This window comes from Eucalyptus grandis, chromosome 3 (assembly GCF_016545825.1).
Source record: "Eucalyptus grandis isolate ANBG69807.140 chromosome 3, ASM1654582v1, whole genome shotgun sequence".
NCBI lineage: Eukaryota > Viridiplantae > Streptophyta > Magnoliopsida > Myrtales > Myrtaceae > Eucalyptus > Eucalyptus grandis.
This window is the reverse complement of record NC_052614.1, coordinates 215686-281529: the sequence shown is the minus strand read 5'-3', so window position 1 is coordinate 281529 and position 65844 is coordinate 215686. Positions and strand designations below refer to the sequence as shown.

General features: G+C 38.0%; 1 protein-coding gene and 2 pseudogenes across 1 annotated transcript; 1 reads left to right on the top strand and 2 right to left on the bottom strand.

Moving 5' to 3' along the window:
• Positions 1-6937: 6937 nt before the first annotated feature.
• LOC120291290 (glycosyltransferase BC10-like) lies at positions 6938-9032 on the bottom strand. Its single transcript, XM_039308462.1, has 7 exons — positions 9028-9032; positions 8926-8982; positions 8751-8841; positions 8559-8639; positions 8140-8229; positions 7666-7704; positions 6938-7072 (listed from the first exon to the last, which is right to left on the bottom strand). Exons 1-7 carry the CDS (start codon positions 9030-9032, stop codon positions 6938-6940), a joined length of 498 nt encoding a protein of 165 aa, XP_039164396.1.
• A 625-nt stretch (positions 9033-9657) lies between these two features.
• Positions 9658-26321, top strand: LOC120291558 (annotated as a pseudogene).
• Positions 26322-26657: 336 nt separating this feature from the next.
• LOC120286438 lies at positions 26658-29719 on the bottom strand (annotated as a pseudogene).
• Positions 29720-65844: the final 36125 nt, after the last annotated feature.

Genomic DNA, 65844 nt, shown 5'->3' with positions numbered 1-65844 from the left:
TAAACATATATATATATATATATATGTGTGTGTGTGTGTGTGTGTGTGTGTGTGTGTGTATTTGAAGGGCTTGGTCTCTTTTTTTATTAAAAACTATATATATGTATTTGATTTTTTAGCATTATTTTCAAATTTATATTTATAATGTTGAATACATTATATTTTCAATTTTAAAAAAATTAAAAATTTCAACGAAGGATTTGGCCTTTTTTAAAAAAATAAATTATATATGTATTTGATTTTTTAGCATTATTGTCAACATTTATATTTAAAAAGTTGCATACATCATTTTTTCCAATTTTAAGCAAATAAAAATTAAAAAATTCCGATGAAGGGTTTGGTCTTTTTGAAAAAAAAAATTATATATGTTTTTGATTTTTTTAGTATTATTGTCAAAATTTATATTTAAAAAGTTGCATACATTATTTTTTCAATTTTAAACAAATAAAATTAAAAAAAAAACTAATATTAATCACCAAAAATGCTTTTCAAATGTATTTTCTATCAAACGGCATTTCTCTCAAAATTACTTCTCAAAGCATAGTTTACCAAATGAACTTTGCATTTGCCTAAAGTTCTTTAAGCTAATTTACTTTGCATTTTTCCAATGAGTTTTCAAAATATTGAATCAAACATATGACAATCAAGAACCAATGAAAATAAGATATATCTCAGGAAACACTTAAATCCTTAATCCAGTCCAACAATCAAAAGGAAAGTCAAAGTGAGATATCAAAAGTCAGGAAACTGAAGAACTTTAATTGGGCTGGTCATGAGAACCATCGTCGCGAAAATACAGACTGCCAGCCTCGGCAAAAGATGCGATCGAGCTGGGCGGAGTCAAGGCATCTTCGACGGGCAGCTCCGGATCGAACTCGTCCACTAGCCACTGAGGCTAGAGAAATGGGGAGATGAGTCAAGACTCGGCGGAGAGGGAGAGGCGTAGAAGTGGGGTGATGATGGAGTCGAGCGTTGCGAGAAGATCGATGATGGGTGCGGGGAGAGAAGAGGGGTTTGATCGCAAGCATCGTCGTCGCCATCGACATGGTTTTTGGTTGCTTCCGGTGCCGGTGCGGTTGCCCGATATTCGGACTCCGTTGACTCCCCCTTCTAACGCTTTTGAGCAATCTCTGCAAGGCACACTAACTGGCACTATGAAAAGTCCATTACCCTTTCTTCTATTAAAAAGAAAAAAAGAAAAAAAAGGAATTTTTATCATTATCTTTTAGGCCTATTAGTTTAATGACGCTATTCAAAGATGCATATACGCGGAATCGATTAAATGTAGGAAATAAGTTTATAGAAATACATTATCTATGTTCTTCGAATTTGTTTAAAAGTACAAAAAAAGAAATTTTCATTTTTATAGAAAGAAAGGAACTTTAAAAGGCTTATTTTATATGTTACGAATCTTAACTTGACCTTAGCAAATTAGTAGATTAGACGGAACGCATAAATAGACTCCACGTTTACATCTCCATTTTCAATTCCCCTAATTACAGTAAAGTTCCCAACAAGTTAAATAATGATTATTCTGAAGAAAAATAAATAATTAGATGTATTCTATTTGATGTTTATATTTAAGATTTATTTATTTTTTATTTTTTTTACAATGAAGGATAAAGTTAAGTGAAGGATAAACAGAAAGAAAGATGCAGATGAGTGAGCTTGACAAGTTCAACAAGATTAAAAAAAAAAAAAATGTTAAATGGTAACACGTGGCCCCTAAGTCACCAACTCCAAAATCAACAATAAGAAAGAGAAACATTCGATGGCCAATTACTTTAACATATATAAATTCTGGCAAGGCTACTCGTTGAGGGATGACCATCTTAGATAGCTCCTCCAGCCCAGCTTAGTCTGCAAATGATTCTTTTGCTGTAGATTGTCAAATGAACGTGATTCTCCGATGAATTATAGTCTTCAGGATGCTATGGTCCAAAAGAAATTGGGACTACAGGGATAGCGGCATAATGCAAAGAGAACACTAAGCTGATGATCACGGATGTTGAAGGCTAAGCAGCTTTCAGATGGAACCAGTTCAAAGGGCATCTACGGCTACACCCGCAAATTCACACCTGTGGCTTACATATAGATAGTAACACCTATTTGAGATGGAAAACCTTAAAAAAAACACTAAACATATTGGCATTCAGAGAAGGGCAGGAGAAGAGAGAGAAGGTGATTTGACTAACTGCTAAATATTGATTTCCTAGGAACTAAACAAAAACACAGAAAATGGAAGACGAGGGAGTCTCAAGCCTTCAACTTCCCTCTGCTTTGAAGAATGTCTTGATGTGTGTTCTAATGTAGTCTTTCGATACCATGCAAGCCACCTTAACTACTGCAAGCTTTCCAAAGGATGCCATAGACGGCTGATTACTTGCCACTCTGACGACACCATTGAGTCTACTTGCAAACTCCTCAGCATCATAGATCTCTGTGAAATTCCTTTCACAAGGTCATTAGTATATCAGCGGGTATTCCATTCTCAGGGGCAGGGCAATTTTAAGACTGTTGGTGGTGTAAAATTGACAGATGCAAGCAGTTCAACTTATTCATATCACAGCAGAGCATAACTTTTGTCACTTACAGTACTTGAAATGTGATACCCAAAATAATAGTATTAGAGTCCAAAGTTTCCGGGCAAACTAGGTTTTGCCTGCTCAGAATGTCGTGTAATTGAAGAAGAGAAGCAACAGATTGTCCAAAGTTTCCAGGTGGAACTTCCTTGCAAACAAGTAACATGGCCTCTTCACTCCATTCCACAAACAAGGCGTTGTCTGCTCTTCATGCTGAAGACATCCAAGCAACAAAAATTTAATTCAGGCCGTTTATGTATATTTCGAGATCATTAATCAAGAGGATATAAACATTGCATACTGTTAAAATATGATCAATTTTGTGAAAATCTAGAACTCCCTAGACTACTCTACGTATGAAGGAAGAAAGCCAGCTGGAAATTGGTTGAAAAGTCAACAAAAGTGGCTGGGAGTTGCAAAGACTAGAATAATACAGAAAAATGGAGAAGCACCTAGAAGTCCTCAATGTCGGTGGAGTATGGCGGTGACATGCCTATAAATAGGGGTTGTGTGTGTGTGTTTTAAGTTGTAGTAAAAACCATAACCACTCCTTCCTTTGTAATACTTACTTTCATAATAAAAATTCTGCTTTTTTAACCCATACACCCTTGCCTTTGTAGCCCATATTTCACAGATACACACTTGCACACACACACGCTTCCGCAAAACACCAACAGTGGTATCAGAGTCACGTCTTTGGTTAGTGTCGGGCGTTTGTCCTACCTACCCATTCCTAAAACTACCCTTTCCAAATACCCACTAACTAAACCATGGCCAACCCAACCTCATCCTCATTTCCCATTCCCATTTTTGATGGGAACAACTATGATTTTTGGAGCATAAAAATGACTACATTTTTTATGGCCCAAGACTTATGGGACATCGTGGAGAAAGGTTACGAGGCTCCGCCAGAAGGTGCAAGTGTTTCGAAAGACCAACTACAAAAGGATGCAAGGGCGCTGTATTTTATCCAGCAAGCGCTCTCGGAAACCATATTTCCAAGAATTATTGGAGCGAGGACTGCAAAAGAGGCTTGGGATATACTACGAGAAGAATTTCAAGGATCGGAAAAGGTACGCACTATTCGCCTTCAAACACTAAGAAGAGATTTTGAGAATTCTAAAATGAAAAATTATGAGACCGTACAAGAATATTGTGGAAAATTAAAGGAACTCGTTAATCAAATGAGAGCCTATGGAGATGGGATAACTGATCAAAGGGTTGTTGAGAAAATATTGGTGTCACTTACCAAAAAATACAACTCCATAGTTACAACTATAGAAGGAACTAAAACTTGACGACCCTATCAATAAGTGAATTAATTGGCTCTCTAGAAGCATATGAGAAAAGACTAATGGCACAAGATGAAGATTCGGTTGAAAGTGCCTTTCAGTCTAAAGTAAATATACGGTCTGAGCTCATGGAAAAACAAAAGAGGAGGAGAAATTATAAAAAAAGAAAATTATCCACCTTGTGGCATTTGCAAGAAAACAAATCATTTGGAGAAGGATTGTTGGTTTAAAAATAAAAAACAATGCCGCTTTTGTAAAAGATATGGCCACGTAGAAAAAGACTGTCGCTCGAAAATAAATAATCGAGCAAACTATGTAGAAAAAAAAAGAAGAAAGTGAAGAGAATACATTCTATGCAGGCCAAGCGGCAAATGACAATAAAAATGAAACATGGTACATTGATAGTGGGTGTAGCAATCACATGACAGGGGACGAAACTATATTCACTCATATTGATAAGTCGGTGAAATCTCAAGTAAAGTTGGGCAATGGTGCATTAGTAGATGTCAAAGGAAAAGGCACCATCGCCGTGGAAACGATTAAAGGCCCAAAATATATACGTAATGTATATCTAGTCCCTCGTCTTGCACAAAATCTCTTAAGTGTGGGCCAAATAATACAAAGTGGGTATTCTCTATATTTTAATAGAGATACCTGCATTATCTATGATAAATATAAAAATATCATTGCCTCTGTTAAGATGAAAAATAACAATTTTCCTATTCAATGGAAATTGGTCAAAGATATAGCCATGAAAGCTCAACTTGATGATTCATGGCTATGGCATCGAAGATTTGGCCACTTCAATTTTGCTGGATTAAAAATTCTCCATCAGAAAAATATGATGAGAGATTTTCCAGCCATCACAGAAATTTCAGATGTTTGTGAAGGCTGTCTTCTTGGAAAACAACAGAGACAATCCTTCCCATCTGGAGTTTCATGGAAAGCTAAGAAGCCTTTGGAACTTGTCCACACGGATGTGTGCGGTCCGATGAGGACACCTACACCCAGTCAAAATAAATATTTTATCTTATTTATTGACGATTATACAAGAATGACGTGGGTATACTTTCTTCGAGAAAGATCTGAGGTTTTCTCTATCTTTAAAAATTCAAGAACCACGTAGAGAATCAAAGTGGCCAAAGAATCAAAGTCCTAAGGAGTGACAGAGGCACAGAATACAATTCAAAGGAGTTTAATAAATTTTGTGAAGATGAAGGAGTCCATCATCAACTAACTGTTGGCTACGCCCCAGAACAAAATGGAGTAGCTGAAAGAAAAAATAGAACCGTCATGGAGATGGCAAGGTCTATGTTAAAAGAGAAAGGCCTTCCCAACACTTTCTGGGCAGAAGCAGTTTATACTGCTGTATACCTATTAAATAGGTGTCCAACTAAAGCAGTTCAAAATAAAACTCCAGTTGAAGCATGGAGTGGACGGAAGCCTTCAGTAAAGCATCTCAAAGTGTTTGGATGCATTTGCTACGTCCACATCCCTGCTCAAAAAAGGAGTAAGCTAGATGAAAAGACAGAAAATGAATATTCCTTGGCTACAAAGTGACCAATCAAAAGGCTATCGGATTTACAACCTAAGAACTAAAAAACTTGTGATTAGTCGAGACGTTGAGTTTGACGAAAATGCTGCCTGGAATTGGGAAGACGAAAAGATCGAGAAGAAGTACATCACCTTGCCAGACACACCACCTGCTCAAGATGAGTTAACGTCACAAGAAGAAGGAGAAGTATCGGATTCCACCACTCACGACGTAACTCCACCAAGCTCTCCAAGGGTAACGCAAGAAGAATCTACTCCAGAGTCTCCAGTACTAAGGGTAAAAGCCCTTAGAAGAATTTATGACACATGCAACTTTGCTATTTTGGAACCATAAAACTATGAACAAGCATCCAAAGATGAAGTTTGGATAAAAGCCATGGAAGAAGAAATCAAGACGATCCAGAAAAATGAAACCTGGGAGCTTGTTGATCGACCAGAAGACAGAGAGATTATTGGCGTCAAGTGGGTCTACAAGACAAAGCTCAATGCGGATGGATCAATCCAGAAGCATAAAGCAAGGCTTGTGGCAAAAGGATACCTGCAACAACCAGGTATTGACTATACTGAAACTTTCGCTCCTGTTGCTCGCCTTGATACTATTCGAGCACTTATAGCCTTAGCGGCACAAAAAAAATGGAAGATTTATCAACTAGATGTAAAATCAGCATTTCTAAATGGATATCTTCAAGAAGAAATTTATGTAGCTCAACCAGAAGGCTTTATTGTTAAAGGCAATGAAGAAAAAGTCTTAAAGCTTAAGAAGGCCTTATACGGGTTAAAACAAGCACCACGTGCGTGGTATAGTAGAATTGATGAGCACTTCATCAAGCAAGGATTCAGGAGGAGTATGATTGGGCCGACACTCTACATCAAGACCCAAGGTAAGTCCAACACTCTCATTGTCTCTCTATATATAGATGATCTTATATATACAGGAAACAATGAGATAATGATCCGAGAATTTAAAGAAGAAATGATGAAGACATTTGAAATGACGGACTTGGGCTTGATGAACTATTTCCTCGGTATTGAAGTCAATCAAGATGAAGGAATTTTCATCTCACAAAAGAAATATACCGAAAATCTCCTAAAGAAATTCAAGATGAACTATTGCAAAGTAGTTTCAACCCCGCTCATGACAAATGAAAAACTATTGAAGGAAGATGGAGTAGAAAAAGCCGATGCCTCCCTCTATAGAAGTTTAATTGGGAGTACTATATCTCACTGCTACACGACCAGATATTATGTACGCGACAAGTTTACTATCACGGTTTATGCAGAACCCAAGTCAAATTCATTTTGGAGCAGCCAAGAGAATTCTTAGATATTTACGAGGAACTATAGATTACGGCATTTGGTATCAGCCAAGTACAAATGCCAAGCTCATTGGCTACACTGATAGCGACTGGGCTGGTTCAGCTGATAGGAAAAGTACAACTGGCTATGCATTCACACTGGGTTCTGGAATATTCTCATGGGCATCCAAAAAACAAGACTCGGTGGCACAATCTACTGCAGAAGCTGAATATATCGTAGCTGCAATGACCGCCAGTCAAGCAATATGGCTACGAAGAATTCTAGAAGACATTGGAGAAGCACAAATGGAAGCAACTCCGATACTTTGCGACAATAAGTCCGCAATCGCTATATCAAAAAATCCAGTATTCCATGAAAGAACCAAACATATAGACATTAAATATCACTTCATACGAGAGGCACAAAATAAAGGAGAAATCGAGCTGAAGTATTGCAAGACTGAAAACCAAATTGCGGACATATTCACTAAAGCACTACCAACAGCAAAATTCGAGACATTCAGAAGCATGCTTGGAGTATCACAAAAATGGATCAAGGAGGAGTGTTAAAATATGATCCATTTTGTGAAAAATCTAGAACTCCCTAGACTACTCTACGTATGAAGGAAGAAAGCCAGCTGGAAATTGGTTGAAAAGTCAACAAAAGTGGCTGGGAGTTGCAAAGACTAGAATAATACAGAAAAATGGAGAAGCACCTAGAAGTCCTCAATGTCGGTGGAGTATGGCGGTGACATGCCTATAAATAGGGGTTGTGTGTGTGTGTTTTAAGTTGTAGTAAAAACCATAGCCACTCCTTCCTTTGTAATACTTACTTTCATAATAAAAATTCTGCTTTTTAACCCATACACCCTTGCCTTTGTAGCCCATATTTCACAGATACACACTTGCACACACACGCTTCCGCAAAACACCAACACATACCTTATTGTCACTCGTTTCATGTATGCTCACATCAATTGACTGCACAAATGACAAAATAAGCACAGTCAAACTCACAACAGAAATATGGGAACAGTAACCTACATAGATTATCACTATGTTCCATACAAAACAAGTAAAGTTACAAATTTGCAGTTTCCTACTTCAAAGAGTGATAGTTTTTTTTTTTCTTTAATCTTTCTGGAGTCGGATGATAGTAAAACTGAGTAAGGAACCCCACATCCCATCTTGTCTCTGTAAAAAGTACAGACAATGGCGAACTGTCATGCATACCGTAATATTTTTCAGAAAATCATACGTGACGTCTTGAGCCCTGTAGGATTTGGGGTGCGCTCTTCTCTCAGACCAATCAACATGTGTCACCGACCATGTTGAGATTCCACCAGATCCACCATCTAAGAACACATGTAGGAAGAAACTTGTCGAGTTAGAGATTAGTCAGATGACATCACAAACTGAAGTTGTAACACAGATGAGGATGCTGACATTGAGAAAGGTTGGAATGTAGTGTTCATCAGCAATGCAGCCTTTACCATCCAAACCTGGCTGTAGGTGTAAAGAATATCTTTAACATCTTGCCATATCACAAAATGCCCAAGAATCATGGCTCCAACAATAGATATCATAAAAGTGACTGGAAAAAAACAAAAATGATGCGATGAACTGACAAATCAACTGTCCAGAGAATTTTGGTCAGCAAATGTCCAGAATGAAAAAATGATGAATGAACAAATCCGAAACAACATTATTTGAAAGCAAAATATCGTAATGGGATACATGCAGGCGATGTTTGCAATAGGGGCATAAACTATGATCCACAAACCCTATAATAACAAGATGATACGCAATAGGATACAAAGCAACTTTGCATTCACCTGAGAATGGTCCCTGAATTTCGAGTAATATAGACTGTCCGCCACAAGAATTAAAGCATGCTGCCGCTTCATTGTGAACCACTGCAGAGAACTCAGCAATTAATTGGAAATACGCGTCAGAAAAACTCTTGAATTCAGAAGCCAACATGCAAAATTTAAAGTATCCAAATTTAAACTTTTTGCAAGATATACCTGGGCACCTTTCCGGAAATTTATCTTCTTGACTTCAGGTAACATCTGTTTTGAGTATCTGCCATTCCCATATCGACCTGGATCCAAGAAGCTACATTGGAAATAGAAAACAGTTTGAATAAGTAAGAAAATAAGTAAGAAGAGTAATACAATACAAAAAACAATATGTGCTTACCAATCAACGTAGCTGATATTTGTGTGCATGAGATAAAAAGTATGCAAAGGCACACAGCTGCAACACCACAAGATTAGAAATCAGAACTTAGAAGCAAACTACCTCATTTTTTTTCATTATAACTTGAACCTGACTGCACTATTTTTCCATTTTAGAGGTTTGCACTTTGCAGTAAACCAGTAAAATATGTCTATTCATCTTCATACTCTATCTCTGCTTATGGCTGAAGCATAATATTCTGTTGATGCAGAAACTTGTTTCGATATGTGCAACTTATTTTTGTGGAGTTCAAGTTTTTTTCATGAAAGCCAAAATCTGCTAAGTTCTATGCAAAAGACAGATAATTGGGGAAGAATTTGGTGGCTGTGTGACTAGTTCATTTTGGAGTTAATGCTCTTAAAACACACAAAATGCGAGTACCATTGCCAGCACAATCTTATGAATCGATGCTTTGTCTTTTAACTGAGTTCTTTTCTATATGGATTTGGACCCCCTTGTCGCCATGTGGTTGTTTACTTTTATCTATAAAAAGAATTTTATGAAATTTATGTTATATTTACCTGTGCAGGTGGTGTGGGGTAAAATTTCCATGGTTGATGCTGAGAGACGGTTATTGGCAAACGCTCTTGAAGATCCTGATAACCAACATTTTGTGTTACTCTCTGATAGGTAATAGGCAAAAAAATTAAAATTTTCCCATCTGTTATAAATTGAGACCCCATCGCTTGGCGACACTGGTAATGTTCTCGAACAAGCGCTTCTACATCACGGTTCGAGTGGTGAGAGCCTTCACTGAGGTTGAGGTTTGGTGACCGAGAGCGACGAACTACCTAATCGAACAACCATTGCCGCCCCCCTCGCTCAAGCTAACTCCTCACTTGCGGCTTTAATTCTCCCGTCAGTGTGTGTGGTGAGACTGAAGAATGGTGTTTTTTCGGTTGGCGATTTGCAGATAAGCGAGTCCAGCGGGTGACCGTCGGTGTCGTCCCTCCTGCGACGGTTCAGAATGGACGAGCTGGAGATGCCGCCCAGAGGTTCTTCGCCTTACAGGCGCCGGAATGATTTGGAGGCCGGAGGCAGGCGCTCCAAGGCGCACGAGCCCTCCGATGATCCTTTCGACATCACCAGCACTAAGCACGTCCCCTTGGATCGTCTCAGGCGTTGGAGGGTAATCTATTCTGTTCTATTCTCATTCCCGTTCTATTCCGCTTTCTCCTTCTCTCTCTCTCTCTCTCTCTCTCTCTTTTCGTCTTCGTATTTTATTTGGATGGGCCCTAATTAATCCTCTTTGCGATTTCTTCTATCCAGTTTAAATCAAACGCATTTCGCTTCATTGTCCATATCTGTCCGTCTCCCTTTCGAAGTAGTACCTGCGCCGCATCATTGATTTATATATGTATAGATGTTTGACTTCTTGTTCTCGCTGGATTCGCGCGCACCCAAAAGCGAAGAGAATGATCTGTGATCTTTCTGGTCTGCGGTGTGGACGGTGAGTAGATGAAAAAAGGCGATTAACATTTAAAATTGTCTTAAAACTTCTCAGTTGCTCAAGGCCGAGATTGGACTAGGCATTTAATGTGATTATATATGTAGACTATATTGCGTCAGTGGAATTCGAGGTTCTATTTATTCCATCAAATATTATCGTCTTAGATAACGCCAATTAATATCAACCCAAAAATGGGAAACCTACTTATCAAACCCAATTTTTTGGTTTTGGTAAAGTTGGTTTGAGGTGGACCATCCATGCTTGGGTTAAGCTATTGCTGTGGAGCCAAAACCATGCCCTATTCTGTGAACTTTTCACGCTTTCCCAAGTCGGAAAAATGATTCTTGCTTTTGTACGTTAGTGGGAGATCGATGAGAAGGATCCTAGGTGCGTCTGTTCTTTCTCTTCCTTATGAAACCAATGAGGAGTTGAACCTATCTTGGAAGGATGGGTGGATTTTCAGTGCACCCGTAAACAAAAGTTGGTGAGGTCATAGACGGCAGTCGACTAACACAATCACTCTTCCTCTCCTTATCAATGCAAAGATGTAGAGGTAGAGGTGTTACGAAGTAACGAGAAAGATATGCCTGAGTATAGATGACTTGGACTGTGTGATGTGTTTGGAGGTGAGCGGAGTCTCAAGACGCTCGACTATTCAAGCTAGACAAAGAGCTTGACTGGTGCGTACTTCTGATATATTAAATAAAGTCATGTGGCAGATCAATGTTCAATGAAGATGTGACGCAGGAGGCAAAGAATGAACCAATGAATGTGTCTAGGAATATGAATGCAATTTTAAGGAGAATGTTTGTGTGCTATTGGACAAGTTGAAGGAACGGATTGGAAACATCTATGGGAGAGTTTCCTCAAAGAAAGGAAATATTGTTGAGGAACGACATTGATTGTTGTATTACTCCATTTTTGTTGAAGTTCCACATAATTTGTCATGATGAGGATGAACTGGGTGAATTTAATTGTTTAAAGGTTGACAATTCAAGGTCTAATTTCCTCCATTTGGAGAAGAGTAAGCTAACCATCGGATCATACAAGGCATGAGTCTCAAGATATTGACATGATTGCAAAATTTTGTTGAAAATATTTTGTCAGTGGTCTATGACACAATCAAGGCCCTGTTGGACATTGCAAGATCATAGCTACCCCATGATATATCCCCAAGTTGGATTATGATATTGTTATGAGTATCGGTGGTCTATTGCAATACAGCCTGTTTGACTTCCTTTTTCGTAAACCTGGAGCATGATTCTAGATTAAGGTTAGAAACGTCTATGGAAAATGATTAGTGTTCTATAGGGACTTGAAGATGGTAATTATTTAGGATATTTTCGCCAAGTTTGATTAATCTAATCAGCACTAGAGTCCATTGGGATCTACTTTGTTTGAATTTCTTAAAATTATACTTGGAGCAAGCTTTCATTGTTAGATTCTTGACTAGAAGAGTGTTAAATATATGTTTGGATTTTCCTTATTAAGATGCTTATGAAAGTGACTTCGCTTCTAGGGATTGTGTGCATGTGAGTTGTGATATGTAGAGCCTGTCTGCTTGCGCTTATCAACAACTTCTGACGTCTACCTATGAATTTTCTTCCAGTTATGGAATATCATGTGATATTACGGATTAAATAAAAGGCAAATGTGAATTGTGTAGATTTACAAATGTAAAAGGTAGTCTAGACACCTCAAAACTTAGAAACTCTTTATGTTACAAGGTATCTCTTCTTCATGGCTTGCTGTTTATTACCACTTTTTTTTTTGGGTGTTTCTCTTTTTGGTTTTTAAATAATATTATCCAAATTGATTTTCCAATTCATATATGGATGCTTTTCCACATCATATACTTGAAAAGAGGGTATCATTATATGTGATGGCTCATATTTAACTGATCTCCGTTAAACTTCTATTGCCACAATACCGTTCTGATTTACAAGCTTTTTATACTTTATTTCCTTTCCCAGGGACATCTTTCTATATTATTTTGGACTAAATCGTGAAATAGAAGTCGGATGACGTTGGATTGCTTCTGTAGTTGATAAATTATTTGGATTGTTGTGAATTTTTTAATCCTTATTTGCCTAATTATGTATGCTTGTAGCAAGCTGCACTTGTGTTGAACGCCTCTCGTCGATTTAGATACACCCTTGACTTGAAGAAGGAAGAACAAGTGAAGAAAACACTGCAGAAAATTAGAGCTCATGCCCAGGCCATGCGCGTAAGTAGACTATATCAAGTTTCAATCTTTTAGGGGGACTTCTTATATATACCTTTGACATCTAACTGAACTTTTTCATTGCATCAGGCTGCACAGCTTTTCAAAGCACAAGGCCAACAAGCTAATGGTAGTTATTTCTCCTTCTCGTGCTTAATTGGCACTAGGCGCAAGCTTTGATACTTCCTGGGTGTATTTCTCTTTGCTGACATAAATATGCTATTGAACCGGCACCATGCTCATGCTATGCATGTCAAAATGGGGAGTTAAATAATCCATATTTACTAATGTGCGGGAGTAGTTTTATATTGCAGATCTCCTACAATTTAGCCATAAATGGGACATTGAAATTTCCGTTCCTTGCAGTGGTTTCCAGCTCCTCCTTCACTGTTTCTTTTCAGTATTGCTGGTGTGCTAGTTTGTTGACGTTTCTTTTTGTTTTATAAATTTCTCATCTTCTATTGATGCCTTATGTCTTAATGAGTTGTACTATGTCTTTGTGCGAAATAAATTTTGACGTGAAAATGTTTGTGTACGTGTAGTTTGCTTGTTTGGCATGATCACACAATGCAGCTGGAAAATCTTAAATAAGCTCTTCTTTTCCTTCCTTTTTTTTTCCCAGGAATCTCAAAAATGCCCGTCCCAAGTGGTGATTTTGGGATTGGTCAAGAGCAACTTTCTGTGATGACCAGAGACCGTGACGTTTCTACTCTGGGGGAGTATGGAGGGGTAATTATACCAAGAGAGAATACTTATTGCTTTATGTTGCGAAAAAAGTGGCGGCTTGCCTTGGAATTTTAAGTTATATGTGTTGCATCCCGACAACTGCTATCTGTTCGTTCTATCCCTTTCTATTGAGAAAAATGTGCTTTTCCCAGAACTAATGTATTTTGCAGTACTGCAGCCAAGGGCGGTCCTAGAAAAACAGCAAATAACTTAGTCTCCTTTTTTCTAGTGAGGATAGTTAAAATTGTTTGAACATCTAAAAAATGGAGAAAAAGGAAGTGATTTGGGAGTTCTTTTTCTTTTCTGTGATTTAATCTGGCAATTGAATGATTAGGTTAAAGGACTAGCAGACTTGTTGAAGACAAATTTGGAGAAGGGTATTCATGGAGATGATGCTGATTCTTTGGCTCGAAAGAACACATATGGATCAAATACATATCCTCGGAAAAAAGGAAAGACTTTTTGGGTAATCTCTTTGGCATTACCCTCATGCATTTTGTATTCTCTTTTCTTTTTTCAGTTTGGACACGTAGGTTTTGTTTGTTGATTAAGAGTTTAGACTAGCTACTTTTTTCATCTATTTATTAGTATTCTCATCAGTACTTCATCTTTTGTCTTTTGTATCATGCAGATGTTCCTTTGGGAGACCTGTCAAGATCTTACTTTGATCATACTGATTATAGCTGCAGTGGCTTCTTTGGTGCTTGGAATAAAGTCGGAGGTGGGACTGGCCTGCTCACATATGAGTGACAGTGATGCGATTATGATTTGCCTTAGTTTCTTTCTAGTTGCTTTATCTTGATTGGTATTTTTATATGTTCTCATTCCTTGCCCAAGCTGACATAACTAACATAAAAAAGAAAAAAGAAAAAGAGAGAAACATTGCTTGGTGCATATAATGGTCTTTACCCGGATTACTTTCCTGTGCATGCCACCATAAGATGCATTGGCATAAGGACAAAATAAGTTCCTATCTAGCTTATCGCTTTTAAGATTAATCATTTAATTATTTTTTATCAATACAAGTGAACGCATGTATCTCCTATCTAACAAGCGGTGCGTATGTCTCATCTGTCATGTGAATTCCTTTTTTTAAGCATATATATATTTTTTTTTGGTTGCATGATATCATGAGTCTTTTGATCACTTCTTATTTAAAGATTGATCATGCATTCTATTTGGGTGTGCTTCTTTTAGGGCATTAAGGAAGGATGGTATGATGGTGGGAGCATTGCCTTTTGCTGTTTTTTTTTTTTTTTCGTCATTGTTGTCACAGGTAGGATTCAGTTTGATTACAAGACCCATTTGCATTGGAATTTTGTTGACGCATGCTTTAAGATTTTAAATATTTTATTCCGGTGCATATTCAATTTGATAATCTTAGCTACTCCGTCATGGTGACCGGGAAATGTTTTTGCTGATTGGTCAGATGATAACTTACATACTCAGGAGCATGTTAACATGCTGAATATTTCCTTCTGATTGATCAGATCATGATTTTTGTGCCCAGGAGACATGTTGTATTGCTGCATGTCTTAGTTTCTTCTGATAAGGTTGCAGAATAATTCAATAAGGGAAAGCAATTGGTGTGTTGATTTGCAGTAAATAATAGTTTTTCCACTTTGGATGCTGTTGACTGCCGTGAGATGCATTAGTCTCCTAATTGGGGTTGGATTCTCGTCTGCAGCAATAAGTGATTACAGACAGTCTCTGCAGTTTCAAAACTTAAATGAGGAGAAAAGAAATATACACGTGGAGGTGGGTAATTTTTATGAGATGTATGTCTTACACTTCTCTTTCCTGTATGCATATGGATGAAGTTGTTGCATGTTTGTAGGTTGTCAGAGGTGGCAGAAGAGTGGAAGTTTCAATATATGATCTCGTAGTTGGTGATGTTGTCCCCGTTAACATTGGTGATCAGGCAAGTAACTTAAACCAGTTCTGGATTTGGTACGCTGCCCTTGTGTTCACTGGATATGTTCTTATACGTGATGTTTACTTTTCTCTCCAGGTTCCTGCGGATGGAGTCCTGATTTCTGGTCACTCCCTGGCAATTGACGAATCTAGCATGACTGGAGAGAGCAAAATTATAATGTGTCGTGGAGATTATTCTCTCACTGTGCAATGAATCTCTTCACAAGCTGGTCTTTCTTATTTCATTTTAATGTTTTGATCAGGTTCACAAGGATGCAAAGGATCCCTTTCTAATGTCTGGCTGCAAAGTTGCAGATGGCCACGGCACTATGCTTGTAAGATTTTTCCCATTCTTCTATTTTACTTTCCTCAGCATACTTCTCAATGCTCTTATTTCGCATCACAGAAAAGATCCATTCTTCATGAGATGGCTAATTTTCTTGCAACATATTGCTACTCTACCTCATTCTTTGCTAGACGTGGGTTGTAAAATTGATAGTCATGAGTTCTTGAGTTAATTTGGTAAAGGAGCATGACTCTTTTAGGGTGCATTTGGTAATATTTCTGTACTCGGGAATAATCTTTGTTTAGAAATAGTTTTTCTATTTCTATTACCTAGATGAGTTCTTAGTAGTAGAACACATTTGATAACTGCACAAAATTGCTATTCTTGGAATAGAAAAAGAACAATTCTATTCCCAATTTTTTATTTAATTATAAAGAGATTTAACTTTTCATGTTTGGATAAAATTGGACTTTTGTAATGATTTAATTGATCAAAGATATTCTAAAATGACATAAAAAATCCAATATAATAGTTAGTCAAAGATGGATGGTTGGAAATGGCATGAGTCACAATATGAAGAGGTTGATAGTAAATCTTTGGGCATTACAATAAATAGGTGTATAGATTTTTTGAGAAGGGGCAAATGTTGCTTGGAGTCACCAGGCTTTCGTGACCTAGCATTGTCTCTAATAGAAAATGGCATTCAAAAATCTGTGTAATAAAGTCCTAAAAGATTATAATCTTGAATCCAATTTTCATCAAAATATTCACATTTTTTTGTGCTAAACTAATTCTAAACTATAATTAACATTAAAATCTGGTAAAACTACTCAAAATATCATTTCTAATTTTTTCCTAAATTTTTGAATTTTTATTAATTTTATTTATTTATTCCAAAAAATGGGGATTCGGATGGGGTCAAGAGATCGAACCTTGTGTCAATTGGGAACAAAAAAGTAACTTTTTTTTACTTTTTATTTTTGTTCAAAATCTATTCCTTAACTACTAAGGGGAATGATAGCCATTTTGTTGCGAAATCAATTGCTGGCTAGAAATTAATTTTTCTATTTTTATTTCTCGAACAAGTTTTTAAACAAAAATTATGCGTTTGATAACCTTACAAAATATTCTTGAAATAAAAATTCATTTGAACAACACAAAATTTCTCTCTCGAGTGGTGGTGGAAGGCGTCCGATGGTTGACGGCCAATTGTTAATGGGCGGGCTAGCATCCGATGTCTGGCAATTGGTGATCAGCTGTGGGAGGCGAACGGGTGGTGTCTCGCGACCGGCTGGGAGTGGGGGCTGGTGACCAGTGATTGGCGGTAGGAGGCGAGCGAGTGGGTAGTGGCCGGTGGCAAGCGGCGGGTGTCCGGCAGTCGGCGTTTCACGAGTGGGCAAGTGGACGGCGAGCAATGACGAGAGTGAACGATGAAGAGAATCTTCATTTTGCACTTTTGTTCCAGAAATAGAAAAGCTGAAAGTTTTAATTTATGATTTTTGGTTGAAATCTATTCTTGAAGTAGAAATTTGTTTTAGAAATAGAAAATGAAATTGTATTACCAAATGGATTTTTATTCCAAATTTGTTTTGGAGAACAGAATAATAGAAAAATAAATAAATAGAATGATTATCATTCAAACCCTAACTTATCTGGAGAATATAAAAATTAGCTGACGTTATCAAACGGTCTTCTATTATTTCTCTGTTCCGGGCAACAAAAGAATGGAAAAATAAAGGAGCATTACCAAACAAGGCCTTAATTTCAACTCTTTGTTTTGAAATAGAGGGTGGACCATTAAAATGGAGTCACTTGTTCTTTGATAAGCAAATTTCTGTCTGTTTGTAATCTTTTTGTTACTTGAAGGAAAAGAGAGGTGAAAATTTTGATGTGGAAAATAGGCTCAATTTACTGATGAAAGAGAAGATTTAAAGAAAGTACTGAAATATTTAGAAAGACATGGTTTGTTCTCTTCTGGAAGCTGCATTAGGAGAAGGTGGGTCAAATTTGAATTGAATGAACGGCTTCATCCCTTGGAAAATGCATTTATACCCTTCTCTCTGCCAGTCATGACCATCTGCATGTCTCTCAATGGATTTCAAGCTGCAGGGTTCTGTATATGCTTTTGTCTGTGATATCGGCATGTTGGTTTGTCAATATTGCTGCTTCCTGAGATGGGGGTTACTCTGTTTCAAGTCCGTCTTTATCACAAATCAAGGTTTGATTCCAGCTGTCTTCTTCCTCACATTTCTGATTTTTGCCTCTTAGGTGACGAGTGTGGGGATTAATACTGAGTGGGGTTTGCTCATGGCTAGTATATCAGAAGATACTGGGGAAGAGACACCCCTGCAGGTTAGTTTCTTTAAACTTGTTTTTATCATTTCCATATTATTTTTTTGATAGATATGGATTTTGCTAGTCATACTGATTTCTTCGCTCTTATATTAGGTTCGCTTGAATGGGGTTGCTACTTTCATTGGTATTGTTGGACTGTCTGTAGCTGTTGCTGTTTTGGTTGTTCTTTTGGCAAGGTAATTGCTGTTGTAAAAAAAATAAAATAAAAACGCAACTGCAGTTGATTATTCCTGCAGTTGCATTAATTCCTTAAATTGAAATTGTAATAGATCTTACAAACTCAAGCTTTATGCAGATTTTTTATTGGCCATGTGAAAAATCCAGATGGCACCGTTCAGTTTAAGGCTGGGAAAACTAGTGTTTGTGATGCTGTCGATGGAGCGATCAAAATAATCACTGCAGCATTAAGTGCATCAGATGAAGTGATCAAAATAATAACTGTAGCAGTAAGTGCATTTCTGATGGAATAGTTTTTGCAAATTAATATCAGTTAGATCTTCAATAACTTTCAAACCTTCCAGGTTACCATTGTGGTAGTTGCAGTACCTGAAGGGCTTCCTTTAGCTGTTACATTGACGTAAGTTTGTCCCCTATAATGAACAGACTTCTCAATACAACATTGACATTGTTGCTGTCCTTTCCATCTTACTGTTGCCTTTCATCACATTGAATTTTGTAGAACTTGATTTAGCTGGATGGTAAATCATTTCCATAATCATCTGTGTGGTCTTTGAATGGATTTATGTGAAAATTACAATCTTCGTTTGTCTCTCATTTTTACCTTTGATGCAATTTACAGACTTGCTTACTCAATGAGAAAAATGATGGCGGACAAAGCTTTGGTATGGACATAGTTTTCTCCTCCTTATGGGACTTTCATTTGAATGTTTTATGGCAAAAAAAGGAAATTCCTAATCACCAATCTGAAAAAATTTCAGGTGCGAAGGCTTTCTGCATGTGACTATGGGCTCTGCCACAACTATCTGTAGTGATAAAACTGGAACCTTCACTTTAAATCAGGTATGTGCTGTTACGGGCTGCTTTTGCTGATCTAAGCATGGTGTCGAGGTCTCCTAAATTGCTGTTTATCTGAGTGCAAGTAGATTTGAATCATTTAAGAGCCACATGGCTGTTGTAGCAGTGAAACAAGATTGCGTGCAGACATTATATGATGGTGTTATAGATACCATTATTTTTAGGTCAATAGTTTGTTTATGAATGACCCCAAAGGAGTTATGGTTTTGGAAAGAAACTTTGAGACCCTTAATAACGTTAAGAAAATGTCCATATTGTGACAGATGACTGTGGTTGAGGCTTATGCTTGTGGAAGAAAAGTTGATCCTCCAGACAGCAACTCGCAGTTATCGACTTCTCTGATTTCTCTATTGATTGAAGGCATTGCTCAGAATTCAAATGGCAGCGTTTATGTGCCTGAGGTGAGGTTGCAGCATCAGTAATGGGTGTTTGATACCAGTGACCAATAATAACTTCCTGCGTTTGAACTTCTTTAGACTGGGGGAGATGTAGAGGTATCCGGTTCACCAACTGAAAAGGCCATCTTACAGTGGGGGATCAAGGTTCATGCTTAAGATTTCTATCGCTTTCCTATCTTTAGTTCATCTATTTGATTCAGGTGCAATATTATGTTAAACTAATCATGATGCCTCATTTGCAGCTGGGGATGGATTTTGAAGCTGTTAGGTCAAAATCCTCTATAATTCATGTTTTCCCTTTCAATTCTGAGAAAAACGAGGTGGAGTTGCTGTAAAGCTGGTATACTTCTCAGTCTTTGGTTTCAGTGATCATGAATGTGCTACCGGAGAGGATGTTTGCTTCAATATACATAAATACGTACATGCACACACTGGCTTATTGTTATCATATTGTTTTGTGAATTTTGTCATGCAGATTGGCCAGAATAAAAAGATCTAGTCATGCAGATAGTCTACATAATAATAACTCATAGACAGTGAAGAGACTGTCATGTATGCCCTTGAACAGCTTTATTTAGTTTTAAGGCAGTATCAGTGCGGTGCTTTTCTTTGTGCTTACTATTTGAAATGGGTTTCAAGGACAATGAAGTTCAGACTTATGAGGCATAATAAAACTTCGAATAACAGTTTCACTTAGGGATGGCCCAGTTCAGGGTGTCTGAAGGACTATATTGTAGTTGAATCTGAATTAGTAAGTTCTGGAAACGTTTAAAGTACTTATAATTTTAAAGTAAATAATTATAGGTTTCCTGAGCTTAAATTTTTAAAGATTATATCTTAAGCCTATATTTATAGCTATACTAGACTAAATAGAACAAATTTAAATGATATTGAGTTGACAAGATTGGATACTACGATCATCTGATTTTATCAAGTAGGATGCAAATCCCCCTAATATGCCAACATGATACGATCTGGATATTGGTCCTTAAGTTTTAGATCGAGCAGTAGATGGATCTCAGAATCAGATCTGAGATTTTACTAGCCATTACTATGGGGCAAAGCCATGCATCATTTCTATATGATAGTGGTGTAAAGGCCGTTAACTGTTGGGTTCATGAACCATTTATTTGTTTTTCTTTAACTAAATCTTTGGTGGTCTGGAGAACAGAAGTATTTGCTGTTTTAAGGGAAGTAACTTTTGTTCTTGGCTAGTACTTGGTTATGATGCACATCAAAATGCACACAGTTACTGTGTTGAGTTGTGACAGTGTTAAATGTTCTGCAGATTTATGCTACGATTGTATAGTGATGCAATGTAAACCATAATTAGTGATTGTTTTTTATCTTCCATGTACAGCCAGACTCAGAAGCTCACATACACTGGAAAGGAGCTGCTGAAATAGTTTTAGCTTCTTGTACAAAGTACATGGATGCCAATGATCAAGTTGTATCAATGGATGAAGATAAGGTTTGGGAAATAATTGACTATTGTTATCTATAGCAATTCAATAACTGCTATGGTTTTTCTTGCTGGCATCTTTCACAGTACTATTGTAGTTTGCAATACTTTTTTACGAAATTTCATTTCATTGCTGCAATGTTCATGGCATAGCACACTCTCTGGTATTGCACTCTTGCTGCAATAATTGACTATTGTTATCTACAACAATTCAATAGCTGCTATGGTTTTTCTTGCCGGCATCTTTCACAGTACTGCTGTAGGTTGCAATACTAATAGACGAAATTTCATTTTATTGTTGTAATGTTCTTTATGTGATGGCATAGCACACACTCTGGTATTGCACTTACGTTCTTTGTGATATTGCCTTGACATATTCTCGCTCTTTTTTTGACCATCTAGTTTTGGAAATTTTATGCATTACTCATTACATTTCATGGAGGCAGATCTTGAGTCCTCCAGACTACTCTTTCCAACACAACCATTCTTGAATACCTTGGTTTGCATGTACATTTCATGTTGGTACTTTTATATACATGTTATGCTTTTATTTATTGTTGAAGTTCTTAAATCTACTGAGAAAGAGAATGGGCTTTCTCATAGTCTAAGATGTATGGTGGTAAATTGTTTTATTCATGTTTACTTGCTTGTCACTAGTCATTGACAGTATTGATGGACGATCTTTAAATGAGTTTTTCCTGTTTTGCAGGAGATGTACTTTAGAAAGGCTATTGAAGATATGGCTGCTGGTAGTCTACGCTGCATTGCCATTGCATATAGACCCTATGACATAAAAGACATTACTCTAGATGAACAACGGTTAGCCAAATGGGCATTACCTGAGGATGAGCTCATTTTACTGGCTATTGTAGGCATAAAGGTATGATTCTTGTCAAGCAGTGCACATAATTTTAACTGAAAAGGACATTGATTTTTATTTGTTCCTATCTCTGTATTAACTTTAGGAATGTTTTAAATTGTTTGGGCACTCCAGTGCTTTTCCATGACTTCGAAGAGTCTTATCGTGTGGACCTAAGGAGAAGTTTAATGTTTGTGTCATTTTATCGACACTGGGTTGTTGATCCAAATAGTAATCTTCCGGAATCCCATAGAACTCTGTCTTGGTAAAAGTGGCTGGCAAGTGACGACTGAAAATATTTTCTTAAATTTCCCCAGATGCGTTGTCAATCATTTGCTATACTCACTTTCAATACCTATGACAAACTCTCTTACACTTTCATAATGTGCAGGATCCTTGTCGTCCTGGAGTGAAAGATGCAGTGAAACTATGCCAAAATGCTGGAGTCAAGGTAAGTTTGTTTTTTTGAATATATATATATTTATTTATTTATTTATTTATTTATTTTTGGTAAGGGTTTTTTTGAATATTTTTTGGATTGGTAATTTGGGGAAATGATCCTTCCTCTGTTCTGCTTCCTTCTTCTTTTTTTCTCCCTCTTATTATTATTTCTGCAACTCAAAATTCGAATTTCTCGTCATTTGCATCCCTTTAGGTGGTCGTATTGGATGTTTATGTTGTTTTGATGCTTTTCATTGGAAAATGGTCGAGCATAATTTAACCTTGTATAATGAGGTTATTCTGAAGGCTAAGACATTGAGATTCTGTTTATCAAAGTACATTGTCATTTATTCATTTCACTGTAGGGTGCTTCAAACATTTCTTTCTTAGGATGGTAATCATTGATGCTGGATTTCAAATAGTAATTTTCTGCAGCACGACAGATTGAGGATAGGTACTTATCTAGATGTGACCTCAGTGTGTAATGCATCTTATTGGGTGATAGGTACGAATGGTTACTGGTGACAATCTCCAAACTGCCAAAGCAATTGCTTTGGAATGTGGGATACTAGATCCAGAAGCAGATGCTACTCCGCCAAACCTTATTGAAGGAAAAGCTTTTCGTTCCTTAACTGACGTGGAAAGAGAAGAAGCTGCCGAGAAGATATCAGTATGACGTTGCTTCTTTTTTGTGTAATCAATCATGTCTTCTATTTGAATGTATGCTAATATTTTTTTCTGTTTTTGCAACAGGTTATGGGAAGATTTTCTCCTAATGACAAACTTCTGCTTGTTCAAGCGTTGAGAAGGCGAGGACACGTTGTTGCTGTAACTGGGGATGGCACTAATGATGCTCCTGCTCTACACGAGGTTGACACACCATTTTTCTCGGGATTCCTTTGATGTCCCACTGATGTCATTGCCTTTTTCATTGATTCATGACATTTGTCATTCTAGCATCTCAAAGATTCAGCAGATACACCAGACCAAGATGCATTGAAATCTTTTTACATAACTGGTTTATAGTCTTCAAGTCCCTAGATGTCTCATAGTATCTTGCTGTGCAGTCTGTTGGTAAATTTGGTTGTGGTCTTGAACTCACTCCGAGTCTGGAAGTTTGCTTGTTCTTGCATCTATTATGAGGTGGTAAGATTGCAAGTTATTAAAAAATGCTGGATCTTAGCTTGCAATACTTTTAGAAAATTTTTGTAGTCATGAATGGCTCTTGAGCACTTATTTCTTTGGTCTGCATAGACCAATGCACTTATGTTGTGCATTGACTTTGAACTCTTTTCATCCAATAATTTTGTTGCTTGGATGTCTATTTGATCTTGGAGTTAAGGCAGATATTGGCCTAGCAATGGGTATTCAAGGGACAGAAGTTGCGAAAGAGAGTTCGGACATCATAATTTTGGATGATAATTTCGCTTCTGTTGTTAAGGTTAGTAAATCGATGCTGGTCTTTCATGGTATTCTGCCCGATTCTAATTAAACGAGGAATTCAGCATGTTCATGACAGAGTTGATTGTTTTATTGAACTTTTCTGAAGAGAAGTCTAACTGATGGCAGTCAAGTTGTAGGGTAGCTGAGTACATTAGTTACCTGGAGAGTTTTCTCTCTGTAAATATATGTACTTATTTGACTGGATTTAGATTTTTATTGTGCAACTTTACTTGACTTGGTACCTGTTGTACATTCCTCAAACAAGTCAATACTTGAATTTCGCCTGCACATTTGGAAATCTTTCTGATATGTAAATCTTTCTGATAGGTCGTCAGGTGGGGAAGATCTGTGTACGCAAATATTCAAAAATTTATCCAGTTTCAGCTTACAGTTAACGTTGCAGCTCTTATCATAAACGTTGTTGCTGCTGTTTCCTCAGGTGACATTCCACTGAATGCAGTGCAGGTACTCTCTCTCCCTCTCCCTCCCTCCCTCCCTCCCTCCCTCCCTCCCTGCGGTGCAGACCTCCACATGATATTTCCTTTTTCTAGTTCTGAGTTTTTCTCTTTGCTTGCAGCTTCTCTGGGTTAATCTTATCATTGACACCCTTGGGGCATTAGCACTGGCCACTGAGCCTCCAACTGACCACCTTATGCATAGGCATCCCGTCGGTAGGAGGTAAGAGGAAGTGGTTGTTATTGGGTGCAATATAGTTGAAGAATTTCGGTCCCAAGCTTGGAGATCGTATTTTTTTTTCTTTTAATCTCTGTTTCTTTAAATCTGTGTTGCAATTTCTTCACTTGTTGGAACCTGCTGTTTATCCTTACTCTTTGACTGTGCACTGAGTGGGCGATTTCTCAATTGCAGAGAACCTCTTATTACAAATATCATGTGGAGGAATTTATTGATACAGGTATGGCCACTAACGCATTTATTTCAAAAGAGTTTCTGCTGGCTTTTTGCTCCTGACAATGTAGAGTTTGGATCTTTAGGCTGCCTATCAAGTGAGTGTCGTGCTTTTCCTCAATTTCCGAGGTAGAAGCTTACTGAATTTAGGGCATGATACCAGGGATCATGCTATCAAAGTGAAGAATACACTGATCTTCAACGCTTTCGTCTTTTGCCAAGTAAGTTTGGTGCCTTACAGTCATAGAAGACAGAACGATTGATGGTTCTGGGCTGCTAGAGTTACTTATGCGTTTTCTTCTATTGGAATTGAATGGGTTGGATCTCTAGTTAGGACATTTGGCAATGGAATTATTTCATCAGCTGAGAAGATCAAATGATCTGCGAACTGTACTTCAACATTGAATCTATTTTATTGGGCAAGGAAAGAAATTGATTTATAATTGCTTGCAAGTGGGTTTCTTTATGGCATTCTTATAGTTTGAGGAAAACTACTACTTAGTGTGTGTGTGAGAGAGAGAGAGAGAGAGATCCCTGCAGTGTGCCAACTAGCACATTTTCTGCCTATATATGGAAGCCAACCACTCCAGAGCTACAAATTCTGGAGGGAGAGCACTTGGAAAGCCTGTTTATCACATGGAACCTGAATTCGCTTGTTTATTGTTTCGTTGGCTATTTAATGGTGGATACCATAACTGGTTAATGCAAAATGCTGCGCTGATTCTGATTCATGTCGTCTGGGCATCAGCTTGAGGGGCCCATTGACAATGGATTTTCATTTCTATCTAGGCTTGCCTGTATTCATGATGCTATTACCAAGAAGATTCAGAATTCTCTCATTTTCTTCTTTCATCCCATAATTTTGACAAGCATGTGAATGTTGGATCTTCAGATATTCAATGAATTTAATGCCCGGAAACCAGATGAGTTTAATGTGTTCAAGGGAATCACGAAGAATCGTCTCTTCATGGGGATAGTAGGTCTGACTCTTGTACTTCAGGTGAGAACCTTCCAGCATTTTTCTTGATTGAGTCAAGATATCATTTAAAAATTTGTAATGATCCTTTATCTTGCCTTCTCTTCAGGTCATTATCGTAGAGTTTCTCGGGAAGTTCACTTCAACAGTGAGACTTAATTGGAAGCATTGGATCATATCCATTATCATTGCTTTTATCAGGTCCGTAACTTGTTACCTCTCGTGATATCGATGGTGACTGGAGAGTTTCTTATAACATTCTAATTCTTATGACCGTTTATTTTATTTGAAATTTTGTTGGTGCATTGTGTAATAAAACATTATGAAAAGAGCAGTAACACCAGTCACCACTTGCTTTTTATCGAATTCGTCAACTCTTTGTTAATGGTCTTTCCTTTATGGTTCTCTCGTCTTTGAAAACAGTTGGCCTCTGGCTGTTGTTGGAAAGTTACTACCCGTCCCCAGAACTCCGATTCAGGTGTATCTTGCAAGAATATTCTGTCATTGATGACGAAATCATGGAGGTAAGAGTTCTTTGCTGCTTTCTGTGCACACTAAGTACCCAGAATTTCTGTTGCCCTGCAGCTAATTTTCCTTTTCCTCCAGCAGGTCAACTGGGTGAATCTTGAATGAGCTGGGACGGGGTGTGTCTAGTTCACAGGACGACACGATAGGTTGATAGTACACTTCTAGATGGTAGTTCTGGCAAACCATGGATCACTACCCATTTTCAGATTTTTCGGATGTATTTGGGTAGTTTTCACTGAATCAATGCTTTGTGCAGATTGTACATGAGTTTGGGTGTACTTTTTTTTTCATACAGAATTCGTTTCCTGTTTGTTTCGCTGGTATCACTCTATGTGAATGCAAGAATTGGATTAAAAGTTCAACTGAAATGAAGGTTGCTAATGTGTTTGCAGTTTGACAAAGGCCTGTCGACTAAGAAGCTCAAGTTGTCATGCTTTTCATAGGGGAGGACGGGTTGTTCAGAAAGCGTTTCACTTTTCTCTCTAAAGGCCCCCACCTATGGGTTTCTTCCATTTAGGGACCAGATAGAGATCTCGCTATCTAAAGCTAAACCGATTTATAGACGACCCATTAGAATTACGTTCGTTGCAACTAGAGGAAAATCAAGAGGCCAAGGGTTATGAGTTACAAATGCTAAAGCCTAGGGGTTATATCTCGCAGTAAGAAATGGAAAGTTAAAAAGGCAAGAATTAGGTTTTTCACTCTCACCGAGTAAGATTCCTGGAGTTCATCCTTTGAGATTGCGATAGAGCAGACCATGTTGGCGCTATCTTTCACTGCAATAGGCTGGAGATTTTAGGCCTTTCTGAACGCCTTCACACCAAACATTATCTTCCATCTGCAATAAACCAAATGCCTGAGGATCGTGATGCCCAAGCGTTGGCCCTACGGATTACTTATGTGTTTTACTTTCTGATACCTGTAGTCTTTCTCCACGAGAATCTTGTCATCCTGTAATCAAAGGAAGAAGACTAGATGAATTACTGAAAACGATGAGAAATTTGAAGGAGAAAAGCTTGAACCTGAATATCTCTAGACATCTAACTCGACCAGGTTGAGAAAACTTGCATGATTAGTTCCTATGAACTAGAACACCATCAAAGGGGCCAGCATCATGATAAGGCATTAAATGTGTGGAACAGTGACTTGAAGCATATCCCACAGGACGAGTGAATTAATGGATGTGAGTAGTGTCTAAAGTGACGGGATGAACTAGAATATGAAAAAAGAAATTCTGGAGGACAGTGAAAATTGGTTGTTTTACAGGATATGAGAGTAGAATAGATGAGAACATGTACAGAACCATGTCTTTAGCTACTTATCTCTACTTTATAAAGGCATGCTGCACTCACGTGCACTATTGCCCCTAACCTTCCATGGTAATAACTATCAGCCAAAGAGCTGAAGGCATGTATATTCAATGCTGCATGTTGTGATATGAGTTGGTGCACGAGATTAATGTTTTACTTTGATGAGGCTACTACTTTTTGTAGATATTCTGGTTTTGCCATGTGGACACTATTCCTTTTTTTTCTCTGCATCAATTCTGGAAATTTTTGGAAGAACATTCACAAATTGCTAATAGGTAATTGGTGGTTGCAATCAGTTTTTAATACTACAGGGACTAACTGGAATTCAGATCACCTTGAGAGAATCTTTCAGAAAGAAGTCAAATATTACACAGCATTTCCTTGGTCCCAGTGGCAGTATAAGATTTGTGTACATCCATGGTCCATACCTATAAAAACAGAAAACCCTCAGCTAGAGAAGAGATGATGCAAGCCTAGGGGAGGCTTTCTCAAGCAGTAGGATCGGGAGAGTGACTCACACACAGGAAACGGAACGAACAGGAATTTCAGCACTGCGCGAGCTTAAGAGAACAGTCGTATCTTTGTCGATACAGATCGGATCGACCTGATTCCAAAGCCAAATGAACAAAGACTTCTGGATCTACAATTTCTATGTTTTGGGTTTTCTGAAATAAGCACTGTAGGGTAGTCGAAATTGGGTTGGAAGTAACGAACAAAATAGGAAAAGATAGAAACTCCGTTGGTTGCTCTTCTAGGCCTCCAAGGAAGTTGAGGGGGCACCGATTCTTCTAGATCGATGACTGCAATTCTTCAAGGATGCAGATTTCAAAAGCTCCAACTCTTCAAGGACGGAGTGAAAACTCTTCTAGGTTTTCAAGGGTATGAACTCTACAAGGTTCATGATACTTGCTTCAAGCAAAGTTTTTCATTCATCAAAAGCTGTTCGTCTTCTACCAGAAATCGGATGGCTTATATCGTCAAAAAAATAAAGACAGAGCATTGAAACTCGGAGAAATAAAGACAGAACATTAAAACTAGGAGAAATAATAAAAACATAACGTCTTCATGGCTCCCAAGGTGTCTTTCCAGCTTCCGGGATGGACTCAAGATGTCAATATGGCTTCTCGGTTTCGTCGAGCTTTAATGCGGGCCGATCTTCTTGGTCGAGAGCCGGTCTTCAATGTGGGCTGCATCAAGAGAAGTCAGATAAATTGCTTATTGATACCAAAATCTGATGAGTGAGTCATCACCTGTTTATCATGAAATTGGGATAAATGAAAGCACAAAGAGCTTTCGCTCCAAGTCGGTCAAAATCATCCGCATTGTCGGTTGATCCACCTTCACATATATGTAGACTTACTTTATCATGTATCTAGTAAGGAGCAAATACTAAAATGAAAACCATAAACAGTTGCAGATATTAAGTAACTATAATATAATAAGATTTACTCTGTAAAACATGATAAGGATGATTCCAAGAAAATGCAGGAACAACGCTCAACATTATGGAATAGGCATTATGAAAATGTACAATTGGTAAAGAGTCAAGCGTCAGACCAGATGCCAGGCCCTTGGGCGCATATGGTACATGGTAGGCGCCATCTAACAATTATTGCAGAAAACCTATGAAAATGAACAATTTCAATCAGCTGCCTGGGAATCGTCATTGAGACATGGATTGGTAATTTCTTTGTCAAAATTTGAAATCTAAACCTAATTAAAAATTTTAAAAAGACGGTCAAATGACGTTGAAAGCATAATACGATCTCCATTGAAAAACTTGAAAATTGAAGTAGCAAAAAGCAGTAACATATTACACTATTCAGACCAGAACCAAGGATACTGATTAAAACACGATAAGAGGCAGCATATTAAAATCAAAACGAGGAGCTACAGATCTTCCAGTTACCCTCAAGGGTGTATTCACGTCTACAAAGATAAGTTAGTGAGGGATCAATGCAGTTATCGCCCAGAGTACCTACACAGCTGCCAGTCCATTCCTTTGCTTCTATGTTTCTTTCAACTTCCTGATCAGGAGAGACATCTTTCTCAAAATTGAGAAGAACAAATGGGCCAAGTAGCTAATTTTAGCAGTATGAGCACAAACTCCTGCATCACACAGCTGCAAGAAATCTCATTGCTATATCATTTGAAAATGCTGCACAACAAGAGGAATGGGATATAAGTAACAATTACCTGCCTTTACATCAAAGTTCCAGATTCCTTTGATTCTAGTTGCTCTGAGAAGGGCTCCGTTCAGTGCGTAAGTCTACCCCTGCAGAAAAAAGCAAGATAAGTTGGTGTGCATATTACCCAGTACAAATAGGTTTACCATCACAAAGCTTGTATTTAGTTGTTAAGTCTCTTCAATGACTCGAGGTATTCAAATTTCAAAGAGAAGTTAAACAAGAAATATTAAGTGCCAACATAGACTAGAAGCATTCCTGTAGTGCATCTGCATTGATCTATAAAAGCTTTGAATACTACTTTCATGGGTAGAGTCCTGGTCTTTTGGGTTGTAAATGCATTCCACTTGTTTTAATAGTATGATAATGGAAAGAATCTGCTTATCAATCTATTACCTTCACCCAGCACGTTTTCTCTCAAACTCAACTGCTAAGTGATGCGTTCATCACCAATCAAGTCAGGATGAAAAGTGACTAGACGTTGCTTTTAAATCTCAAGACATAGATCATAACAGGAAAATTCGCTATTCCAATGTGCTATTAGTATGTAATATTGTTGGAATATGTTGGAAAATCTTCTATAATCTCTCCCTGATTATATGGAATATTACGTGATATTATGTGATTTGATTTGATTTTGTTAGCTGTAAATTAGCTATTGATAGAGATTAGAGGCTAATTAGGATCTTTACCTAAATATGTTTCTTACCTAATTTAGGTTCTCTATTCTTGTATTTATACACCTTGTAATCACTCTATGAAAAAATATAAGACAGATTCTTTTCTTCATGGTATCAGACCCAAAGGTCCTTTATCTATTTACGTATTTTTTAAATTTTTTTCCTTTGATCGTTCGATCACTATGTCGGACGAATCATCAACCACCCAGTCGAACCCCCCATCACTTCTCACAAAGTTCACCAAACCTCATCCCATTCAAATCACTTCCATAAAGCTGAATGGTGATAACTTTTTTCGGTGGTCTCAATCCATTTGAATATATATACGGGGTAGAGGAAAGATTGGCTATCTGACTAGAGATAACAGAGAACCAGAGACAAATGACCCCACCTGGGCTGTTTGGGATGCAGAGAATTCAACGACTATGATGTGGCTGACCAACTCCATAGAAGAAGATATTGGTGCAAACTATTTGGATTATCATACCGCAAAGGAACTCTAGGATGCGGTGTGTGAGTTGTATTTAGATTTGGGTAATCAATCTCAAATCTACGAGTTAACCTTGAAGCTGAGGAAGATGCGACAAAGAGATGAAACTGTCACAAAATACTTTCACTCTTCGAAACGTTTGTGGCAGGAGTTGGATGTATTCAATGACCATGAGTGGACGTGTATTGAAGATGGTAATCGGTACAGGAAAATTGTAGATTTAGAAGTAGAACGTATCTACGCTTTCCTAGTAGGGCTTAGAGATGAGTTTGATGAGGTACATGGTAGAATACTTGGGAAGCAACCTCTTCCACCTATTGGAGAGGTCTTCTCAGAGGTTCGAAGAGAAGAAAGTAGACGGGGAATAATGCTGGGCAAGGCAGCTACCGGCGGAAAGGATGGATCATTGGAAGGTTCAGCATTGGCTATCTCTGGAGACAAGAAGGGCTGTGTTCCTGCAACAATAGTCTTCGAGGCAAATGTAAGCAAAATCCCTATTAACTTGCGAAGATCAGATGGGAAACCCTGTATTTGGTGTGATTTCTACAACAAACCTTGTCATACACGGGAGACTTGTTGGAGGACTCATGGTCGTCTAGCTTCTACAACTAGTGAGGCAAGGAGACCAACTTCATTCAGCCATGATAATAAGTCATCTCAGTATATGCTTCCTATAGCTAATGAGGCCACTACATTCCCTTTCAGCAAAGAACAACTAAACCATCTTCTGTAGCTACTTCAGGCTGGGTCCGTATTGGGTAATCCTACTACTTCAATTGCCCACCAAGGTAGAAATCTAAATGCCCTCTCCTGTTGTTCACAATCTATATCTTGGATCATTGATTCCGGGGCATCAGATCATATGACTAATATTCTATATTTGTTCAAATCCTATATTCCTTGTCCTGGCAACCAAAAAATTCGGATTGCCGATGGGAGTTTTTCATCTATTGTAGGTAAAGCATCAGTTCTACTTTCTGATTCTATTACACTTCACATGTTCCTAAGTTAGCCTGTAGCCTATTGTCTGTTAGTAAACTTTCTAAAGAATCTAACTGTTGTGTTGTCTTTTTTGCTTCCCATTGTGAGTTTCAGGATCAGATCTTGGGGAAGATGATTGGCAGTGCTAGGATGAGGGATGGTCTCTACTATCTTGAAGAGTTTTTCTTTGATAAAAAAAGCTCAGGCGTATGGAACTTTCAGTTCTTCCCCTGTTCAAGAAAAAATAATGGTTTGGCACCATAGATTAGGCCGAAAGCACAAACTCATGAGCGATTCCTGATCATGATATGGCTTGAATTTGTGACATCCGTGGAGACAAATTAAGCACGCAACCAGAGCTGAGCACATTCGGTCGTGGACATTGGGCCGACAACTCAGGGTCACGTTTGTAGATCCATTTTTTGATGTCGACGGAAGGAGCAGGAGTTGAGAGTTTTGGGATCTAGAAGCATCACAAGGAGAAGCCCACACAAGTTGGGTCGGTCTCGGTTGGTAAAAAGAGTTGCAAAATGCTCTGATTTTGGGCGAACAATGTCGTTTATTTTGAACTCAAAAGCCCAAGGAAACGACTCTATCGCTCAAAACCCAATGAAAGAAAGATCTATAAATTTCAAAGGTAAGTGCATAAAGTGAAATTGAGTCCTAAAATTTTCATAAAATATAATTAAGTCCCAAAACTTATCAAGAAATTGCAATTGAGCTCTAAAACTTTTAAAAAATGCAATTAAATCTTCAAAATTGTTAAATTACTCAAATTAAGTCCTTTCATTAATTGTACTTTTGAAAAGTTTTAAAATTCAATTACACTTTTGTGACAAATTTTAGAACTCGATTGCAATTTTTCAAAATTTTAGGACTCGATTACATTTTTGTGATAAGTTTTAGAATTTAATTGTACTTTTTGAAAGTTTTAGAACTCAATTATATCTTCGTGTGATAAGTTTTACGACTTCTAGTGCATTTATCCCTAAATTTTAAAGAACATCAAAGAAGAATCGTCAAAATTTCGTTCTAAGTTTTACTGATGGGGATTCATTTCAATGTTGAGCCACTTTATGAAGTCGAAGGATGAGAATGAAGACTAAATTTATTCCTCCTTTAGATGGCCGAAAGGAGGAGGAATAGTTTATAGATGAGAACTCCTAAAGAAAGAGAGTGACTTTCACGGTAGAAGGGACGATTCCCGATCGCATCAAAAGAGTGAAAACCTGCGACAAAAAAGCGATTGTTAGAAGATAACATGTCCTTGTTCGAGTAGTGGCCAACCAGCATCAACTTGATGTAATTCTCCGGCCAATCGTGATTTATGAGATCTCTACTTGTCTTCGAGTTTAAGATATCCAGCCTTAAAAGAAATTTAAGCGTAGAGAATTTTCAAGTAAGTTTCGTTACCAGCGTTTGTTACTTCTAACGTTGTTACAAATACTTGTGTTTTGAAGCGACTTTTCTAATCGTAGAAGTTAAAAACCACGGTAAAACACTTACATATTCATTGTATTGTTATATGAAGGCTCTTATTTGTTTCGTGAAAAATATTTTCTCATTTTTCGATATTTGGATTGATTAGGAAAATGAGTCAACGAAAAATTTGTGCTTGGTTCTGGAAAATAATTTCTTTTAAAAAAATCGAAATCATTTTACAAAATATAACTAGATATTGATATTTAGACCATAAACTCTGCCTTGGGCATGAAACCCTAATGCTCATTATCAGGTCCCTAGCACTCAGGTTTATGACCTTGGCACTCAGGTTTATGACCTTGGTGTTCGTGCCTAGTTCCTTGGCACCCACGTCCAAGTCCCTCGAGGTTTGGCCTAAGCCCCTAGTAGGGATGAGTATAGCCTAGGTGAGCAACTCCCATCTTAAAATTGGGAACCGTTCATTGAGGACCAGTTCTAACAAATTGGAATCGAGACCGCCCATGCAGTCCGGCCAATCCCCAATCCCTACAAAACTTGTTCAGTCTTATATTCAAGTTGAATTGCGAACAATTTATTTTGATTAAAAATTGAAAACTATAAGGCAAAATGAATAGACAATACTCGTTAGCTAAAAACTTTATTTATTTGAAGGTCATGGTGTGGTCCTCTTAAGGTTTCCTAACACCAGAAACAAATGGAGAATTAGACTCCACGTTAAAATTCCTAACTTCACAAAAGTTCAAACATTAATCACTTGATTTATCTTTTTTCAACGTCAACCTAATATAATCATGGGATGGCTAAAGAAGGACCTAATTATACTTTTAGGCTGCGTTTGGCAGTCGAGATAAAATTCGGGATAGAATATGATTTATTCTATCCTACGTTTGGTGATCGCTCAGGACAGGATAAAGTCGGATATAAGTGGGATATAAACAGGATAAATTTATTCCATGGGGGAGGTGAGTTAAAGGTGGATAGGATTTCTAATGTTCATAATAGGAAAGTTATTTTTCTTGAATAACAAACTTATTAAACTAACAAAATTGAAATTATATTTCAATATAAATAATATCTGAATTATAATTTAAGAAATTAAAAATAAAAAAAAAATAAAAAATTATTTTTAATTAGTCTTATTTTAATTTATATATTCAACTTTAATTCTATCTTATAATAAACATTCAATCTATAAATTAAATATTTATATTTATTATATATTTTAGGTATTTTTGTATTTTAGGTATGTTAGTACAAAGTTTACTATTTGATAAAATTTTATTAAAGAATTATGAAAAGGGAAAAAGGAAATAATAATGAAAATAATATAAAAAAGAGGAAAAAAAATTTTAAAAAAATTAAGGAATAGTTTTATGAGAGATTTCCGCCATCTCTGTTTATGAACATTTATATTCATTTATAATGATATGCCGTTTATATAAAAAAAAAATGTATATGATATGATGTGAATATATCCGACTTTAATAGTGTGATTCACTTACGATTAGGCCAAAGTCCCCAAGAGGCTAAGCTTGGGGCCTTGGTACCTGTGCCAGATCCTTCACGCCCAAGCTCGAGTCCACAAAGGCTATGTTTGTATCCCCAACACTCAAGCAAAGGTCTCGTACCGAAGCCTAGGTTCATTGACACTAATGCTTAGGACCCCGGTGCCCATGTTTGGGTCCATTGATGCCGAGGCCTAGGCCTTGGTGCCTGTGTCCTAGTGCGTCGAGTTTAGACTCGGGATCCTAATGCCCATGCCTGGTGGTTGGCTCCCCTGATTGCCTATGCACAGGTCACTAGTGCGTAGTTAGTGTTAGTGTAATTAGGAAATCAAATCAAATTTTCCTTTCCAAACAATGGAAAATATATTCCAGTTCTTTTTGAGATTTTAGCCTAATGCCGAGGAATATAACTATTTTCTTGGAAAATGACTCCCTAGAAAACATTTATTTTCCCAGTTCTTTTTGAGATTTTAGCCTAATGCCGAGGAATATAACCATTTTCTTGGAAAATGACTCCCTAGAAAACATTTTCTAGAAATGTAACATTTTTCATAAAACAGACGAAGCTAAAGAGTTACGAAGCATATTCGAACTTACATGGCTAGCTCATTAGGCTTGCCCAAGCCCATTAACCTAGAGTGGAAAATATGTGGACCTAGGCAAGCAACACTTTTTTAAGGACTAGCTTGCTCATCCAACCGTGACTAGCCGTATGATTTATTTATTTATTTATTTATTTAGAAAATGACATAAATGATTCATGAGTTTTAGTCAAATGTACATTGTCATCCATGGAGTTTAAATTTATTCAGTGTGGTCATTAAATAATTGGTAAATATTCAACATAATATGTAGATTATATTAAAATGTTTAATATTGTCATTTTCCATTAATTCATATTAATGATATTTGCTAATATGACTTCCTATCCATTAAGTTTGAATGGTGGACTTAAAAAAAAAAATTACATGTGGACTATCTATGTAAGATATTCATATGTAATTGGGATAAACTAATCAACATCATCAAATAACGATTGACATACTAACACCCTAATTTTATTTTTCTTTTCTACAGTAGATGGATACAAAGATGGGCATGTTTACTTATCATTTTTAAACATCCAATTTAGCTTATAATGGTCCACATCATCAAATAATAACATGAAGGACTATATTGAACATTTACTAGTAGTTTATGAATCACATTGAATAAATTAAAAGTCCAATGATGACATTGCACATTAAATGAAAGTTCATGGACATTTTTATTATTATTTTTTTTTGTTAACCGATGAACCGCTGGAGATCACCCTTTGGGGATCACATGACCCCCTAGTTCCCGATAGCATCATAGGGCCTTGCCGAAAGCCGCTATTTAGACATAAACCTCGGGGGAGACTAGCCCAAGACCCCCAACTTCGAGACACTTTAGCAACAAGAAGGTTCGAACCCTCGATCTCTATTATGAGGAGAGAACTCACACTAACTGCGCTGCCCATGGTTGGGTGACATTTTTATTATTATTCCTTTTTTATGAAAAATATATAATAACATTTTAGGCATGATGAAACTGAGCAAAGACACATAGGACTGAAGTTAGATCCTGTGTATCCATTGATCATGTGTAATTTTGTTGTATCAGAATAAAAATTTTAGATGAAAAATAATTAATTCATGTGACTAGTAAGCTTTTTATAATATTGCATCTATTAGGATCCATACTGATATTCATTCATTACTAGTAACCCAATTAGTTTCTAATATATCCGTATGATAGTTTTCTAGTTGTGTACATAAGAAAAGTCTATTACCAATATATTAATTCAAATAATTTTTAGTGGGCATGGCATGACATGCTGGAATCGGCCATTTCCCATTTAGTCGAAACTACGGTGAATTTATAACGGTAAGAAGAATTTAAAAGATAAAATAACTTGAGGAAAATGATAATAACTTACCTACGACAGTTTCGACCGAAATTTTTTTACCTATGACAGTGAATCGGTGATATTATAGAAATCACCGTTCTCATAAATACTTTTTTGAAATTTCTCATATTATTAACTTGTTTAGCACATAAACCTTCTTAACTTGAAAAGATGTGTTCAGGTGAAAAATAACCAAAAAAAAAAGTCCGACAGAAAAAAAGAAAAGAGAAAAGAAAAGAAAAGAAAAAAAGAGATATCGTCGGTGACACAAAAGGTTAAAAAGATATCGTCGGTGACACAAAAGGTTAAAAAAATGCTTTTTTTGCGGGAAAAGTGACACGTGCCCATAGTAAAAAGCATCGTAATTTGATTCTCGAAAAGGAAAAGTAAACAAAAGTAAAGCAGAAGGGAGTCCGACCAAAAAAAAACAAAAAAAAAGCAGAAGGGATAACGCTTTAGGCTTTGGATAAGGGGATGGACGATGAGATAAAAAAAGCTGCAAAATTCTATTTTATCTATAAGAAATTTGTTTCATGACTTTTCAACAAGATTCCATTTTTTTCATGAAAAATATATAATTTGAAAAAAAATTCTTTAAAATGATTATTTATGTTGTTTGAAATAATTAGTCAATAAAAATTATTTTTATTATTGATAACAATTTATGTCTAAATATTTTCGTGAACGATAAGATTTTTTTGTTTATTTAAGTTTGTAAGTGATACGAATAATTATTTTTATTTTTTAAAATTATCTATTTTTTGCGAAACAAATGCGGTATAAATATCAGGACATCATGAAGGCCAAACAAACACATTAATTTCACTCTATATCACTTGCAAATTTGCAAGATGTAAGCACGAGAGTGTTTCATCACTTTCCAATAGAGGTGGTAAATGAGTGGGTCAGGTCGGGTATGAGTCGAGTCGAAAATGGGTCGATCCATATTTGATCCATTTAACCCGTTTTAACTTATATTTTTGTAGTGTAAATTATATGACTCATACTCGACCCGACCCATACCCGATTCGACCCATATTATCGAAAAACATTTATATTTAACTTAATTTAGTTACTTAAATAAAAACTTCACACCAAATTTAAAAAGTAAATAAAATAAAAAATGTGAAAAACCTTTAAATTAAAATACTTTTGAAGAACTCTTAGTAAGAAAAAGTTTGATGAGCTAATAATTGACATGAAAATAATATTTGTTTAAGACAAATCTTCTTGAATGCAAGAAGGCATAGCTTCTTAATTGTAATTGTTTTTAATTTTGGTTGATTCATTGATTTTAGTTCACCAAGTTAAATATTACATTATGATGTTTTGAATTTCTATTTATCAATCTAAACAGCATCAAGCTTGTCTAAAAGTACTTCTCCAGTATGGATATTTATCTACCAAATATCATTAAAAAAATCAACTTTTTTATTATTTTAATTTTTTTGAAATTATTATTATTATTATTTATTTTATTTTATTTTCTTCTTTTCTCTTTTCTTTCTTTTTCCTTCTCCTTCTTCTCCATTGTTACTCCATTGACAGTGACCGGCCAAGCCGCAATCCAACGAGATCAAGGCTCCGCCCGTCCGGGCGAGCCCGAGCTGCCGAGCTCCGTCGCGGTCGATGAGCTCGGGGCTCGGCTGATCCAGGCGAGCCCGAGCTCCGTAGCGGCCGGCGAGCTTGCGGCTCGCCAGATCCAGGCGACCCCGAGCTCGGCCATGGCCGGCAAGCTCGCGGCTCGCTCGATCCAGGCGAGCCGGAGCTCCGTCGCGGCCGGCGAGCTCGCGGCTTGCCAGATCCAGGCGAGCCCGAGCTCGCCCATGGTTGGCGAGCTCGCGGCTCGCTCGATCCAGGCAAGCCTGAGCTCCGTCGCGGCTCGCTTGATCCAGGCGAGCCCGAGCTCAGTCGCGGCCGGCGAGCTCGCGGCTCGCCTGAGATCCGTCGAGGCGAGCCACGGCGGCGAGTGGTGGAGGCGAGCGGCGGAGGTGGGTCGAAAATGGGTCACTGTCACTGACAAAGCCGAAGCGCAGCTGTCTGTCGAACGTCACTGATATGTTTTTATTTTTTAGGTTTTGAAAATGGGTTGAAAATAAGTCAAAACATGTTTGCCATTTTCGACCAATATAGAGTTGAAGTTAAAACACTTTGCCCCATTTTAGCTGGGCCATTACTTCTTTATGACCCATATATGACCCATAAGTGAAAAATATGGGTCTAAAAATATGACCCATTTTGCCACATCTACCTCCATTTTCTAACAAAAAACAAAAGCTCCCTCCATTTTATTTCATTTCCCAAATAATCAAAACCTTTATTTTTCTCTCACATTTTCTACGTTCGTCTTTTAAAATTAAAAGATAGCATCCACTCAAATTAAAAAAAAAAGGTTCGACGAAAAAAAAAAAGGAAGAAAAAAAATAGCTGTCAAACAATAAAAGAAGCTTCCTTTTCTTTTTCGACAGTTTTATAAATATCACTTCATGAAATGACAACCTGAATGATTTCTCGAATACGAAGTGATCTCATACCCTTTCATATACATACTCACCGTAATGACTTAATATTCATACAAATTAAATTTTTGCATGTGACATGGCCCTTTCATTTCTTTGTGCCCCGTTTAATAACCTTTCACACATGATTTTCCTATTCTTACTTATTTTTCCAATTCTTCAGCTGTATTCATGTTCTTCATGCAATTTTATTTGTGTTTACATGTGAGAAGGAATGTTAAGATTAACTCACATTATTCAAACACAATTTCATCATGAATTGTATTCATGTCTTCTCACTCTAGATGAGAACTCGACAATTGAAATCAAACATTGTACCAGCAATACATACCAATGATGGTTAAGAGCCACTTCCCCCGATCTTGAGAAAAAGAGAGAGGAAGGTGGTGATGGTGGCTGTGGTAGCTAGACATGGAGTAAATTGAGCGACAAGCCATAGTGGCAAGGGTCGATGTGAGGTGATAAGTGGTTGTTTGGGGAAGGGAGAAAAAGAAAACAAAAAGAAACTATGAAAATAAAAAAGAAAAAGAAAGAACGTATCTTAACTATTGATATTCACGTGTCATCCATTTAAGCAGTATAAATTGATGGTGAGAATATATTCAAAGGAAGAATCCTAATCCTTTTAAAAGTATGCAACACTTTAGCTCTCGTCCAGTTGGGGGATGGAAAATTTGCTATTGCTCCTTAAATAAACTAAGGATTATGTTACGAGCGATTTCAAGATACTTATTTGATTTTTAGAATTATTTAACTTTCGAAGCAGCGATCTCACAACGCGAAACCAGTTGATGTACTGAAAACGGCACAATCTTTTCAAATGGTTATTTATTAGGTTAATACCCTTAAAACCCCAAACCGGTATACTTGTGACAAATTTGCCCCAAACTATTTTTTTGACCACCAAAAACCCAAAATTGGTATATCTTTGACAAATTTACCCCAAACTAGTATACCTATGACAAATTTACCTTATGTTAGTTTTCATTAAATTTTATTTTCAAATTATTAAGTTAAATAACACGTGACAATTGACTAGTATATCAATTTATGATTTTACGTATCGTTTGTCACAGTTTACAATTTTTTTGATTTTTTTTGTGATATTAATCTAATTTAGCGGAGGGTATATTTGTCACAAATTTATCAGTTTGGGGTTTTTTGCGGTCGAATAAATTAGTTTAGGGTAAATTTGTCGTAAATGCATTAATTTATGGTTTTTTATGGCCAGTCGGGGTAAATTTGTCACAAGTGTACCAGTTTGGGGTTTTTCATGGTTAAAAAAATAGTTTGGGGTAAATTTGTCACAGGTGTACCAGTTTGGGGTTTTTTAGGGTATTAACCCTATTTATTAAGTGATCCTTGAGAGATGTGACAGTAAGGGCCTGTTTGGCAACGTGCCAAACAGTGCCAGATTCTGATTTTTTGTTCTCAAAATTAGTTTGGAACAAGAATCGCGTTTGGTAAAATTTTTGTTCCCGGGAACAATTTTGGACAAGATTTGAGAATAAAAAAAAATTTGATTCTCTCGTCCGAGAATCGAAAAAGAATCAAAATGGTAAAACCCTCACCATTCCCTTTCGTCATCCCGGTTGCCGCTCGTCGTCGCCCGCCGCCGCCGTCCACCGCCGGTCGCCGGAGGCTCGCCAGGCCCCGGCGAGGTCCGTCGAGCTCGCCGAAGGCAAGCCCAGCCACCGGCGAGGCTCGTCCCGGCCTCGCCGGTGGTGCCGGGCCTCGGCGAGGCCGGGCAAGCCTCGCCTAGCGCTAGCGAGGCTCGGCCGACGAAGGCCGACTCGCCGAGGGCTGGCGATGCTCCGGTGAGTGTCGCGGGCCGATGAAGAAGACGAAAAGAAGAATAGGGAAAAAGGGAAAAAAAAAAGAAGAAAAAGTAAAAAAATTATTTAAAAATCAAAAGAAATTAATTTGGAACAGAATTAATTAACACGGTATCAAACGCAATTCTATTCCAGAATCAAAAATTTTGGACAGTTACCAAACGCGCTTTTTTACTCAGAATCAATTCCCGGGAACAGAATAAAAAATAATCATTTCTAGTTAGAATCAGCTCCCGGGAACAGAATCGTTACCAAACGCGCCCTAAGATTATGATGGAAACATCCCTTGGAAAGACTTCATATCTGAATACACGTTCCAATAAAATGACTAGCAATGGCAAATGGGTGGGGGCTGGCAGTACTGGCAATGTCTGGATTCTCTGGCACATCACATGGGCATTGCATCAGATCCAAGATCGATTTGGAAAACCATCGTGGAACCCTTAACTTTTGTCTCAGATCGCAGCTTTGATGATGCCGTCCTAACCAAACCGTATAAGAGCAGGCCGATGAACGTGGAAGAAAGAACAAGATGACTCAGCATTCTTGAAATGGCCGTGCAAATGCAGACTGAACATCGAGGATGGTGTGCCACCACCATCTGTTGGGGAGAGTGGAATGGGACTTGGCCTTCGTGGGAGTCGTCACGGCACGCCATTTGATTTATTCAAGTGATGTGCTGACTAACCAGCCAAAATTAAAAGGTTAATATGATGAAAAGCTTTAAATTGATACACTTGTAATAAATTTTTTAATTTTTTTTATTATAAGAAAATATCAAATTGATATATTTATGATCAATTTACCTCATGTTAGTTTTCATTAAATTTTATTGTTAAATTGCTAAATTTCATTTTGTTCGACAGGTTGACAAGTATACCAGTTTGTGATCTTACTCTTGATTTGTCGGGTATTTTGTGATATTAATCAAATCTAATATAAACTAATAGAGGGTAAATTTGTTAAAAATATACCAATTTGAGGTTTTTAGCGGTTAAAAAATTAGTTTAAGATAAACCTGTCACAAATGTACAAGTTTGAGCTTTTTAATACTAAAAAAATTAATTTGGATAAATTAGTCATGCATGTATCAATTTGAGAATTTTCGTGATATTAACTCGAAATTGAAATAGATAGTTGGACAATGTGACATAAAGGGCCATATATATTTCTCTATTTACTCATTACGTTGAACATATCGATCCTCTTGAACTCAAATAATTAAGCACTACTTGATTTGAACTGTTTCTCAAGCTTGATAAGGGGTTTCATGTCATTCCCTACAATCACATATACTATTTCCAAGGATGAGATGACCAAATGCTGCCGCTCTATCCATGCTTACCCACACTAGATTCAATTTGTCACGCCCGAAATTTCCATAGAATTCGAACTTCGAAGAAATAAATAATATAGCCTCAAAGTTACTACAAATTTTTGTTTAGTATTATATCAAAACAAAACCCTTAGTACCGAAAATACTCCCATATTTTCGTTGCACACTCCTGATCCAGTCCTCAAAGATGTCTTCGGAAGCACTAAACTAAATATTCCTCAACTCTGAACTCAACATTTTGTAAAGTTTGGGGTGAACCTAAACTAAGTAAATGAAATCTTTTAAGTCTAATATTTCAGATCATCTCACTGCACTTAGTATGAACAAAACCACGTGAATTCAAGACAAGTAATCACATATCATTTAGAGGAATCGCTACAATTCAACGAATACCAAACAAACATGTTCACCAATTCATTTTTTATGATTACGTATAAAAATCCACATCTTCACAAAAGTTGTTATTAGCATTAACCGGTCATGTCAAATTTTCTTCACTACTTGCCCACTTTAGTAATAAGGAGATCAACATCCTCAAAATAATGGGTATCACATTCACTTCCCAAACAAATTATTTAAATTCATTTAAGATAATGCAATCCACGATTTATCCATGTGTGGAAGTTGACATTCAGTTAAACAATTAAATGCACATAGATGAACATAGAAACCTTGTGATGCGCACTAATGTACACATGTGAGTATCTATTCTTACACATCACTACGTAGGCATCATCTCAACTAATGAGGCATTTTAGCTCATGAGTTATTGTTACCAACAACTCATGGGAGAGGGAATCCCAAACACATTTTTGCGACATCGTCACCATCATTTTAGTTTTGTCCATCCATCACGGGTGTTCTCTATATCAACAAGGACATATACATAATTGTATAATTACATGATGATGGCTATTCTATAATAACACATCACAAGCTACACAAGTCATATCATTTTGGACTTCATTTCCTCTTAATCTAGTAGAGACCCATTTTTGACGGTAAAACGTGTCTTTTGTTAGAGTCTTATACACATATTCAAACGAGGGAGTTCACTCTACCCTTGTAAATGTTTTCATCACATGACATCATATGCACATAGTTCATTATAAACCATAAATGTCATGTATATTTCGTTAACCACCATTGCAAATACTCCCGTACTAATCTCTTTGCATTTCCTTTCGCAATCAAATTTTTTCGTACATTTCAACTTAAGTACTTTCATCCTCTTTTGACCATACCATCGTCATCTAATAGGAAGTTTTATACATTAATGGATCACTAGGATAAATTTTCCTTAGAAGATCAACTTTTTATGATTCAAGTAACTTATTACAATTTTCATTAATATTGAAATTACCCTGTTGTTCATACAAAATATGACCAATTTTTTATTATCATTGTCAAGTGATAGTCGATGACTTGGACAGATGACATTGACCTCTTCGACAGTCAACATCGACATCTTGGACATATCTAAATTCGATTGAAATTATGAAAATGCTCTTTTTAGTCTAGTTAGGCCATTTTATTTTTTTCACCCAAGATGCAATTAAACCTTTTGGAAATCATTTGAACATATTCTAGCCATGTAGAAAAATTTTCCAATTTAAGTCAAAAAATCACAATAACTGAACATGCCATTCTTGAAGTCCAATTATGCTTAATATCATAATTTAAATTAGATAAATAAACATCAACCAATCAAGTTCAAGAATACCAAGTAGATAATCTAGATTAATTCCCAACATTTTCACTTATTCAAAGTCCAAGAACTTGATTGTCAAGACAACTCAACAAATATTTCCTTTATCCAAGCCACCGAGAAGGAGATATTTTTAAATTTGCTTACTCGTAGATGAGGCCTTCACATGACAACCCTCAGTTTGTCATAACTTGTGCAAGAATTTTGTTTGGAAATTTCGAGGAAGGCCTCCCTCTCTCTCTCTCTCCATCTCTTTCTTTTATTTTGTTGGTTGTCACTTCCTTGTAGTTTTCTTCCCTAATTTTCCATCTTTTTTCTGTCCTCTTCCCTTGTTTTGTAACTTGTTTCTTTTACTAGATGGGTTAGCCAAGTAGGCGCATGAATGAAGATCAAGCTGCATTAATGGGTAAGAGTTAAAAAGAGTGAAGTCATGCATGATAAAATTAGGATTAAAACTTGGGGTGTAAAATGAACAAGAGGTGTTCATGTAAAAGAGTGACAATTGGCTTATTGGGTGAGAGGGTTAAAATACTTAATACTTTTGTGATGATTTTCTTTTTCACATTTCCATAAGTAAAAATGGAATTGGTATCCATTCTAAATACCGATAAGTTAGAAAAATATTTTGAGCATATTAAAATTATTAGCAAAAGTTATCAAATACTAGGAAAATCACAACTCGGTGAATTTTAACTTTATTAATTATCCAATACATAATCCGGAGAATATCGATACCTATTGACAATTTCTATGGCAATAAATTTTTCACTATCACTACCCGACCAACATATATATCCATATTGTTTTTATTTTTATTTTTATTTTTGGTAAGGTAAGTAATATATTGACTTTTAACCACAAACTATATAGTAGGGGGTTCTTGGCACCAAAAACTTACACTCATAATGATGGACATGTCAAAATGAGTGGAAGGATGTTAAGAAAAAGGGAAACAAAAAACAGCCAAACAACGGCAACCAAACAGCCAAAATAGCGTTAACAAGCAGCCAAATAGCCAAAATAGCGTTAACAAGCAGCCAAACAACGGCAACAACTAGGAAAGGAACGAGGAAAGGGAGGTCAGCCAGTAAAATAGCGGTAGCCCTCTCAGTGGCATCATTAGCAAAGCAACGGCAACCTCCGAAAAATTGGATCTAGCCCCTAACGTCACCGAATCCTCCAAACCGCAACAGTAACAGGAAGTTGGATCCAGCCCCCAACTTTGCTGAGTGCACCTACCCGGAACCCAAGACACTGGCAACCCTCAAGCAAGCTCTAAGGAAGGCCTGTCACCTTAGCCAAAGAGGAGAACACTAAGGCGAAAGCACAGCTCAAGCTAAAAAATTAGAAGGACTAAGATTTCAGCATTGTTGCATCCTCCTATTGAAGGGGATATCTAGGACCTATTGGAAAGTCATAGCTTTGTTCCTAGCGACCTTGTCTAGGCACTTCTTCAGAGTCGGCAAAGAAGGTTTGCGATCACGGAAGATGATGTTATTCATTTTCTTCCATATAATATTGCATAATGCTCCAAATGTGAACGGAGCAAGAGATTGGTGGAAGGAATCTCTTGATAGGTAGTTGATGGCCCATTGAAGGTTTTCCGACCATGAATTGTTACGCCGGGCTAGGTTGCATCTTGTAGCCCAAAAGATAGCAATAGCACTCGTGGTGCGACACCCAAAGAAGAGGTGATCCATAGAATCAGGTCGACATTCACAGAAAACACAGCTAACATTTGATATTTAGCCATAGGTTAGAGCAAGATCTGGGTGGACAATCTATTCCTGATAATCAGCCACTGATGGAATTGGAATCGAGGGATCAATGCACGATTCCATATAAAGGATGCCCAAGGCACGGATCCGCCTCTTGGCCGAATAGTGTCCCAAGCGGAGGTGACTATATATTTATATTGTTTAATGTTGGTAAACTTGTTATTTTGATATACTTTCTTGAACTATAATTTCTCGCAACTTGTGTCTTAAATGTTATCAACTAATGACAATGTGGTGGGTGGTGGCGTGGCTTGACAGGTGATAGCGGGAGGGCCCAGCGCGGCGGTGGTGGCGATTTCGCTCGGTGGAGACGACAGGGGAGGCAGCACGATGAGACGAAAGGCGGCTAAGGGATATGAAGAGGAGGATAAAGTCTGGTGAGATCTGGATAAAGGTCAGATGGGACCTACGATGGGGTGGACAAACGTCGTGATCACGTTGAGGAGACAACGTATGGGTTCATAGTGGACGAATGATCTGCATTCAAGTGATTCTTGGGACTGTTATCGATCTAGAGAGATGGTCATAACAAAATCCTACAATATAATGTCCACAATATTTATTGTTTCTTCGAAAATCATGCTTCGAGAGTTCAAAGGTTAATTTTATTCTAAACAAAAAATGACAAAAATGATTATTCAATGTTGACTCAATATATAATGATATCTTTAAACTTTCAATTTGTTCAATACAATTCTTGAATTATTGGTAAATGTCCAATATAATTCTTCATTTTGCTTAAATGATAAATTAGACGTTATTTGGTGATGTGAATTATTATGATGCTAAGTTTGATATTTAAAAATGATGACTTAACATGTCCATGCTTTTCTCCATCTATGAAAAATAAAATTAGGGCGTTATCATGTTCATCGTTATTTGATGATATAAATTGTTATATTCTGATTTAACATGAATATTTTACATAAATAATCCATGAGTAACCTTTTTTTGGTCCACCATTCAAACTTAATGAAGCCACCTTAGTATATTTCGTTAACCATAATTAAGAGAAGACAAAATTGAACCTTTACATGCATTCTAGGGATTAGATTGAATAATTAGTAATAGTTTATGGATCACATTAAACAAATTAAGAGTTCAAGAATGCAATTGCACATTAGACTAAAGTTCAAGGAGTATCTATGTCATTTTTGCTATTATGGACCATCTAAAAAGTGTAGTACTTGAATTACAGTGCATTGCTTTATATTCTCTATCTAGTTAATGTGCTTTTATTTCACAACGAGATAGGTTGAATCTTTATCATTAATGGTTCTCATAACCTTTTTAAGTGGAGTGCTAGAATGGTTGTGAACACTCTTGGTGAGGCTGCCTTCATAAGTAAAAAAGTGAGGTAAAACCAGTGAGTAACTTGGTACAGTTAGGAGCAGCACAAGGCCAATAATAGTGATGCCATCAAAGCACGATGAACTTATCGAAAGTTTGTTTGTAAAACAAACGAAGTGTATATTTCCTTGTCCCACATAAGAAAAATAGGGGGAAGTATGCCAATTAATAAGTGTGGGGTTTATTTAGTGTACCCAAAGAAAATATTGGGTGTGGGCTGGACCCTATCATATCCACGTGTGGGTGTGCGAATAATTACGTGATTTTGGTGCGATTATTAGGTGCACTAAGTACTTGGCGCGCCCTTAGTTCAATTAGCATTAACCCATTATATATATGTATGTATGATTATCTTATTAACTTTGATTAATTCAAAGATTGTTTTTTGTTTATTGAGAATTTTCGGGGAAATTATGAAAATTCGAAATAATAATAATAATAATAATAATAATAATAATAATAATAATAATAATAATAATAATAATAATAATAATAATTTTTATTATTATTCCGAATTTTTTGTTTGTGACTTTTTATGACAATCTTTGAAAATGATACTCGTTTAGTTTGCAACCTTTTTCTAAGGGTTGCATTTATTCATTTTTCAACTTCTTCCAAATGGACACCTTTGTTCATTAGGACATTTTTTTTTGAAAGGATACATTCGTTTATTTTGTAATTTTCATGAAGAGTTGCCTATGTTTTTAAGATTGGTTTATATATACATGACGGTTTTCCAGAGGAACAAAGTGTGATAATTTTTTTCGAGCTTTCTTTCTGAAAACTATAGCCATCTTCTCAATTGTTTTCTAGAGAGATCTGAGAGAAATACTAGAATTACTATCTAATATTCTCATTTTGAGATTTTGTTGTATCTGAGAGGATATTTGTCGGTGCCCATTAGCAATTTTGTGGGCCAAATAAATCCTTAAAAAAAGTGATATTACACCTCAAAGTCCAACTTAATTGCTCTAGAAATCCAACTTCATTGCTCTACCCAATTCGAATCCATATTTTCCCAACAAAACTCAAGTATAGTGTAGCCATAATTCTACTAACCTTATATTCAACCATAAAAATTTAAGGCAAATTCTATCTTTGTGCATACACTATATAAGAAACCCATCTTACTAGACATGTTTATTTTTTAGTGCATATTATTAAGAAAAGCATTATATATTTACTTATTAAGTGGAGGATTGTAATATATAGAAAAAAATGTTATTTAATTACTTATAATATGCCTTGTGTTTTACTTTATTTCATTCATTTTATTTTAATGGTCATTTAGAAATATGATCCCGTTGGAGAAGGAAAAAAGAAAAGGAGACAATGTTAGGTAAAATTGGGATTTCAACATGTAACAATACTAGTCCGGGTCGCCCGGGCCCACCACAAGCTAGAACCTTCTCTCTCTTAATTTTAATTTGAACAACGCCTATGCATTCGCCTTTGTTTTGCCTCCACTGGTTGATGAAATCATGCCAAATGACGTCATATGTTCTTTCCTTCTGTCTCTCTCTCGAATCGCTCTATCTTGCCCTCTCCACTGTGGAACAAACCATGTTGCCATTGCCGTTGGTCCAAGAACAAGCCCAAGCCCCCTATTGTCTACGACCTCGAGCCCTCCCTCAGTCCTTGCATTCTCGAGGTCCCTCGAAGCTCTTATGTCATCACCTCCCAAACCCTCACCAAATTCAATGAGGACGATCTAATCCTAGCCTTGAGGGTTGAGCCCTTGACCAATTCAATGAAAAAGACCCTTGTGTCACGATCTATGAATCCTCCCATACTCGTGATATTTAGAAGTGAAGCTTGGGTTTATTAAGTGAAGAGTGAGAACGCAGAGATGGTGAACTCAACTGGTCCATGGGAGTGGCGTCAGGACGATTGGTGCTAAAAATTCTAGGATAAAAGGAGTATATTGCTTAGGAGCTCCGAAGGTGGGGTTGGCCTCCTGTGCACAAACTGGTCGAGAGCTGATGCCGCTCTCCTAATGAGGCCAGGGCAAGCCGAAACTAGTTGTTGAGCTTAATGAGGGTTGTTGTCTCGCTCGATGGATTTAGATGCCCGAGCAAGCTGGGCATAGTACGATTTCGTATAAAAGGGTTATTTGTGGTATTATTCAGTGGAACAACTATAAAAGAAAGGTTGGCCTACCAAGTTCCACTCACTAGGCGCCGCACGGGTTAATCCGCAACCAAGGAAACTATCGACTCGTGACAAATGGTATTAGAGCGGGGATCCCTTCAGTAGGTGGGTGATTCGAGGAAAAGCCAGTGGTCTTCCTGGTCCTATGAGGGCAGAGAGTGATTGCCAGGGCCAAAGGGACTCGGACAACGTGCGGCTCTCATTTAGCTTTTAGGATGGCAATGGGGGCATATGAAGGAACTGAATTGCTTGTTGAATAGGGAAAACGTTCTTGGATTAATAGGCGAATCTTAAGAAGAGGTCTACGATCATGTTTCCACCAAAGGGACCCTCTGTTGGCTTGCTGAGATTAGGAGGAGCTTAGTAGGTGAAAGAAGGTGCTGCCATAGGCGCAATTGGCTAGGGGTGCCACGCTTGTCGGGGAGCACAAGTGACTGGAGATTCATGAATAGTTTTGATCAGGGGAAGTAAGCAATGGAGTGGTGAGAATGTTTTGTTGGGCGAGTGTTGCCATCTATGTAAGTTCTAAGGAGTAGCCTTTGATGTTAGGGAAACGCAAGGAAGTGAGAATAGCCCGCAACGAGGGCATTATGGAATTGAGCGGGGGAGTTTGTCATTGTCCGTGAATTCTCTCGTACTCGTAACACTTGGGAGTGAAGCTTGGAGTTATCGAGTGAAGAGTGATGACGCAGAGAAGATGAACACAATTGGTCTGTGAAAGTGGCGTCAAGACGGTTGGTGCTATGAGTTTTAAGATAGAAGGAGTGTATTATTGTTGGGAATAACGGATCCCCAAAAACCGGATTCGACACTAAATCGAACCCCTAAATCAATGCGGAAGACGAAGCCCAGGAAATACACGTATCACCGATCGTAAAGCACACCACGGATTCGAGCGTACCTTGTTAGCCACAGATTAGACACCGATGTTGATAGGAGGAAGAAAATCTGGCCCTGTTCGATCCGATGACGCCTTGAAGGGAAGAAGAAAGTGCCGTATGCCTTACTGTTTTTCTTTGAGAGAGAGAGCACGCGGGAGAGGAGAAGACGTACGTTAATTGTCCAAGAGGTGTCTTCTCTCTCTCTCTCCTCCCTTTTACACCATCCCCCATCCACGGGCCCTATTCCCGTGGGCCGGGCTTTTTGGGCCCAACTTGGGCGGACGGGCCTTAAGCCCATCTCATATAGAACCATCATCTCCCACTCGCACATGGTGGGCCGAACAAGATTCTCTTTACCTCTCTTCAATATTCATACCGGTGAATAATCCGTGCGACCAGCATACTTTGAGAGCTCGTTGCTATACATCTGTTAGGAATATATAGCAGCTCATAATGGGCGTCACACTCGAGTAGATTTAGTATGCAGTACCTAGATCGATCGATCACATTTATATCTCTCTTGATCTCTTTTAAACAATGATATATATATATATATATATATATATTGTATTCACAATTATAATTATCACAAAGACAGTCATAATTGGTCGACCAGTGAATACAAAACCACAATGTAATTCTCCAAAATCGATCTTCCTCTTTCCTTCAAACTCTCAATTTCAGTCCAACTTGCTTTTCTAGAAATGCCCCATTAGATCGAATCATCTCATGACCATTGGCAGCACCCTAAGATAGCAAACACTAAATAGAAATCTTGAGAATAAGTAAGAGTCATGATGGGACTAAAAATTGAGGAACTCTTTTCCTCAAGAGTCTCACACATCATAAAAGTTGAGATCAAACTTTTTGCCACTCTTATTGGTCGTCTCATGCATACGCAGTATGAAATACGTATTACGGTATTAACTCCTTTCCCATGGAGCGTATGTCTACACCTTTCAATACCGTACATATGATAGTTTAGACATACCCAATGTCTAACTTGAGTTCACGTATCTACTCATTCACAAAATTCATTAGAACTCACATCTGGCATCATAGACAGATAAAGTAAAATATGTGGGTTATTTTACTTTCGGACATCTTTAGTATTATGTCCTCATCTTGACACTCAGTTAAGGCGACATATGTATTTTAAGCTTGAGCTCTCGATTATCACCTAGATAATAAGCTTAAAAACAGTCTCATCTCTATTTATCACACAAGAAATGAGGCGATTACCCGTGTGAGTGGGCTAATCTTTTATCTGTCCGACATACTTCTCAACTTAAAATAATGCACTGAGCATTAAGATACATAAAGATCATACAAAGATTCATAGGCATTAATAATGAAACAACACAAATTCATTGATGTGAACAACTCAGGGAAATTACAATATCCAGTACATCAGACTCTACGCAATCCTAGAGATTTTACATGACCACAAAACACATTTCTAGGTATTGGCTTTGTCATAGGATCTGCTACCATTCTATGCGTAGATATGTACTGTAAGTTCACATTCTTTCGTGCAACCATATCTTTCACAAAGTTATACTTGGTATCTATATGTTTGGTCTTGCCATGATATTTTGGATCTTTGGTGTACGCTATAGCTGCTTGGCTATCACAGTTAACCAACAATGGATTTGCAGCTTTCTCATTAACACCTAAATGATCCAAAAATCTCTTAAGCCAAACTCCTTCTTGTACCGCTGCTGATAATGCCACGAACTCAGCTTCCATCGTGAACAAGGCTATACACGTTTGCTTCTTACTGCTCCATGATATGGCGCCATTGTTAAGTAAGAAAGCAAATCCTGAGGTAGATTTCCTTTCATCCAAATCTCCTCCCCAATCAGCATCTGAATAGCCTTCAAGTCACAGATCCTTTCCTTGGTAATTCAACTTGTAATCAGCAGTTCCGTTCAGATACCTCAGTATTCTCTTGACGGCTTTCCAATGTGCTGGACCTGGATTGGATTGGTATCTACTCACCATTCCAACTGCAAAACAAATGTCGGGTCTTGTACACATCATAGCGTACATCATAGCGTACATCAAGCTCCCAACAGCACTAGCATAAGGAACATGTTTCATTTGTTCCTTCTCTTGTGGAGTCCCTGGACACGGTCTATGGCTCAATCCTTCACCTTTTGCAATAGGAGTGTCTATGGGTTTACAATCTTGCATACGAAATCGTTCAAGAACCTTATTTATATATGTTTCTTGCGAAAGAGACAACGATCTCTTCGAACGATCTCTTGAAATCTTAACTCCAAGAATGTATGTAGCCTCACCCATATCCTTCATCTCAAAGTTGGAAGACAACCAACTCTTGACAGTCTTAACAAACTCCATATTACTTCCGGCAATAAGTATATCATCAACATATAATGATATGATCACAAATTGATCCTTGGATCTTTTGATATATACACAATGATTCTCATCAATTATCGTAAAATCATATGCCATTATGGCATTATGAAAACGTATATACCATTGTCTTGATGACTGCTTAAGACCATATATCGACCTCAAAAGTCGACATACTTTTCTTCTTGGCCTTTCACTATGAAACCAGCAGGTTGTTCCATATATATTTCTTCCTTTAATTCTCCATTGAGGAAAGCAGTCTTTACATCCATTTGATGTAATTCAAGATCCAAACTTGCCACTATTGTCAAAATAATGCGAATCGAGGTAAATCTCACTACAGGAGAAAACGTATCTTCATAATCAATTCCTTCCTGTTGATTATACCCCTTCGCCACAAGGCGGGCCTTATGCCTTTCTATCGAGCCATCAGCCTTTCACTTTATTTTGAGAACTCACTTGTTCCCAATAGCTCTGCATCCTTTTGGAAGATCAACCAGTTCCCAGACTTGGTTTGATTTCATTGACTCCATTTCCTCTTCCATTGCATGAATCCATTTTTCCTTACTAGGGCAATTCAGAGCCTCATTAATATTTCTTGGCTCATCCTTATCTCGTGGAGCAATCATAAAAGTTTCCCCTTCAATGTCAAAACGTCGACGGGGAATACTTTGGCGACTTGTTCGCCGTATGGGAGATTTTACACTTTGCACATCATTTCCCATCATGCTCCCACTTGGATTAGATAATGATAACGTTATCTCATCATGTGGTTGCAATTGATCACTTCTCATATTACTCCCACTTGGACGAACTCCACTAACATCATTATCCTGATCCAAGGTCTCAAATAGGGAACAATCTTCCCCTATTTCGCCATTCTTAGGAAATTCATCCTCTAGGAATGTGACATCTCGTGATTCAAACTCAGTTATACTCCTACTTTCCTGCTCACCTATAAACACATATCATTTCGAGTGTTCTGAGTACCTTATGAAAATACTCTTCTTTCCTCTAGGACCCAATTTCCCAAATTTGTGAGAGGACTCATGTGTATAGGCGGCACAACCCCATGGCTTAAGAAAACTTAAGTCCGGTTTTCTACCTGTCCATAACTCATATGGAGTGGAAGTAACTGATTTGGAAGGCACCCGGTTAAGTATATACGCAGCAGTTAACAATGCATCACTCCAAAAGGTGATAGGCAAGTTAGCATGTGCCATCATGGACCTAACCATTTCCAGTAGGGTTCTGTTTCGTCTCTCCGCAACACCATTTTGTTGAGGAGTATACGGAATAGATAACTGTCTTTCTATTCCTTTTTCATCACATAATTTTCTGAACTCATCAGATAAATATTCTCGACCTCGATCGGATCTCAATGCTTTTATTTTCTTGTCTAATTGATTTTCTACCAGGTTCATAAACCTTTTGAAACAACTTATTGCTTCAGATTTATGAGAAATCAAATAGACATATCCGAATCGAGTATAATCATCAATAAAGGTGATGAAATAAACAACCCCATGCCTTCCTCTCACATTCATTGGACCACAGACATCAGAATGGATTAAATGCAGAGGAAATTAAGCTCTTTTACCTTTCCCAAATGGTTTCCTTGTCGTTTTCCCTTCTAGGCAATGCTTACATATGGGCAAATCGACTTTTTCAATGTTGCCCAACAAGCCCTCTTTGGCTAGTCTATTCATACGTTGTTGGCCAATGTGACCAAGTCTAGCATGCCACACATTCACATCATTATCATATGAATTAGGAGACATTATAAGGGAATAACAAACAATTGCATTAACATACTCAATATCTAATACAATGAAACCATCCAGAAAATAACCACAACCATAGTAGTTTGTATCCAAATACAAATCTACACCTCTATTATGGAAGTTCATATTAAAACCTAGTCTAATCAACACTAAAACAGACACTAAATTCCAACGAATCTCCAGAGCATACAATACATCATGTAGGAATAAAGTGCGTCCACCACGCATATTCAGTTGGCATGTGCCAATTCCTTTTACTTCAGCTCGGGAGTTGTTTCCCACATAGACCCACTTAGTTCCAGTTGGTACTCATCGGAATTCCACGAAGAATCCTCTATCCTTCGCTACATGGTCTGTCGCTCCTGAATCTACAGTCCACAAAGGATTAGACTCAGTCAAAAATACAGAACTCGACACAAAAGTAAAGTTCTGAAAAGTACAAGGGGTGTTTACCTTCTTTGGCCCACGACAATTGCGAGCATAGTGACCCTTCTTGTCACAATTGTAACACCTCACCCTTGACATTTTCTTTACTTGAGGACGTTTTCCTCTCTTGTGTTGGTTAACTTTTGATTTCTTGCAACAAGGACTTGATCTTTTGCAATCCCACATATTGAACGAATCAATACGCTTGCGCTTAGAGCTCAAAGCCCTTTCTGAGCTAGAACCAGCATTGTAAATGTCTACTTTCGACTCAAATGCCGTTAGACAGTCCTCTACTAGCTTAAGGTGGCGCACGGCATCCTCAAGATCTTCCATAATATGGTCAAGAGCTTCTAGTGCTTCTTGCTTTTCCAGCACATATTGGACTTTCATGTGCCAAATTTCATAGTTGTCACCATTGAGCTTTTCACCATTGTTCAGCTCAGCAACTATGCTCTTTGTGGCTGAAGCCATTGATCTGAACACATCGACATATGCACGAATTATTAATGCCTATCATTTATGCATCCCTTTTACATAGACCCATCATATTAATGAATAATTTCAAGTAAGGCTTGAGAATCAAAAGGTCACTACGTTTCCAATCATCCTCCAAAAATCATAACTTAAAACTATCATTAATATGATTGTCATATGCAAAATCAATTCTATGAAGCTACTAAAACTTCTAAAACTACCCACACTAATTACCCACAGCAACCAGCAATAACAGAAAGCAACAGATAATTGACATACAATTAAAAACAATAATGCTTTCAATTAATACAACTATACATTACACTAAGCAATATATACAAAGAAAAATAGCAACATAGAAAGAGATATTCAACCATAAAAACATCTCATAACTAATATAAGAAATAAATAGGGAATGTCCCTTCTAATCTATCAGTCAAAATATCTGAGAAATTTGAATGCACATTTGCCAACCATGGATAAACTTTTGGAGAACTTTCATGTCACCTCTAAGGCGCATTCACTCTGCGCCATGTAGCGCTCAATCTAAGGGTTGAAGTTTTGATTAACTCAATCCTATAGTACTCTCTTACAAAAGCTTCCACTAGCCTTCTATAACCCGGGACCACGTTGACCTCCCATAGCCGATCTAACACTGCTTGCCATTCAGCTGGAAGAGTGTTCATCAAAGCCGGCACCTTCTCAAAATCCGGCATAAGATAACCATTGCAGATGATTTCCTGTATCATCTGATTGACCCTGACCACATGTGATACTAAATCACCGTCATGCCACCGATAATCAGCTAACTCTATCATCAGCCTTTTAAGTCTTGCAATTCCCTTGTCTGTTCTCGGGATTGCAGGTATCCTTGCATAATGCATCATAGTTCCTGCAACAAATGCAGAACTAAAAATGGATTACTTATAATCCATAATGTACAAAAGGGAAAATACATAATTTTCCATAATTCATGCAACAAATGCAGAATTAAAAAATGGATTACTTATAACCTACATAGGCATGACTGAAAAAGAAACAAAATTTTTTTTTTTTCGGGTCAACGGTCACGGTCGTCGGTCAACGGTCAGTCAACGGTCAACGGTTCATCGGGTCGAGTCGACGGGCGCGCGGGTCGGACCAGTTAGACCGGTCGGACCGATCGGACCAGTCGGCCGGTCGGACAAACCGACCGACACGTGTCGCGCGCGTGCGTGGGCTGACGTCACTCGCACGTGCCGCGCGCGTGAGCGGGCGACGTCACGCGAGCGTCGGCCGACACGTGCGCGGCATGCGCCAGCTGGTCGAGTCGGGTCGGGTCGCCGGCCGGTGACCGCCCGGCCAACGGTCGTCGGCGATGACGTCATCGGTGATGTCATCTCAGCGGTTACCGACCGTTGGGTGACGTCACGGTGACGTCATCACGCGTCGGTTCGCCGACCGGCGCGTGCCGGTTCGCTGGCCGCCGGCGCGCACGTGCCGGTTCGCTGCCGGGCGCGTGTGGCGCACGCACTAGCCAATGCCAGCGCTTCGGGCGCGTCGCGCCCACGCGCAGCGCCTTCTGGCCGCGCGTGTGGGCGCGTGCAGCGTCGCCCGGCGGCGCACAACATGTCGCCGGACTTGTCTCGACGACCTCTTTCTCCCTATGCCATCAGAATTCGATTTCGACTTACGAAAACTCAGAAAAATGGCGGAACAACGCTCGGGTGTCAGGATTTCTCGCCCCAATCCGTACGGCCGAATTACTTTCGCGAAAAATCAATGAAAAAACATCAAATTGATCGGGAAAACGTGAACTAGGGCTCTGATACCAATGTTGGGAATAACGGATTCCCGAAAACCGGATTCGACACTAAATCGAACCCCTAAATCAATGCGGAAGACGAAGCCCAAGAAATACACGAATCACCGATCGTAAAGCACACCACGGATTCGAGAGTACCTTGTTAGCCACAGATTAGACACCGATGCTGATAGGAGGAAGAAAATCTGGCCTGTTCGATCCGATGACGCTTTGAAGGGAAGAAGAAAGTGTCGTATGCCTTACTGTTTTTCTTTGGAGAGAGAGAGCGCGCGGGAGAAGAGAAGACGTACGTTAATCTTCCAAGAGGTGTCTTCTCTCTCTCTCCTCCCTTTTATACCTTCCCCCATCCACGGGCCCTATTCCCGTGGGCCAGGCTTTTTGGGCCCAACTTGGGCGGACGGGCCTTAAGCCCATCTCATATAGAACCATCAATTATTTAGGAGCTCTAAAGGTGGGGTTGGCCTCCCATGCACAAACTGGTCGGGAGTTGATGCCGCTCTCCTGATGAGGCTAGGGCAGGCCGAAACCAGTTGTTGAGCTTAACAAGGGTTGTTGTCTTGCTCGATGGACTTAGACGTCTAGGCAAAACTGAGCGTGGTACGATCTCGTATAAAATGGTTATTTCCTGTATTGTTTAGTAGAATAACTATAGAAGAAAGGTTGGCCTAGCGAGTTCCGCTTGTCAGGAGCTGCACAAGTTGATCTGCGGTCAAGAAATCTATCGACCCGTGACATTTGCCTGTGGCTGGTGAGAGTCGTGAAACCCTTGCTGATGTCGTTACCTCCCAAACCTTCACTTGTCGCTTGCCACATGCCAAAGTAAAAAATAAAATGAAAAAAACGAAAAAGAAACGGTGAATAAGAGAGGGGTTGTAGGTTTTCTTAAAAGGGGGCCATGAGTGATAGTGTTACTCACAGAATCTCAAAAAGAAGAGAGGGGAAACGATAATGATTTGACGCGGGTTACGTTGACCGACATCAAGCATGTCAAGAAGTCAACACAGTGGATAAGGATTGCGGTTTCTCACGGTTGCTTTCCAAGCGGCGAAGCATGATTGGTGGATGCTTCCGAACCGGTTCGTTTCTTCATCCGATTAAAATGAAAGAGACAATTGCTTCCGAATCAACACGATTGTTTCCTTTTTTAGGCTTTAAAATAGATTCAACGAAGACAAGATGAAAAAAGTTTTGTGAAGATTCCTCTTCATGCCTCTTCTTCAATATTTTTAACATTTTTGTATATCATTGATTGCTTTCGAATTCATAGTTGTTGAGTGTTTTGAAGTACATCATCGTGTATTTTTTGTGAGATGATGATATATGCTACAACCTACAAGGTAGAATTTTGGCCAAAACCACTTGCACCCGGAAAATAAGGATAACTTCTAGGAAGTGCGTTACCTTAATCAAATTCTTCTATAATTAGTTCTTTTGGTTTCGTTCAACTTGAACTTGTGACCTTTATTCCACCGTAAGCATTATATGTTTCCACATCGCTTATTTATGGGATTTATAATGGTCTCATATTCATGTCATCTCGCTTCAACTGTTGATATGGAGTTTCAATAAGATAAGCTATTAATTTTTTTTTTCCTATCTTAAGGATTGCTTTTGGTGCCACCATTTTGCATGGATGGATAGGTCAAATCTACCTCAAGCCAAGGGTGTGGGTTGGAAATAGGAGAGAAAAAAAACTCATGCGGGAATGTCTGAAGGTAAGAAGGAGTTTAATTAGGTACAACAGCGAGTTGAAAGTTCACCAATCGCTCTAAGACGAAGAAAGAGACTTATGGCGGTATCGTGCGACATTTTTCTAGTCAAGGGGCCCCAAGCTGAGAAAATATTAGGTAGGAGTGAGATTCCAGCGTCACAAAATCTCACTCCATTCATTGAATGACACGTGCCGCTCGAGGGAAACCACACCAGAAGCCTCGCTCACCTCACGTCACCGTCTCGCCCCTCTTCCCTTTCTTCCCTCTCTTCTTTTTCCCTTTATTTTTTTCCTATTCTACCCTGTCACTCCGACAGGGACAACACCCTTTGAGGCTGATTCGAAGTCGACCAGGGTCGGCCTAGGCAACGAATGAGGCGGAGGCGGCAGCGTGGTTCGTCGACACGACGTAGGGCCTCGATCTCTTGGCCGACGCGGGCGCGGGCGCAAAGGGCGTGGGAGGAGTTGGACAGGAGGTGGCGGCGCTGAAGGTTGGAGAAGGAGCGGGCGAAGATAGAGGTGAGGTGTTGGACGCGGCAGCGGCGGGTGAGGGCGAGTGAGGTCGGGAGGGAGTGAGAGCAGAGAGTGTGAGTGGAGAGAGAGCGCAAGAGTCTTTATCTTTTTGGGGATTCAAGGCCCAAGTTCGTCGGCCGAGCTCGATCTCGACGACGGAGGACTGAAACAGCGGTGAGGGGGTGGGACTAAGACACTGGAGGGGTGTCGTCCCTACCGGAGCGGAAGGGAAGAGGAAGTAAAAAGAAATAAAGGATAAAAGAAGAGGAGGAAGAGAGAGGCTCTAGCGCGGTGGGTCCCGAGTGACCCGATCACATTCCTACCCAATAAATTTCACCCAAAAAATGGGGTCCATCCAGCATTTCGTTGGTTGGAAAAGTGGGTGCCAGTTGTCTCCGCTCTTGAATCTTCTGGCCGGGAAGGGAGTAGAAATCTTGGAGGGGCTTCCCACAATAAGCTATTCCGCCCTCAATCCCAGCCAGCCATTTTAGAGCTTTGGTCTCGCATCGAAGTAATATTTACTTGTATCTGTACGGCTACCTCTTCTCTTATGGTCATTGTATAGTCGGGCTCACCTTTCGCTTTGGAAATAAGTTTAATGGAGCCCAAGGAAAAGGACTAAATAAAAGGAGAATTATCGTCGTGTCTGAGACGTCTTAGGGTAAACTTCCTGGAAATTTCGCAGCTGAGAAGGTGGACAAGGGTTCAGTTGAACAACCGTGTCAGTGGTCACCAGTCGTCAGAGACTAATATCACCAAGAGAGTTAAAGCCATAAGCTGTCTCGTTCCTCCCTCCCAGGCGGTGCGTTAAAGCCATAAACTGATCCAAGAAAGAAGAAACCAGCTTCACTGCTTTCCGGCATTCGAAGGCAACCCCCTTCACGTTCCCATTTAATTTCCACCCGTTTGAATTCCTTCCGTGTGTCGTGTCCGCGGCGACACGTGCCGGTTTTCCGGGCTTTTTGAAGAGCCTGATCGAGCTTTTCCGCTGATTTACAGGTTCGGCCGGGGGCGACGGAGGTCTCACTTTGGCCACAAAGGTGAGTCATTCTCCTCGGAAGCTTCACAGAATAACTTTCGGCTCTTTAGACAAACTTAGAAACGGCGAAAGTCTACTGGACAACGCGCTTATCCCGTATTAACAAAAACCAAAAAGACAACCAAGAAGAGTAGTTTATCGTGTCATTTTCCATCCAAATGTCATCGTTTTCCCAGTGTACAAACAGGAATCACCATAAAGAACGGTATGCTGCACAAATTTACTCAAACGTAATGGTTCACTGCACGATGAGTGCGGCCTTTGTTTGATGTTAAACATGGCCACGCGTCAAACCCCTGGGTAAAACCTGCTGCATCAGTTAATAACCCAATTTAGAATATCGGTCTTACAATATATACTCGGTATTGCTGTTCTAGTGTCAGTACTTGTCTATTTTAGAGGAGAGAACTCTCGTGTCCCGAGTTCTTAAGATGGTTTTGGTTGTCGATTGAAATTAAAAAAGAAGAAGAAGAAGAAAATGGCAGAGATCAGGGAAAAGTTCGGGAAGAGTTTGGACAGATCTCCCAATTGCTGGAATAGATTCTAAAGACTCTGTACGCGCCTTCTGATCAATTTGCATGTGACCAATCAGAAACTTCAAGCTTAAGCTTAAGTCAATACGCAGCTGGCGTCAGAAGACTTCACAGAGAAGTAGCTTATGGCCCTTTTCCCACGTCCATAGCTTATTTTTCCACAGTACGTATAGAGAGATGCAAAGGGGCTCTGATGACGCAAAGGCATCCTTTACTTTAAGAAAAATTAGCGAGATCTCAGTGCTACCCTCTTTCCTCGCCGTTCGTGGATTGAAAGTGGTATACAAGAAGGGTATGGACGGCTAGATTCGCCATTTATATAGCTTTTAGAGAGATTCGCGCTATTTCCACCGGCGTATTGAATTCTTGACACCTCTTTACCACTTTGAGTTAACTATATTATTTCTTACAGTTCTCACTAATGACTTAAGATTATTTCTTATCCTTTTTTCTCATTTTTCTTTTGGCTTTGATTTTAGAGGACAAAACTTCCCACATCCCCATCAAACGAGGGATTTTCAGGGAGCATGAACAATAATGTCTTAGGGAGCATTTCTTTAGCTTTTGTTTGATAACGATGGATGTTTAGAATTTTTAATGTACTTAACTTTGTGATATTTTTAATTTTTTTTTAAAATCATGCAGTGATGGCATGACAAATGGATATAATCGGACTGTTGGATTAGCTCAATAAAATGAAAGTTGAGTGGTTGAGATACATAGACAATAATGTAATGACACATATCAAAGTTTTAGTAAAATGAAAGGCATACTAAAACTAGTAAATGATTCTTTTCACTCTTACTTGTGTTCATGGTATGTTTAGAATAATGATTTCCTAGTAAAAAATGAAAAAGAAATATACAACTCAATAACACAATAACTATTTAACTATTTGCTAAATAATTTATGTTTTTTAAAGAGAAGGGTGCTACTCTCGTCCCAGATGGAGAAGGAAAAAGAAGAAGAAGCCAGAAAAGAAGAAAGAAAGAAAAAAGTAAAAAAGTAAGAAATACTAAAAAAATCAAGAGTGAGTTCCACATTTGACATTTATAAATGTCATTTGAGAGTATGAATGGTAGCTTTGTCTTCTAATAAAATTGAAACCAAAAAAAGATGAAAAAAGGTAAGAAATAATTTAAAATTAAGAGTGGAGGTGGTATGGGTGTCTGGAGTAGGAAAAAGGGATGTTAAAAATGCGTGCCCAATTAAAATTAAAATTTTCGGTATGACTAGAGCTTTCCAAAAGAAGAAGCGATTCCTTCCCACGTGATAAAAGCAAGCCGTAGAGTCACAAAAGTGAAGGGAGTGCTTTGGAAAAAATACAGTCAGCTTCATGTGGGGGACTGACTGGAAGGTTAAAGTCGCGACTAGACTCGCGACTGAGGTTCTAAGATCTAAACCAATATAAAAGACCATCTCGCCTTCTTTCCGTTTCGCAGCTGAGCTGAGCTGAGCAAAGCTGAGAGCTTTGGAAGTTCGTGGACAAGCTTGGGTTTCTTTTGGAGGGGTGCGTACGGGGACTGTACTTGGTAAGCTCCTGATTCGACTTTTCATGCTTTAAGTGATTTGTGTTCCGAGATTCTGAGCGGTAGATTCCGGTTATGCTATCTTTACTTTGTGCAAAGAATTCTTCAAAGTTCATCAGACGAATGGTTCAACATCTTCATTGGACTTTTCATGCTTTGAGTGATTTGTGTGACGACATTCTGAGAGATAGATTCCAGCTATGCAATCATTACTTTGTGCAAAGAGTGCTTCAAAGTTCCCCAGACGAATAGTTCAACATCTTCATCTTGCTTTCCCTTTGTTGCATTCTCTTCCTCAAAAGATGAACGACTGTTCTCTCTTCTTTCCTAATTTGTCTTTCGCTTCGCCCCGACACTAGTGGAATTGTGATGGGGCCATAAAGCATAAAGGTTCACTGTAAGGACCGACTGACAATTGTACTTGCTGCTGCCTTCGATCTGACTGCTAATATCTACTTTCCATCTCACTTAAGAGTTACGAGAATAGTGGGGTAGGGTTGGGCATCTGCTGAGACTCGTGTATAAAGTTCTATTTTCCTGCGTCAAAATAAAGAGCGAAACGGCGGCGATGTGATTTGAGTAGGTTAAATTATTTTTGAATTTGTATCCATCTATTTATCAAAGGAGAACTAAAGATTCAAGATTGATATTTAGCATCGTCATGTTATTCTCTAATTGATGAGAATGGAGATAGATATTTCAAACACTTAATGGCATTAAGTGCGTTTGATAAACTCTAGTAACATGGCTTAATTAATTGTTTTAAGTTGCAAATCATTAAGGAAGCGTTTGCTTAATTGGTTAAGTCATAAAATTTTCAATAGAAATTACAATCTTACATATTTTATTCTCGATACTTTCCAATAATATTTGCCCTCATGTTTGGTAAGAAACTAATCAAATTTATTCTTCAAATTTCATCTATTTAGGGAGTGGAGTCCAAAATTTGGAAGCCAGTTCTATGTTAGTATGGATAAGTAGATATTATATAGTTTAGTTTTTCCCTTTTCTGAAGAAGCAAAAACTCTAGGTGTGCAAAGACATAAATAGGAAGTTGCATATATCGGAGAAAAACTCAAAGATTTTGTATTTTAATTTAATGGATAGGAGAGCATCTTTTATTGGATATATGTCGTGAATCACTTATCTCGTGAATTTATGCTTTTAACTATTATATCAAAACAGTGTTTTAATCATATGATTTCAACGGTATGTCTAAAGGATAGTTTGAAATTGAACTTAAAGATGAGTTTACTTTCTAACTTTCGTGCATCTCAATTAATCTATTTGATCTTAAGGGTACGCTGTAATATTTGTATTGTGCATTTAAGATTTTAGTTTTGGATTGCTCCCAATAAGGCTTAAATCTAATAGAGAGAAACAAATTACCTTGGCATCTAGACTAGGACCTTGTTGCACAAATATATTGCTCAATGATAGACGAAGATAGTACAAAAATCCTAAATTTATTTTACGACGGCTAATTTAGTCCTGAATTGTTTAATTTGACCAATTTAGTTTTGAATTTTTTGACTATTTTTAATGTGGTCTTTTTGGTTAATTTTAGCAAAAAATCGCTGGCATGGTTGCTAGCTAGTCATAGTCATTCGAAGTGGTATGATTGGTGTCGATATGGACAATTTTTGCAATTTTTTATATTTTTTTGAACATTCAATATTTTTAGAAGTTTTCTTTTCTTTTATTTCCATTGTTCATCTCCTTAAAAGCGCCTGCAAGGTTGGGGCCTCGACGATGGCTTGAAAGCCCTCGCCAGTTACATGTGAGTCATTCGTGGCCTTCTTTGATCCTCGCCTGCTGCTGGCCAAGTCTTCATAGTCTTACCTAGTGGCCGATGAGGGTCCTCAGCTATTCGCTGAGGCCCTTATGAGACAAGAGGGATAGTGGAATAAAAAAAAAAATAAAAATTCAAAAATAAATAAAATAAAATTGCAAAAATTGTTCATATTAGCACCGACTATTCTAGTTGTGTCATGTAAAATGGTTAGTGACCATATCAATAATTTTTGGCCAAAATTGATCAAAAGGATTACATTAGAAAATTTTCAAAAAATTTAGAACTAAATTAGTCAAATTGAATATCCATGAGTATATAATTTGTGAGCCCCGGGTGTGTTCTAAGTTTAAACTCATAAACGAAAATAAACCAAAATTTTATTATAATAAAGGAATATCATATACTTTTAAATCACCTAAGATACTACTTTTATTTGGGAGTTGGTAGATTTAAGCACAATATTGTGAAGTTCACCAAAAACTCAAAACAATATAAGCAAATAAAATAACATCATAGTCTCAGAATATATCATCGTTGTAGGAACAGAGGAATAGAACAAGAGGAAATCAACCAATTGGATTGTTGTCTAGATAATCAGATTAGTTCCTTCTTTGTAAGATTATCTCTTGATCACGATTAATGTGTATTTTTATATGGACTTGTGCTAGAAATCACGGCACCACTAGAGTTTACTGTACACGTGCCATATGTATACGCAAAATTGATATTTAAAAGATTGTTGCGAAATCGCCTTTCATGGAATAAGTGTTTATATTCGATTTAGTAAAAGTAGGTGGTGAAAGAATGCTCGATTCTATCGTCGCGGTAATTCACTTTGCCTTTATGATTGTCACATGGCATGATTTCATTCGACCAATAAGCATTAACTTATGTCATCTATAAACGTCTTATCTTTTACTGATTTTAAATATTAGGATAAAAAAGAAGAGAGGGTATGTCTAAATATAGTTTCTTTATTACCGTCACATATGCGCACATAATATACACATACACGAATGTACATTCAGATACATATGACTTTTGTGCCCAAACATATAGAAAGTGAAAGGATTTTTGCAAAGGAATAATCAAAATATGCATATCCACATAACTACAACCAACTTTAAATGCTGCATCTTCTCTTTTCATTCGTGCACTCGCTTTTATTCTTTATGCTTTTAAACAATTGGCCTTGATAGGAATCAAATTAAAGTTACCCTTATTGCATGATGAATGAGGTCCCTTATTCTCCTCCTCCTTTCACGACTATCGTTCAAGCTTTAGAACATATAGTTTGGCAGAGGTGAATTATTATATGTTGTGCTAATATGCCAAAGCAGAACCATATAGAACCTGTCAGAAAACAGAGGCCATATCCGTGTGTTTAGATAGTATTCTATGACACTTGCATGGGTAGCAGCCTCAGTGTTTTAGACGCGTTTGCCGACATCTATGTGTCCCAGTGGTTGGAATCAGTTGAGGCCAAGAGGTGATAGGATAGGACATGGTTTTATGATAGTTGTTTCTTCTGTGATATCGAGAATCTAAGAGCAAATTGCATTCACCTTTTCCGAGGTTTTTCAATTTCCAAACAGGGGTTTCTGTATGATGATCGATGCGATAAGATGGAAAAAAGAACTTTGATCGTTTGTGTGACGACCCAGATTTGGGGCAGTACGGAGGGACGGACTAAGATCGCCTCGGCAGTACGCGGGCGAGGCTAAGGGCATTTCTCTTGTCCCACATCGCTTAGGGGGGAAGTCCCAGGAGCCTTTATAAGGCTTGGGTCCCTTTAATCTATGTG

Coding starts and splice junctions, on each gene's coding strand:
- LOC120291290 (XM_039308462.1), bottom strand. Junction 8,640..8,750: donor ATTTCCGGAAAGGTGCCCAG/GTATATCTTGCA, acceptor AGTTCTCTGCAG/TGGTTCACAATGAAGCGGCA. Junction 7,073..7,665: donor ATGAAACGAGTGACAATAAG/GTATGTGTTGGT, acceptor TTTTTGATATAG/CGATTGCGGACTTATTGTCG.